Source organism: Nelumbo nucifera, chromosome 5 (assembly GCF_055504915.1).
Source record: "Nelumbo nucifera cultivar China Antique chromosome 5, China Antique-T2T, whole genome shotgun sequence".
NCBI classification, from domain to species: domain Eukaryota; kingdom Viridiplantae; phylum Streptophyta; class Magnoliopsida; order Proteales; family Nelumbonaceae; genus Nelumbo; species Nelumbo nucifera.
In genome coordinates, this window is record NC_142653.1 from 33,983,818 (window position 1) to 34,044,765 (window position 60,948).

The window sequence follows — 60,948 nt, forward strand, 5'->3', positions numbered from 1 at the left end:
GTTGTAGACTTCTAGTAAATGATCCCTTTTAAAAATACAAGCTAACCCATTCAAAGATCATGGTAGTTTAATTCATCCTCAAATCTATACATTGACAGAGGCCAACAATTTCATTGTGAAGGGCAGAAGGATTATACTTTAAAAAAGAAAAAGATCTCCTTGGTGACAAATGAGATCAAATCCTCTTTCTTTTGTTGGCTACCTCCTCCATGTGATATCATGAAGATAAATTCAATTGTAATGAAGCAAAGAGATCAGACCAAGTCAAGGCCATCTGTCACCATTACATGCATTCATCTTTCTTTTCCAAAGCATCAAGCTTGTTGAAACCGGAAGGTCTCTTTCTACTGCTGGGGACTGGTTGGGTGTGTTGGTTTCAGTTTCTTTCTTTCTTTTATTAAAGCAGTTTTATTCAAAAAGGAAAAACAAAAGACTCATAATTTAAGAGATGGGTGCCCATAAGGCAGTGCCATCACTTTGTCGGGTGATCAAAATGTTATATAATTGGTTCAACTGATGATCAGACGATTCTCTGGGTTTATTAATGGAGTCCTACTACTGTGCAAGCCATAATGAGTCTCTGCACGAACCCCCACATTCATTGCACCTTTCTTCTCTGGTAAACCGGTCATTGGCAGAAGAAGTAGCAGTGGGGAACAACGGAGTTTCATTTCTTCGGTCCAATTAAGGGGAGTGATTTGGACGCATCCATGTTTTGACTTTCATCGTTGCAAACAACGGAGGGATGTGCTCCGCTTATCATAAATGGGGTGTGTCCAGAATCCAAATCGCTTCCCTTTAAAAATGTATACAAACAAATAAATAAATCGTCTAGTACTTCGTGAATCCTTGTCAGTTCCAACTCCTGAGCGTATTAACTATGAACAATGAACTTACTTCCAAATTTCAAATGGATTAATAATCAAAGTTTTCTTTTTCCGAATTTCTCTCAGCAGTACAGATTTTCATGGAATTGGACGAGATTAAGAGAATCCATGAAATGGAGGAAATAAAATTAAAATGCCGTGAAGAAACTGTAAAAGACGGCACTCGGCGGAATCTGTAGACTGAAGTTTTGGCGTTACAAAAATTACACACATAAAACACCGGCGACACAGTCATCCTCACCACCTCCGACGTCGAGGAATCCAATTCCGGGACGGTGTAGAACATTCATAAAGAAAGTAGGGTTTGGATCAGAAACAGAGAAGGACAACAGAGGAAGAGACCATGAAGCCGTATATCAGGATCAGGAATCCGAAATGCATGGCCCAGTTCCTCTTGAACTTACCAAAATAGCTCTCGGGAGGCTCCTGGTAGTGAATCTCGAAGTCATTCGTCTCGTCCGCCAGCTCGCTGTTCCTCCTCATCTTGATCTGTTTCAACCTCTCCGTCGCCAGCCCCAGCGTGAGCTTGTGGCACCGCCGCTGGTACTTGAAGCCATTGATGCAGCGGAGAGTCTGAGCCACGGAGACGTAGAAGATGAGATGGGCCATGGTGAGGAGGCCGATGGGGACCCAGCAGTGGCGGCACTGTAGCCGGTGGGACTGGACCAGGGCAACGAAGACGAGGCCCAGGAAGAGGAAGAAGAAGTGGAAGAACTTCCAAAGCTCCTTCTTTTGTAGATCGACGGCCCGTTTCTTCTCCAAGGTTTTCTCGAAGTGGAGCTGGATTATGGTGTTTAGGGCTTGTAGCGCTGTTTCTTTTGGGACTGCTGGGTGTTCATAGTCCGCCATTGCTGACTGCTGGGTGCTGGCCCCTCACCAGTCAGTAGTCAGTCACCTCCTCTTTCCCACCCAATAAGTGCGGTGGGTGGGTGGATGTAGGGAAGAGACAGAGGTGGAGCAGAGCCAGAGATGGATGGAAAACCCAAAATGTTTGTTTGAGACTTTGAGTGGTGTGGGGTTTCGTTTCCGAATGATTTTCCTCTGAAGACTGAAGGTTCTTGACTGCTTGCTTTTGGTTTTGGGCCCTGCGGCCCTGGATTACCTATGAATTGGATCCGTTGCTGGATTCTTAATACAAGTAGACCTTCCAGGGTTTTAAGGGCAGGACTGTTGCGTCAGTTCAAATTTTGCATTCCTATCTGGGGATCCAGAAAAGCAAAGGATCCTGCGATTAGGTACCAAGTAAGTAGCAACTATTGAGTGATAGGGAGTGAGGTGCCCTAAACGGAGAGGCCTTCCCTGTTATTAGTCTGGACTCTGGAGTGGACTATCCTCTCTTTTGAGTTTTGAGCTTTTAATGGTTCACGTGACAAGGGCCAGGGCCCAAGGCTAGCTTCCAAAATCCGATAAAATAGGGCCAAAAAGCCCAAAAGCTTGACGGTGAAATGGTCCCACTTAAAATGACGCGCATGCCGCATGGAAGATTTGGACGATTCCTTTTTTAGTAGTGGCGGCAATATTTAACATGGGACTTCCTCATAAATAAAATTAGTGGATTTCAGATTGATTAATCCAATTAATAAAACTGATAATTTCAGATTGATTTATTTAACTCGAAAATGATCTGTTTATGATCCAAAGTTTCAACTTTCTAGATGAAATATTACCATAGTAGGTAAAGATTATATTAAATGACTTTTATGAATTTGTTTAAATAATGATTATTAAATCTTTATTTTCCAAATTCAGGTAAAACATGCCATTTAATTTTGATTTATAAATGGGTTTAACATTTTAATTCATGTAAACATCATGTCGTATTACACGAGGTTATGTCCATGTTTTAAAATTTGACGCCATTAAATGTTCATATTCATGTCGATCTAAATATCCCTACCTTAACACGACACGAGAATACGAATTACCATCCTTACTTTTTACTACAGGGCCCACCTATGGAAATCCTTTGTCAGTATTCTTTGCCAGCAAGAGGTAAAGGGGATATCTTCACTATATATGAGTAAGCAGTTAATATCTCTGCAAATATTTTCAGCATAAATATCCACAACAAAAATATGGCAAAAAAGGGTGGAAATGAGGATAATATCCCGGAACCAAGCTATGAATTGGCAAAAAGAAAGATTGAAACTTTTCAGAAGATGGTAATCTAAGTGCAGAATAAAAGTATAAAAACAACAATCTAATAATCCTAGCTGAATTGCACATGGAAGATGGAACAACTTTGGTTAAACGGATGGCTCAACCAATTTCTGCATATATCATGCCTAAGTCCATAATCCCAAAGAAGGTGGTCTAATAGAGAATCGCAATTAGTGGAAAGCAAGTAGATTGATAATAAGTTCCATAAAATCTGTTTGTGAAATTCAATATTATTCATGGGAAGACGTTTTTTTTTTTTTTTTTTTTTTGAGAGGGGGGAAAGTTGGTCAATGGGATTGCATAAACCAAGAAGTTCATATTCTTTTTTCAGATGTTTGGGGTTGGATTATGATATGGAAAAGATATGATATTGAGTAAGTGATACACATCTCTTAGGTGGATAAATTAACTTTCCCATCTAGGGAAAAGTTGTCAAAACTTGGATGGGACAACACTGCCCCTTTTGATAATAGAATTTTCATGGCTAAAATGGTTATCATCTTATTTACTTGAAAAATAAAAGAACATGGGTAAATACAATAGCTTACTGAAAAATGAATGGAGCCTAGGTGAAATGAATTTTAGCTTTCAACCAAAGAAAAAATCCAATAGTGTGTATTGGGAAAGATTGGATGTATTCATTGGAAGTAGACAAAACCATCAAATTATTAGTATTAGCGTGCTTGGTAATTACGGCGGTGTTCAACATCAATGTCATTGCTCCAGAAAACGGTGACACATCAGCACCACGTTGGAAAAATCGGTGCTCCAGAAAACAGTAACATGTTTTGAACCGTTTTTCTATAAAAAAACAGTGCTCCAAACCATGCTTTTGAAATCGATAAGGCATGGTCTGGGGAAACACCAAATTTGACGTTTTTCTCAATTTGGAGCTCGTTGCTACCAACGAGAACATAATGTGGCAGTGACATGTACTTCCTATAATGGGTACCGGTGCTGAAAATAGATGGTACAAAACAGAAGTTGTTATTGTTGCCCCAGGAAATGTCCTATCTGGCAGCAACTTTTCCAAACAAAAAAAAAGACACCATTTTCTCAAAACACTCTACTATAAAACCACACAGAAAACGGTGATGTATATACAACATTGATGCCAAAAATATACTACATTTATATTGCTATGGGACACAAAGAAATGGGAAATCCTACACGGGAAAATACACACAAAATCCATTTAAAATAATAAACCAAACCAACCAGACTTATATAATAAAAGTGATGAACAATAACCCAATTCCTTGATACAGGGAGGAGAGTGCATCAAATGATACATATACATCTAGCTTGAGTTATCTTTGTTTTATATGCATGAATGGGTCACATGATGCTATTTGTGATAGGCATACAATGATACAAAAGTCTCCTTCATAGTCTCTAAGCAAAAATAGAATTAAATCCAAATACAATTCTTGTTTCATATTATGCAGAAGGTACAGTGAGAAGAAGAGTCTGAGAGAAAGTTGTTGACAGTAGACCATATAAAACCTGCTTCCAAAATAAACAATTCTCCATATTTTGGACCCATCGAAATGGTTGAATCAAGGTGTTGGACTAGCATGCATAGTTGCATACCATCTGTTTGTACTTTTTCCGCTGTAAACTATAAAAGTATCTTTGTTGCACCCAAGCAACTGGACCTGGACCAAATCAGAGACACCACGCCACCAAAACTTCCACTAATTAAGCATCAAACCAAAAGTGATCGAGAAGAGGCAACCATGATCAATCACTGACCCCATGACCCATCGAGGTCGGCTTCAGTCGCTGCGAGGCCTTCAAACACTGTTGGAACAGCCTTGCATCGAAAACAGCTATGATGGTTGTTCAAACGGGCCTTGCAGTGACTGAATCCCATCACTGACCCATCTCCCTGTTGCAGAGAGTTCTAGTAACAAAGAAAAGAAAAAAATGGGGCGATTGGATGACTGTAATCATTTGCAATGAATTGACTATATGCATCACACGTCTCCATGAAGTTATTGTGTCCACCAATACACGGATGGAATCATAACCAATTGGACCCAAATTCATAACTAATTCCTTTTAGTCCACTCAAAATGTTGTTTCATGGCGCATACACAGGCCCCACAGCCCAGCCCAGATTTCATCTTCATTTTCCTCTATGGCTGCAACACAAATTGAATCGGAGTCTTTTGTTCAAACGGCAGCAGAAACAACACACACCGCATCATCATTTTATTTATACCATCGGTTGTTTCTACTTGTTTAAATAGATATATTTATCTCGGTATAGATAAAAAAAAATTGTTTAGATAAATAAGGTTTCAGCATTTTTGTATGATAAGTTAGTAGTAGGAGAATGACGATTCAGTAGGGTCAGAATTTTTAGACTCAAACTCAAAGAATAATTGGGGGTAAATTCATAGGTTTCAGCATTTTGATAGCAATTCATAGATGAACATTGGTGCATAATAAAATGGAATATTTAACAATTTAAATATTTATAGGTTTTCCCTAAAGAGAGATGTGGAAGGGAAAAGAGCATTATCGGCAGCACACGGGAAAATTGCTTATCTACATTGCACGAGGGTATCATTAGCCCAAATAATTGATACTATCTATCTTCAATTACTATAAAACCCAATACAACAGCACATGAACGTGGCAATCATACTCAATTTACCATTAAATACTAGCAAACAAACATAACCTTCCAGTGGGCCGTGCATGAACCTATTGGCTCAGAAGTAAGCATTCCTGAGCCATAACTTGCCACGTGTACATGTTGAGGACCAAAGACCGCGTAAAAGAACATGCAACCCCAGATCCGGTGGATGGCCCAAAAGGGGCACAACTCTCAAGATTCCTGCGGTAGAAACTGACAGGCGCAGTTTAGCGTGGTTTAAGGCATCGGATGCCGCGCACGATAAAGGAGGACATGTGAGCTAGGTCAGCTTTTGTCTCGCTGCGTGCGTCGGCCGCAGCCCATCAGCTCATTAACGGACATCTAGGACATTCCCCCCATCTATATCGGTACAATCTTTCATCTGATAGCGTTCTTGCCGTCTCGGAAGTTGGAGTCGTGTACCGTTTACGGACTCGTTTCTGCGACATGTCTGGGCCTCCGGGGCTGACGATTGGGCTGGGACCCATTATTTAGTGGCCCAAAATTGAAGAAACTCCCCATACAAAGAATGATTTGTTCATCGTATTCTGTGCCGTGATGGAATGGTCCGTTTCAACGGTAACCCCTCGTAGTCCTAGGGCCTACTGTTGTTCGAATGCACCCCAATCTCAAACCCTCGGATAAAGCTCCGGTCGAGTACCCTTATTAATTTGGGGACCGTTAGCATCAGAGGGAAAGTCGAAAGTGAAAGGAGAATGAAAAGAAACGGTGGTCATGAGTCATGACTCATGGTGTTTTGATGATCATTACAGCACAGTTTTAGTTCAGTTCAGTACTTCAGTTGGGGAAGTACGGAGCAACTGAACGGGACTCAGAGTTTTGGGGCCCACCTGCTGTTTTGATGATCATTTGGTGGCCCTTTCCAGGAGATGATCGATCGTCGGATCTGGCATTCTTTATTAAAGTCTTTGCTTGTCCAATCTTGACCGACCATTTTGTTGGGTTTCAGGTTGAAAGATGATCTATTCCGAAAAAATGGGGCAATAAATCAATAATAACGTTCAGTGGTGTGTTGTCGTGTTGTAGACTGCCGGATTCCTTTTCTCCTTGCTATGTGCTAAATGAATGCCACCCATCATCATGATGTGGAGCTTGTTGTGGGTCCCAGTTGGAACGGTATGGGATAAGTCAAACTTAGCCCCGAATAAATATGAACTGGCCGGATTGGAACTGACTATTTTCCTTGAAACATTTGACCTTTTGATCTCTTTTACTTTGTTCTTGTATCCCTTTTATCCGTTTTATGATGCATCTTATGTTGATGAAGATTGGAACTGTTTTACCATTTTGAAGCTTGTGTTTTTGTTCTTCTGTTCTTTTTTTTATTATTATTTCTTGAAAATGTCAATATCAGAAAAAAAAAAACCAAAAACCAAAAACAAAGCTGACATGGGCTATTTTCTATTTAAGTGTTACTGTGCACACACTGAAATTTCTCATGGACCAGGCTCCTTGAATCTCAGTCACCAACACACACTTAAATGGGCCTGGGCCTAAAGCGCAAGTAAATAATAAAAACAATAAAAGAAGAATGAAAATTGATTCAATTAGAGGACTGAATATTGTACGCTTTAGCAAACAAAATACTGAACCACAAAAGTAAAAAATGTTTTTTTTGAAAGAAACATTAAGACACTGCATAACCAAAGTGTATCTTGTGTTCATTTTTGCTTTGAAAGCATGTGTCCGAAGACCAACTGTGGGGCTCCGTTTTCGTGAAACCAAAACAAAAGATCAGAATGGAACCCATTTTTCTTAGCTATAGCTCAAAGTCCGAAGACATTGCAACTCACATATACAGAGAGCTTCAGCTTGTTTTTCTTCTTCCTATAAAAGGATAAAAATAATATACTTTATAAAATATAAAAATGTATTAGTTTCTCAAAAGCCAAATTCAAACATAACGGTATTTTAATTGAACCAACATGCTAAAGTTTGATTCGGCTCTATTTGGCGCCTGTTTGACAAGTCTTTTTAGAAAGATCTTCTGGTAGTTTTGACGAGATTAGATCTGTTCCTCACTTAGGGTGCCTCACACCGACCTCACATGCACATCCTACCTGCATTGGGAACATCTCTTGTACTTATAAAATACTATTCACAGGAGATGTTCCCAACGCACGGTAGATGTGCCTATGAGGCGCCCATGTGCGAGGAGCAGATCTTGTTCTAGCTTTGATAGTCAAAAGATACATTGAGCTTTTGCATGAAGATCTGAGCAGCCCGAAATTAATTTGGTAGATACATATCTTTCCGTGCGTCTTTCCGTGTCTTTCTGTGCGAGAATAAAACACGAAAGACGTGAAAAATCTTCATTTGGAGCTTCCCAAAATCAGCCCAAAATGGGCTTCTTGCGTCTTTTTAGCACTCTAGCTTTTGACGGCTAAATCTTCCACGAACCAAACAGGAATAGACCAAAAATCGATCTACCCGACTTATAAACAGTCGAAAGACCACATGGAAAAACACGCCAAATAAACTCTTAATTATTACACTTTAGGCTCAATTTAGAAAGAATACAAACACAAATATATACAATATAAATACATATAAAATAATATAAAATACAAGATTTTGTATAATCTACATATTTGTATTTGTACTCTTCCAACCTGAGACTTATGGGTGGGGAAAGATGGATGGAGAGAGAGAGAGAGATGGGACATAGGGGCTAGCCAATTTATTTGAAAGCCCTTAGCCCTGTCACAACTTGCTGAGGTGGAGCTAGTGAAGAGAATGGCTCAACCACCAATCCTTGGGACAGGATAGCCAGCCAGTTGTATTGGCAATTAACATCACAACTTGAGGGTGGGGAATTCAATCTTGCTGTCCACTGTCATTCGAAGTGTCAATTATCAGAAAACTATAGGCGTCTACCTTTGTCAATTAACATCAGCCACAGTTTTTCTTGAAAGCACAAAGTCACAAAGTCACATTTTTTCAGAAAATTAAACTATGACTTTTTGTTTTTTTTGTGTTAATAAAGGCTGTTTCATTTGTTTCTATGTAAAATGGATCAATTTTTTCTTCAGGCGTAAGTATTAACAAGCAGTGAAAGATAACATTATAATGAAAACTTTTTATTTTCCTTGGCAGTCACATCAAGCCTCCCTTTGATTGCACATAAAAAAAGTAGGGAATGAAAAACAAAACCCTTTTCAAAAACTCTGATTTTCCAAAGTCATGTTTCAAACATTATCAAAGTATGTCGTCTTTTTTAAATCTTGTTGGCATCCATGCATTAATTCCTACCATTTAAGTTTGGCTTTTAAGTTAATATTCATATCCGTATCTTGCAACTAAAGACAGACCAAAATAGATTATAAGCCACAACACAAAGCAAAGTTATTTGATGATAAAAATAACTAATATATTTCAGTCTGAAAAAGCTTATGTCCATTTCACAGAGAAGCAAACGGACAAAAGAAAGAAAAACGAAAATAAAATAAATAGCCTAGATTCTATTAAGTACATCCTAGTGCAATCAAGTCATCAAACATCAGAATGGAACCTACTCAACAAAGATACATGATACTCAGATAATGCTTTATTACTCCCTAAATTCTAGTCTCATAGATTAGTAACCAAACCACCCACTAAACCACAAAGTGATTAGGCCACTAGAGATTTTCAGGTTAAGAAAACCAACATCACTACATGTTCTAACAAAAAACAACTTTCTTTAGCCTGCTTGTAGTTTTGTACCACAAAGGATTGCAAACCTTTCATGTGTTGTAAGGCTGGGAGGGTAGCATTTCCAAACATGGCAATTTGGTTATGACAAAATCAAAATATTCTGTGCAAAGAAATTGTATACATACTTGGTTCAACAACAAGAAAGATACATTAAAAAATCCAGTCAAGGAAAACTCTTAAGATGAAAGAATGTACCAAAATTTTCTTCTCTTATATGGGCTAAGGGTACTTGTTTCTAATTATGGTCCAAATTGAAAATGAAGTCTGAAATTGGAAATGTCATAAAAGTATAAGAAACAATGTAGAAAGAAGTTTGAGAGAAGAAAAGAATATGAAGGATTCCTTCCCCCCAATGCAGTTGTTTTTCATCATAAGAATGTTAGCTGCAGAAAGGCAGAAGTGCTCACTCCTCAACTTATAATAAAATGAAAGCTTAACAGTGTAAATCATAAAGCCCACACACCTGCACAGAAATAAATGTATGTAAAATATTATTAGAGTACTCTTTTTTCTTTTGGCTTATTAGAGTACTCAGTGATAGGAGAAATGTTAATGTCAAAAATTTTCACTTTTGTACTGTAATTTGAACAAGTTTTTCGGTTGTGTGCAGTTTTTGGAGGTTTCTACAAACTAAACAAAGTTGGCCTGTTGTATATATGAATCTACTACTCACTCACAAGGAACATTTCTCAAGAAAAGATTATTCAAATATTTGTTGGAAAAGATGTTTTAATGTTTTATTCAAAACAAGAGAATAAATACATGGAAGCTATTATAACAAAGACAATTTTCTGATAGAAACAAAAGATATTGAGGCCCCATTTGTTTCACTGTTCTGTGAATTGGCAGAAAACTGTATCAACAACAGAAATTTCTCTTTTTCTTTCTTTCTTTTGTTTTGTTTTTTTTTTTTTTTGCCTCTTTTTAAGTCTTTTGTTTTCTACATCTAGCACTAGCAGTCTAAAAGGAATTAATATTTTAGTAAGCAATACAACAAATTTCTTCCTAAATAGCTTTTGGTGGAGAATTTATTGCTGTTTGAAGAATTAGCCGTTTGGGCTGCACTGGCCCATTTGGAGCTTGATCAAGGACCCACCCAATTGTAATTTTTTGTTGCTGAAGTACCCCAAAATGGACCCACACTAAAAAATGATTGAAACATCTAACCATCTAGGTAGAGGCTGTGGTTGGCCTAAACCAACCAAGCGTGACCTCATATATCACACAGCTCCTACTAGCTAGATTAATGGTTCCAATAACAAGAAAATTCACAGGTTTTGATCGTGTAGAAAGAGTAGGACCCAATAAAAAACATTTGAGTATTACTGGAACGACAGGAAAGAAACACAGAAAGCCATCGTTTGGGTCATAAATTTGCTTTACTTGGAAGAAAAACAGTCTTAAGCAATTTTTTGCTTCCTCATCTGCAGAGCATCTTCTATGCAAGCAAGCAGTTGGGAACAAAGAGTCTTCTCATCTCATGTTGTGCAATTATAGAACTGCGACGTGTGTGTGGCAAAGGATTCTTCTTTTCTGGAAATTTTGTTTAGTTTTTCTGTGTTCAAACTTGACAGCCCCATTTCAAGCTGATAAGTGAAGCTTTACTCCCTGCAGTTAATAGAGCCAACTTATCTGGCACCGATCCTGCATATATGGAAGCTCTTAATTGCTACGACAAACTCATTTGGCAAAAATACAGATGAGGAAGATGTAATCTGTAGAATGCTTGCAGCAAGCAGCATCCTTCCACCAAAACATAAAGTTGGAAGTTGGAACCACCAAAACCATCTAATGAATCCCAGAAAAGTATGAGTCAACACCCAACCGCTTCTCAGCAATCAGCAACTGCAGAATTAATGTCTCTGCAATAATGACTTCACTGTACCAAGGAGACGTTCATGCATTTTGTTTGACGAATGCCAAGAACAGCAGGAAGAACACCAACCACCACCATTTTCGTCTTCCTTTTTATTCATCAACCCAAATAATAATTAACACATGGAATATCTGAAGGCTTCTTCTTCCTGCTCCTTCCGTTACCTAGCTAGTTTGTTGGTCTGTCAAGCTTATAAACTTCCCACAGTGAAACTGGAACCAGTATTGGCCCAGTCTAGTAATGATAATGGGGCGGGTTTGAGGTGAGGAACCCCATCCCCACCCCATAGCCAAAATCCCCTCCCTGTGGGGAATCCTCAACTTTTCCCTGCTGGCCTGCCCCCAAGGCAACCACCAAAAAAATACATAAAAAATGGGCATTTTAGAAGTGGGTGTAAATGTGTAATGGGTGTAAGACCGTCTGCTTATAAAAGACCTGGGACCTAGTTCACTTATTCACCTAACTTGAACCTAAATCAAGCCGAACCGGTCCAACTCAGGACAGTCCATATTTGGTTGGAGCCATTTGCACAGACCTAAAAGATTCTAGAATGATGGAAAATAGCATAAATAGGGCCACATGCCCTAGAGGAAATCCACTCTCTCTCTCTCTCGCCCCCCCACCCGCCCCTTAGACCTTAGAGGTTTGGCCACGAGCCCACCTACTTATAATGGGAATATGAGAATTTGGGGATAATGGATTGTGGATCCTAGGGTTTTGAGAATTTTGTGAAATTAGGATTATGGGAACCCTAAGTCATCTTAATATTGTAAGTACTCTAGAAATTTATATTAAATTTAGAGATATTTTAATAATTTATCAATGAATTTAAAGCAAATTTGATTTGGGGATTATATACATACCCATCCTTGTCCCATTCCTATATAAGAACAAATAAAACCAGCCTCATTTACAAATCAGGGCCTTGCCTTATGGGAAAATTTGCCATCCCTAATACATATGGGTGCAACTTGGGTGGACCCAATTCAAGATTAAACCAATCCAATTTGAAATCTTACATGGGTTGGGTTTTGATTTTCAGTACTCGGGCTAGGCTTGACCCAAAGCTTCAAGTTTTCTTTTTTTTTTTTTTATTGTTTGGATTAGGCCTGGGCCAATCCCTTAGGTAGTTCAAACCTAATCCAAGCCCGACCCAACCTTGTAACAACCTGAGCCTGGTCCAACTATACACATTCATACATACATATATAGATATGTATTTAGATATATATACAAGGGAAATTGTCTAGAACTCACAATGAGTTTTCAGCATTTCTCTTAAACTCACAACTTTTCAAAATGTCTAAACTCACCATGTCAGAAAGTTTTTTATTTTCCAAAACTCACCTTCCGTTAGTGCACCGTTAATGCTTCTTAACAGCTTCTTAACAGAGGTGTTCATGTTAGCATAAATAACAATTTTCATGACCAAATTACCCTTAAATGGTGAGTTAGAGGGAAAATGGTCTTTTTCAGTTTTCAATTTTCTTGTTTTTTTTTTCATTTCTAGTGTTTTGTTAGAATTTTGAATGCCTTTTATAATTTCTGTTTTTTTTTACATTTTTCTATTTTCTACAATCTATAAATTTTCCTGTATTTTTGTTATTTATTTACAATCTATAATTTTTGGTATTTTTTCTACAATTTTTATTTTCTGATTTTTTTCCAAATTCTATAGTTTCAATAATTTGAAAATATTTTTTTTATTTTGTTTGCAATTTCTATAATCTTTTATATATTTTTTTAATTTTTACGTTTTTATGTATTTTATATTTGAAAATATTTTTTTGAACTTTTTCCTTTCTTCATGTCTAAATATTAAAATGGTAATATATAAACACCTGTTAGTTTATTTTGTATATATTTTATATTTTTCTATGAAGGTTAAAATGGTAATATATTAACACTTAACGTCAAGTTAGTGACATGGTGAGTTTTAGACATTTTGAAAAGTTGTAGTGAGTTTAAGAGAAAACTCGATGAGTTTTAGACAATTTCCCTATACATAAATATACGTATATAGGGCTGATCATGGGCTGGATCGGGCTTAGCACCAATGATAAGGACTTTAAGCTAGGTTCAGGCCCAGCCTGGCCCACACCTCGGGCCTAGATTGCAAGCCCTCAAGCCCAGTCCTACACGGGGTTGGTTCGGGTTTACAGGCTTTCCAAGCCTAACAAGGAAAGACTTTAAGCCCATGACATCAAATAATAGAATTTAATTTATTTAAAATTTAAATTAAATAATATGTAAATGTAATACATAAAAAAATTACACAAGCCAAAGTTAAACTAGGCTTAGTTAGGCTTTACGCCTATGGCACAAAAAACAAGGCATGAGCATCATTTAATTATTAGACTTGATTTGGCTTTGGTTACTAGAAGGCAAGGCCTTCATTCTCATTTTTGGGCAATGTGGGATTTGGAATAAGACTAAAATTTTCAGGCTTGATGCCGGCCTGGGCCCGAGCCAAGCTGTACAAAAAAATTTGGGCCCAAGCTCGAAAATTTACAAGCTGGGCCGGGCCAAGAATGATTACCCCTGTACATATACCTATATGCATAAATACATGTATAATTTTTGTATAAATTCATTGACCAACTCGATTGCATCAAATTAAAATACGAATTAGACTGTGTTAAAAAGATCAGACTTGACCTCGAGGGCTCGGGCCTTAGGCTCAAAAGTTAGGATTGAACTTGGATTAACCATAAACCTAGCCCAGCCCGCCCGACTTGGACCGCTACGAATCCACTTCCAACCCCGCTAACGGGTAAGTCCGGGTCGATTGTCCCAAAAAATATATATACAAAGCACAGAAAGAAAACATTCAGGGTCCTTGTACCACAAAGTCGTATGGGAGGAAGAGTCTCGACTTCATTTGCGACAAGCTGAACCAGGGTACACATGTAGCAGCTGACATCATATGACAAACGGCTGGGACAACAAAATAATGCAGTTTGATTGAATGTCCCTTCATCATCACATAAATTGATCGGTCTCTGAACTCTGAACCGTCTCGCCCCCGGTACCCAGTACCCTCCCTCGTTTTCGTTTTCTGACCGTCAAAAATCTGTTTTTTCTTTTTCATTAGTGGTTAAACTGATACGACTATTTTGCTTTTGATGTAATTGGAATCTTCGTGTGGGGCCCACAAATTGGATCGTTTCTGATTAACAGCACCAAATCTTCTAAGGTGTCAACCGTACCTCTTCTTTAAATCGTCAAGCTCCAACCCTCCCCAGGGCCCAAGGTGTTTGACATTGGATTGGACTACCGACCACCGAGTACCAGCAGCTGCAAGAAGCAAGCTCCAATGGAATTTAGGAAAACCCCTTTTTTTTTTGTTGTTGTTTGGCTGTGTTTGGAATTGGATTGTAGCGGAAGCGGAAACGAGACACGGATTCCGCGATTCCATTTTTCATGGAATTGGTGAAAAAATACGGCTCAAAAGTCCACTCTTCTTGGCATTGCTTTTGATTTATGTCAAAGCTGAACGGCAAAATGGATCTATTGAATCCTGTCTGGTGCTCACAACAGATATGAGCTCACTCTCTCCGATATAACTCAAAAAATTACAATTTTAAATTTAGGTTGTGTTTGGTTGTAATACAATTTTATTTGTATTAGTACAAAACTATAAATGCATAGGAGTGCCAATGAAAAAAGTATATAAATTCTGGTTTAATTTTGTTTGGGGTTTTATTTTATTCTATTTCAGGTCTTATTTTAATAAAACAAAATAAGATAAAATTGAAACAAAAAAAAACCAGAATTTGCACTCAAATCATTTATACTAGCACAGTTTTGATTTGCACTACAACTAAACACAGCCTTAGGGGTCATTCGTCAAAAATCAAAGTCATACATATTTACAAACCCCACCTCCGAATTGAGGTTTTATTTTGTTGCACGTAAAATGAACACAACTCATTTGCTTAAAAATGACATTTAATCAGTAAGAAAATGGAAAATGAAACATTAAGGGCTAGGGGTGTTTGCTAACATGGCAGTTGTTTTTGTTTTGGAAGACAAAACCACTTACATTGTCCAACAATCCCCAATTTTTCCAATTTTGTTGGTTTTTAGTTAATTGTGTGCTAGTGCCACAGAACACAGTATAATAGCTTCGCCAACTGATGGTGGCTCAGTTCGTAGGTTCTCTGACTCGTTGAGTGGCTGCCACCCAAGTTAAGGGTGTGTAGTCCTATGAAACAAAATAATAATAATAATAATAAGAAGAAGAAGAAGAAGAAGAGGATAGCTTCAATATAAAATGGCTGGAATACAAAGATTCCTCAGTATATAAAAGGAGGAAAAGTATATTTCAATTGATTTTCAATGCAAGATTATTTTCTACCCCTTAGGGTGTATTTCACATGAATGTTTTTTGTTTTCATTTGTTTTTGAAATTGCCACATCAGCAAAAAAACACATTCTTGGACTCCGTTCTTCTTTCAAAAGGCAAAAATAAATTGATTTTGTATCATAAAACAATACATGTTTTTAGAGCCATCAAAATAATAGTTTTTTAAACAAAAACGATTTTTGTAATATAGAAATAATATGATTTATGGAATATTATATTAAATAACCGAATAAAAACATGCTCTTTAAACCATAAATTCAAGCACACGTTGTTTGTTTGAATTTTGGAAAAAAAAAACATAACCAAAAAAATGCTTTTTTTAAGAACCAAATTATTTTCAAACCAGCTGGTTTTGTTTTATTTTTGAAACCAAAAGAAGAAAAACAAATCACATTGGAGAACGCCCTCTTAAATGTTAAAAGTGGAGAGAGCTTATCCATATTTATTCAACAAATAAATAAAAGGATTTGACGAAGCATGTAATAAAAGTTTTTGGTGGCATTATCAAAAACAATATTTCTGGATAATAAATTGTTGACTTCTTTTTTGTCATTATCATCATGTAAGCCTTGTCCAAACTAAGAAAATGGCACCATGTAGGTGCCACATAAGAAAAGGCGGTGTTTTAGAAAATGACATCTTATTTGGTATTATTTTTTCACAAAAAATATTTGGTATCATTTCAGAAAATCGAGAAAGTGTGATATGAAGCAATGTTAAATTTGACGTTTTTTTCAGAAAACAGTTTACTATTGTCAGCCATGCAATGATGTAACATCATCTTAGACATTGGATAATATGACTAATGCTGAAAACGGTTCTACAGCACTAGTACCAAACAAAACAACTGTTGTTTTCCCATAAAACAGCCTATGTGGCATAACTCACACATACCCAACACTATTTTTATGAGAAAATGGTATGGTGTTCCCAGCACCGATGCCAAAAACCTACTAAATTAATCATTTTTTATTATTTTCACCTAAGTCCTTTTCAATATATATGCGCCCCTAAGTCTTATATCCACTTTATAATAGATCATTCTTCTTTCTCTACATCACCAATTCACCACAATCAATTACCACTTCCTTTTCCAGATACAAAAATGCAGTATAGTAAATGAAATCCTGCATGTTCTTGCAGATTCTAAGTTGATGGTGTAGGATGAGTAAGCGTGGCCATGCACATAGGGCCCAAATGGCCAGGTAGCAATTAGGATGCCAAGGACCCGTAACATGGCATAAAGTTGAAAAAATATTTCTGAAAATAGAGATACAAAAGATCCACTTTGGGCTACAATACAAGACTGAGTGGCCAAAATCACTTCATCATATGAGCCTGAGCCATGCAACTGTGCTAGAAGCCTGCCCATGGTGATGTATGGAAGCTGGGGCTTTGGCAGTTTGGCCCATACTTGGACCCTGGCCTTCAAATGCCTCCATGGACAAATTAAGCAGTACTGGTTCTACTGCTATGTAAAATCGAGCCATGACAGAAACACCAGAGGTCATGGTTATGAGTCCATGACTAAAGTAATTAAAGGAAAACAAAATGTTAATTAAAAGAGTTACAGTATGAAATTGATCTCCTTAATTAGTTGAGATCCAAGTACCCAACTCAAGCTATTATAGGAAAGTGAAAAGAAAGGAAAAATTATCCCAGTTGTGTAAAGCAAGATTAAAGGACCCATGAATTTGGACTTCTCGAGATGAACTTGAGTGATTAAGAGCACAAAATTCTCCAATATGGCCCATTGCCCCCTGAAAGGTGACAAGTTCAAACACTAACTGCAACTTCGGGTTGAGATATTTTGCACTACCAGAGAGAGAGAGAGAGAGAAAGAGAGAGATTGTCTGAGATAGCCACATGAAGTCTATTGTTTTGACAGTTCAATATGATCCACCCGTAAAAGGATTCCCACCACTTATTGGGCAAGCTTTTGGATGGTCCTACCTGTAGAGTGTGGTGGATTCTTCAACTTTTGACAGACCAGCTCCTAGTGGTGGGCTAGTCCCAGCCGAATAAACCCACCAAGCCAGTTCAAGAAAAGACCTAGTTAACCACACTGATCCTCTCCTAAGCATTGTCGGTTCTCTACTTGTTTTAAGTACTCCAAGCTGGAGTCTGTTTAGTCCTATTTCAACCCAGCTGCCTGCATTTGGTGACCCTTTTCTACCCTAGTTCAACCATTTTTGGACTTTACTTTTTTGATGATTTTCTATAAAATTAGCTACCTACGTAGAAAATCACTTGATGACTTATGAAATCTCAACATCCATGACCATTGTCTGAAGTTTCCACTTTTACCTTGGGCCCTATATACCCTATTCTCATCAGCAAGAGCCCCACACAGATTAATAGAAAATGCTAAGTTTGCCCCTAGAATCATGGTGAAACCAAATTGAGCTAAACCTGGATCTGCATCTAATACACACACTCCTTTGCACACCTTGCTTTGAATGAAAGCCACACATCTGTGCACAGCAGCACTGGTACTTCATCAACTTGATGCATTAAAGCCGAGACTTCAGGGGATTCGCTGATATAAGAATGACCCTCTTCTTGTTAGCCCTAGCCATCTGTCTCAAGCTTAGGCACTCTGCATGTATTTGATATATACAGACGAGAGACGACCCCATTGATGAATATATAGAGAACTCCTGTGAAAGTGACATATGGAAATGCATTTCCTAAATGACAAGGGACAATTCTCAGGCCTAAAGCTGGTGGGTTGAAAAAACTTAGTTCAGGAACGTAATTGCCACCACTTTTTTTTTTGTTTGCCAACTCTCCATCTACCATTTCTTTCACAATCACAAAAGCTTTGTCGAGATGGTGGGTCTGTTTTTCTCCAATAGCTTTTCTCTAGCCCTTGCCGCGCCTGCTTCTCCTAACCCACAACTCCAGCTTCTTGATCTACAATTAATAGGCAATAAGACAATCCTTCTATGAGAATGGGTCCTCCTTGGTTATAACCCTAAAGACTAAATCAGTGCAATTAATTAAGGGCCCATTTGGTTTGCGGTATTGATAGGGTCTAAAGTCAGAATCAGAGTTATTCCAATTTCAATCATTTGATTGAACGAATGGAATCTCATTCTCATTCTTGATGGAATGGCACTCTCCAGTCATTCCCTTAATTTCCATTCTTATTTTTGTCTGAACCAAACAGCCTATAGGAGTAGACCTTTCCAATTTATACCCTAAATTGTTGGGGTTCCATCAGTCTTAATTTGTAGCAGGGTTTTTGACATACCAAAGTCGCTTGGAAAGAGAAGAGAGCCACTGAATTATTGGCTGCCACTGCCAAGCATGATAATTTGTATTACGGTCTTAAAGGTTAAACAGCTTGATTTGCCATCCATCAGTCCTAAGGCTTTTGACACACCCCAAGAAAAAGGACTTCTGGTGTATTGACCTCTTGGTAAATGACACACGTCCCCCTTCCCCAGAAAAAAGAAAAGAATAGATTTCTTCTCGAGTTGCAGAATTTCTGAGAAGTAGTGCAGGCAAACAGCCAGAAAAATGTTGGCTAGCTATAAGCCTGATAATTTATTTCAGTCTTAAAGGCTAAACAGCCAGATTTTCCACCTCTCATTCCAGCAGTCCTATGGCTTCAAACATATTAGCCCCCAGGAAAGGGCTTCTGGTGTGTTGGTCAGGTACGTAGCAAATGATCCCTTAGTCACAAACTTTCTGCACATGAGCAACCCTCTAAGAGAGTCAAGACAGTGAGATCCATAGTTAAACTGGCTATGTCCTTAAGAGGGTCACTCTCTCACCCAGACAAACAAAATAAACCGGCAGCCTTTGCTTTCTCAGTATTGCATATATATGATTGCATGCAAAACTAGCTAGCTTCTGTGTATCACATTTAGATCAACAAGGGAAGCTTAGGCTGTGTTTGGTTGCAGTGCAAATTTATTTGCACTAGCACAAATGCATAGGAGTGCAAATGAAAAAAATGCAAATTCTTGTTTAATATTGTTTTGGATTTTATTTTATTCTACTTCATGACTTAATTTACTTCTCATTTTAGTGCAATCAAACAAAATAAGATAAAATTTAAAACAAAAATAGGTCAGAATTTACACTCAAATCATTTGCACTGCCATGGTTTTGCATCAGTGCAAATTTATTTGCATTGCAACCAAACACTGCCTTAAGTACTACTTATGATATGTAAACTCATATAATATTATATATTTCTTCATTCAATGTTAGAATTTTTTTTGATTCAATGTGTAACAATGGGCCAATCAATTTAATTAACCACCATGCATGTCCCAAAAAAAAAAAAAACGAAAGAAAAACTAAATATGGACCCATACCTTAACAGTAGTTCAGTTATATGTTGTTATACTTGGAACATTTTGATCATATATTAATTTGAACTCATACAAATACAAATGAAATATTTTCATTTTAGTTTTCAGTAGTATTCAAATTCAATGGTTTTATCATTCGAAATAGATTAATTTCCCCTTAAATAAAAATTAGGAAATAATAACAATATTAATTACTTGAAACCCCGAAATGATCTCTTCCTATATATATTTTTTAAAATTTTTTGAAAAAAAAAAAAACGCCCGAAGACTTATCCATTCATCAAATCCTCAGATAATCTGTTAACAATTGGAATGATTCCACTACATAAATTGAACTAGCAAGCTAAAATCCAAAGGAAAACCATAATGAGATCATTTCACTTCGATGACATCTAAACAGCCCTTACATCATGATATGCTTCCACTGTGAACATTAAGCAAACCAGTATAATATATTCTGCATATATATATATATATATTATATAGTTTTGATCCTCTTAAGTGATAAAGTTTCATTAATTACAACCCACATGACTCCAACAGAAGCTAAACCCTAACTGGGTAATCCAACAGTAAATCTGCAGCAGTAGAAGAAGTTGCCTTCACACTCACCACATGTAAGGAACTAAAATAATCATACAAATCTGTAACATTACAACCCAATTAGATTCAAGCATTTGTGGGAGACAGATGGTTGAATAAAATAAACACAGAAATCCCTAGGAAAAGTTTCCTGCATGCAACAGTCCGGCCACCCAATAAAATATGTACAACCATGATCTGATGATCCCAAAAACTTGTTGCTTTGGTGATGAAATTGGCCTCTGAATTAGGTCAAGGGTACCCTGAAACCTTGTGTAGAGCAGCAGGAATTAGCCAAACATCTAAAGTTATTAATTAATCAGACATCTCTCCAAGCAATTACTAAGGACAACCAAGAAACCCACCCCGGAAGTAATCGTCACATGGGTCCCATCTTTAATTGATCGTCATTTCGATGCAAAGGCCAATACCACCGTATCAAATTGATCAAATCAGACTTGCGTGCAAGTCTCAATAACCGATTGGTTTGGTTTGGTTAAGAGCTGTGAGAAGTGCAGTCGAACACCTGTGCTACGTTTGTCTTCCTTGTTGCTTGATTCGTATTGGGGTATTTTCATTGTCTAGGCATCCTCATTGGAAAATGGCAGACTAGTTTGAAGTGCACAATTCTTGTCAATTTGGCCCTATCTAGGGTATCTCCTTTGGTGGGGGCAGGCAAACTTGAGGATAGATCAGAAACTTAATCAGATGATCACAACCATCAAATTATGGTCATGTCCTGGCCCCACCCCCAACCCATTTTCAAAAAATATCAGTTAAATTAACCCTAGTCATGAAATCCATTTTTTTTACCTGGGAAATGAATGTAACTGTTTCCTAGCAGCTGGTCTAGCTAGCTAGATCTCGATTCAGATTCTCAGACTTTCTAATAACCTATCCGATTGTCATGAGCAGCCATGCAGACAGACTTGAGCACAGAATAGAGATCACTCACTAGTCACTTCCATAAGCATAAAATAATTGAACAAGCATTAATTAGGATCCCCCAAACAAGAAAACTGCACATATGAAAGGAATGTAGATTAGAAAACTTGGGTTTTGGTTAATTGTATTTTGTTGATCACTAATGTCAAGACAATGGTCTTTACTCACCAAAATAAACACTCAGTACAGTGGCCTACACAAATTGTTGCCAAAGAGAACAGAAATTTAACACTTGAATCCCTTCTTTATTCTGTACCCCTCTCAATGTCTCTCCCCCTCTATAGTCTATCGATGTAGCATTAGTCCTTTATTTATTCTCTCTCTCTCTCTCTAACATTTTTTTAAGCAAAATAATAAATAAATTTAAAATATAAGATACCCATCGTAAGCTACACCCAATTCCTATATGTTTATGTATCAAATTGATGAAGTTTGTCCACCGCATTTCAAGCCAACCGGAATCTGACCCACTTACCTATGCGACAACCTCTGCAAATCTGACCCACTTTCCAAAGATCAGACACACCCAGTGACACACCCACATGAGCTCTGATAAAAGTTATTCCACATTGTCTCACTCAACCATGGCCATTGAGGACGGGTTGTTGTTGTTGTTGGTAACAATCTCGTACCCACTTGCTTCATCTTCATCGTCTTCATCGCCATCTTCTTCTTGGTTTTGATCTAAATTCTCGCTGCCAATATCTTCCATTACAGAATCCGGCCGTGGTGGTTCCTGTCGGAGGGGTCTTGCTTGTTCAGGCAGACTCATCATCTCCCTCACTAGGTCTTCCGGCTTCAACCCATATCCGGGATTGAATGAATCATCCATCTTCTTCGTCCTCTCTTTGTAGAGCGCGTCGAGTTGGTGGAAGTACGGGCATGTCTTAGAGTCCTCCGGTCTCTTCTTGTTGCTCTCCTTTACCTTCTTGAAGTACTTGTTGATGTTCTCCCATTTCTCTTTGCACCTCTTCGCACTCCGGTTGTAACCAAGCTTTTTCATGGAGGATGAGATCTCCTCCCATAGAGGTCCTTTGGGCCCATTTTCCTGATACTTGAGATCCAAGTTGGTTCGAAGATTGATCAGAGCTTGAACTTCAGACTTGGGCCATCGAGAAGAACTCAATGGACTGAATGTCTCCACGACGTTATTAACATTATCTGTTCGTGGAGGCTCCACGGTTTTCTCCGATGGCATTTGATTCTCCGGCAATTGCACTTCCCTCAATTGCACCGGACTCGACTGTTCTGAGATCTTCTGCAAGAATGCAATCACAGCTGTATCCTTTGCCGCGGCGATTGATCGCTCTTGGACTAATATTTCATGTTCCCGATTCATTCGTGCCATCTCTTGGATCTTCCATGCTTCCTCTCTTTCCACCCTCTCGCGCTCCCGCTTCTCTAGTGCTTCTAGGAATCTCATCTGTAACCTCTCCTGTTTATCAATGACCTCCTTCATGAGTTTCTCGAAGAAATTCATTAATTTCTTCTTCTTCCTCCGCGTCCCTTCCGATTCTTCATCGGAGTCTGTCGATGATGATGAGGTGGCAGAGGTAGAGACGAAATCGGTAGTACTAACGTTCTGGATAGAAGATGGGACAATGTGTTGAGTGATGTTTGGTGGGTTTTCCTTCGGCATTGTTGTCGTTGTCGTTGTCGTCGTCGTCGTCGTCGTCGCTGTCGTCGTCGACGTGGGCATCGTCGTAGTAGGAGTTTGAAGCACTTTTTGCGGCGAAAGCGGAGGAAGTGAGTGGTTATCGAGTGCTTCTAACTGATCGAAAAATCGGTAGGCCTTGCCGTCTTGCTTAGCAGCTCTTCCATCCTTGGTTCTCTTGTGGTACTTGTACACGTTCTCGAACTTCTCTTTGCACTTCTTGGCACTTCGGTGATACCCAAGCTCTGCTAGTTTCCTGATAACAACAGTTTCGAAAAACTCCATTTCCGTTTCTCTTTTTTAATTTTATATCTCGAAACCACCAATAAAATCTAATCTAAAAACAAAGATTTACAAATAAAATAACTTCGTCAAACCCAAAAGAAAGAGAAGTGTGGTTGGATTAAAAAATCAGAACACCATAAACTACGCCATGAACTTATGATTGTAAGACTGAGACAAGTCTGCTTTTTAAGAAGCGAAGAAAGCTGAAGCCAAGATGGTTTCTTGAGTACAATTTTGCTTCTGTCCTAGACTTGCTATAAATCAGCTCAAGATTCATAAACAAATAAAAAGCGAAGACTTGGAAAAGGAAGAAATGAAATCCATGCAACAAGGACTGAATTTTCTGTTATCTTGCTTCGAATTTCACTGCCGAAAAATGAAAATTGGGATGGAGAAGAAAAAAAATTTGAAACCCATCTTTCGATACCCAAAATTTTATAGATCTTATCGAAGAGAGAAAAGGAAAATGTACAGAAAACAACAAACAAAAGCCTCAATTTTGAATTCTCCTTCTCCTACTTGGGTTTTGTCGCTGAATTCGTCCTAATGAACGAAAAACATCCACTACGTTGGATTTCAAAACAAGCATTTGACGAAAAACCCAAAAGAAAATTGCTCTATAAACAAATCAAAAGCTGCCTAGCTAGATAAGCGAATATATAATTACCTAGAAACCTCTTCCCACAGTGGACCTTTGAGAGTGGAGTCACGAAAAGCAACGTCCATTTCAGACCGTATCTTCAGTAACGCCAACGTTTCTTGACGAGGCCACCGATTTCCGGCCAAATTCCGCTCACCCTCTCTCCCCCTCTCCTCCTCTCCAAATCCACCTGCAATTGACCCAACAGCACCCACCTCACCTTCATGATTCCCGTCGGTGGCTCCACCACTCGAATTCCCGGTCAAACCTGAAACCCCCAACATGAACTCGCCGGAAGTTACAGCTGAAAAATCTAACAAAAGAAGGTGAATTAACAGGTTTATGTGAAGATGGGTGGGGTGAATTTGTTGGTTTGTTTAAGTGGGCTCAGCCTCTCAATCTCCCTTAACCTCTTTTTTTCTTTTCCTGCCTCCAGTAATCGAATCTTCAATTCTAACTTTTTTTTTCTTAGAACACTAGAGCATGATTTGGGTTCTTCTCTCTTGGGAGTTTACTAGTAATGAAAATGGCAGAAGGGAAGTAAAAAAAACCAAAAATAAAAAAAAAGAGAGAAATTCGTCATCAGCGGCTACAGCTGCAGATAGCGACGATGGTGATAATAAGTTGGTTTTTGTCTGTCCAGCTAAATATAGTTAAAGCCGGCCCATGTAGGTCAGCTTTGCTTTTTGAGAGCGTCTTGGGTTTCAGTGGCTTTGGCCACATTCGTGCACAATTACTATAATACCCTTCTTTTATGACAAATTCTTCCAAATGATTGCGGGATAATTTCATCGATTCATTGGATTTTAGAGGGCTTGAGTGATTTCATCTCCTGGGTCCTTTTTCGTATTACCCAAAATGCCCTCGCTCCTCGAGCTGAACAGTCTTGAATCACTTTGGGTGAAAATTTGTGGCCCTTGTGCATACACAGAGGCCAATAGGACCTACGGAGATGTCGACCACCATTTGGGTTTTGGACTCTTTTTAGCTTACTGGAAAATATATCTACATGAATATACATAGAAGAAATTGGGTCCGGCTTTTAGTTAACTTACGAGCTACCATATTGAATGACATTGCAAGATCTTACTTCTAATTTTCAAGCCTGTAATCAATGTTGTTTGAATGCAACCTACTCTGCTGTCTAAAATACATTCTGGAATCCGAACTCATTGTCTTCACAAATTATGCAATCACCTTTTGGGTGATTTGCCAATTATTCGATATTTCCCTTCTTGTCTTTCAGATGAATTCAGATCGAAAAATTACAGCCATATATCGAGAATATTTTTGTATGAATGACAACATACAAGCGGAAAGATATTCTCAATGAGCAACTGTAGTGCCTTGTGGATAGGGTATGAAAAACATTTTATGGGTAGTAGATCCGATCTCCTTTCAAACTATTTCTTAGTGGTGCAGTTATTTCATGAATTATTTCTGCATATATGAAAATGGCATTTCTTTCTCTTTTCTTCGATTCCTCTACCTTATCTTTTTAATTTAACAAAATTTAGCATTTTGGATTCATTGATTTCATTACCCAAATGATGAAGACACCTCATTCAGTGCCCAAGAGTATGATAAGGAGTGAATTAATTGTGCATTTAGTGCTCAACCATACCCTTGAAAGTGGGTTTTTCTCATTTGTTACAAGGGCATATTTGTCAACCAAAAAGATCCAAGCTTTATCTATCCAGCAGTAACATGCATGCATTTGCCCCAAGGGCATTCCAGTAATTTGAGCTGAAAAGCGAAGGAGTGGTAGGTCGGTAAAGGGTGAACGTCAATCCTAAGTGGCACGTTTATTTCTATTTTTAGGGCAGAGTGGCACGTTACAATTAATTAATTAATAATTTTCTTTTGTTTCTCCTCCAACTATTTATTAATTTATTTATTTATTGTTTTTATTTTTAGATCAGTTAGTTTTATGTCGACTCCTTAAAAAGCTTCGGTGGCAGCTTTTTCAAGTTGATGAAGAGGAGATGCCACCGAAAATCCTTTTTTTTTTCTCCTTTTTATGTTTTTTCCCTTTTAACGGGTAAAAGCATCTAACCATCTATCTTTCCTTGGAAGCCTATCTGTCTCTGGGAATTAAAAATAAAGCTATTTTCAATTAAAAAATAAAACGTACGAAATCTATGGTCTTCTCTCCGGTGACTTGGAACTTTCGTAGCCGTATGATGCTCCCCCAAATTCCCATTTGATGAGCCACATGTGGACAAGGTGTACTGTAACATGGTCAGCACGTGAACCCCCCCCCCCCCCCCCCCCCCTTCATGTATATATACACTCCCCCCCCCCCCCTTAATTTTAGATGTCTATGGGGGGAACCTAATTCCCATTTCCCACTTAATCATGTGTCATCCATGTCGACTAATCCTAGGTCTGGCTGGCAATAACAAGAATCTCTTTCTCTCTCTGCCTATCTCAATCGAGGTGTCTTTCTCTTATGGCCGTTGGATGTTTGCTTCAATGGCCGCGATTGCCCGATCGGTTGATTGTTCGTTGGGAACGACTAAATGCCAATTTAATGATCGAGATTCAAAAAAAGGGGGTTTAGGTGGGACCGGAGGGACCGCTGTCACGCCCAGTGAATCAGCAACACGTGAGCATGCCAAGTTGGGTTGAGGGGGGTTGGGTCCAAGGGGTGGGGGTGTGGGTGGTCTATGAGTTGTCAATGTAGGATGGGGCCGACATGGGCCATGGTGAAGCCAATCAAAGCCCAATTTTGGCTTAGGCAGCGTCAAGGACTGAAGAGGCTTCCATGTGCTGCTACAAATGGACAACCTACAACGGTTGGTAGGAGAGAATTACTTATAGGAAACGCGTCTCTCTCACGTCCACTTCTGATGTGGCAGTAAAAGGATAAGCTTTAACACGCGTTTGATGAACACAGTTAATGCTACGCTGTGATTTTTTGGTTTTTCTCCTTTTCTTTTCTCTTCTTTTTAGTCCCCGACAAGCAACGCCCAAGGATGCGTTTGGCTTTCCTACTCTCATAGCTGAAGGCTGAAGTCCTCACCAACAAGCGTTTTCCTGTGGGGTGTGGCCACTTTGACAGGATGTCACACGCTTCCGTGTTCTGCAAACTAACAAACAAATGAATAAAAATGAGAAGTAAATAAAATGCCAAACAGCTCTTCTGTTGGAAGAAGAATAGGTTAATTAATTAAGGCAAAATGGGTTTATAGTGTTTATAGGGAGACAATAGGCAATAGGGTAGAGATTTTGAGTGTGGGTCCTCTGAAATTGATGTCAGCATAGCCGTTGGATTGGATCTTTTTAACTTTTGTTTTTTTTTTGATTGAGAGAAGATTTGAGAACAGTTTGGGTTGGGTTGGGTTGGGTTGAACTAAGAAGCTTATAATATTCAGCTTTTGACTTTTAGAGCTTTTGAGTCTCTTTCCATGCATGAGACAAACCATGTCAATTTGTCTCTTCTGATCTCTCAACCTTTTATTTGAATCGTTTGTGCTTCCCTCTAAGGTTTTCTTGTTGGCACTTTCTTGCATTCTTCTGAGACCTGGACCTGGGCCGGACCCGGATGGGTTAGACTGTTCAACAGCCACGGGAGCCGTAAACCAGGTTGGGTCAACGTCCAGTCCGATATGATTTTGATTCACCCAAATCCATATCATAAGAGTTTTGATTTCTTGTGCTTCTAGTAATTAGTGATTTTGATTTTCAGATGTGAAAACGGTAGAACCGTAAACCGTTTTTGGACCACGATTGATGGAAACACAAACCCTAGCAGTCTGATACTCTGATGCCCCCTCTCTGGCTTCCAGAACATTGCTTCCTTACATAAATTGGCATCTCCTGAGTTTGCACATGGAAAAAGGACAAGAACCTTTGTACACTGTGAATGGTAGTTATTCTCTATTATTAGGGTTACAAAACAAGCCCCAATTAGAGGAACAAAAGTAAATTTTTGTGCTGCACTTGTGCCTTTTTTGCCCTACCAAATTGATATTCTCTGATCAATTGGAAAGCTAATTGGGTCGCCCGTTTAATGGTTTAATCGGTTAGTTAATCAAGATTCACTGGTTTGACCGTCCCATCTGATCTCTGCTTTTCTGACAGCATTTCTGGTAACAACTGACAGAGTTGAACAATCTAAACACTATGATGGTTGATGGGGCTCAGGGGTCAGCCTGACCCGTGGGTGGTGCATGAATGGTTTTGTAATGTAGGCCTGGGCCAAGCAGGTTTCTCATCATGCTATTGCTATCTACTTAATTACTGATCAAGATTATGTGAAAACCTCATTGACACAAAGAGATAACCGAGGATTTCAGCAATATTAAGTAACCATAAAAAGGGTATTCCCCTCCAGGGTGTAAAAGAATAACAGAAGGGAGGTATTTCCTCTTTCCCCACTCTCATCTCTTCCTCTTCAACTTCAACCGGAATTCTTTTATTTTGAAGAAAAGTTGTTTTAACAAATCTAAGTATAATCTCAAAAAAAAAAAAGAAAGAAAAGAAAGGAAAGAAGGAATTTTAATATAGAAAGAAAAAAAGAGGTTTAGAGGTTCAATTTTGTCAACTTTCCCTACTAACATGAGATTAATGTGAAATTAAGAAGCCAAAAGAAAAGGTGAGAGTGGTAGGTCCAGGCAAGAAATGAATTATAATTGACTGAATCAGAAGGCCAAAATGAGGTGTTTGGCAAGTCTTCCCATGGCGTCTTTCGGGCTTTTTAAAAACTTGGAAGACCATTTTTTTCATTTGGTAATAAAAGTCTTCCCCATAAATCTCGTGGAAGCCCAAAACAGCCGAAAATCGGAAAGCTTCAAACGAAAGCTTTTGTTTTTCCATCACCTAAAATATCCTTCTACTCCATTTCTAACAATTCAGTAGAGCAAGATACTTACCAAATAGTCTTGATCTTTAAAGATAGTCTCCAAAAAGCTCAGTACATTTTTTGGTCTGCTGGATTGCAACATGAACTATTGAAAAAGACTTGCCAAACAGTCCCTTCATCTTCTCCAGTTATGAGATTGAAGTATGGAGAGAACATTGATCAAGATGTCGGAACTGGGAAGCATGGAGTTTTGGAGGGGCATATCCCTATAAATTTCTATGTTAAATAAGGAATAATACTTTTATTCTATGGTTTTATATAATGACCCAGTTACAAAATATCACTTTCTCCTAAGGCCCTATTCGCTTTTGGGTATGTTATGTACCCGGGTAAATGTACTCATCTAGGTTATTGTTTCCTAGGAATGACTTATCAGGGTAAGTGTATTTACCCATGTTCTTTTATTTCCTATTTAGTAACTTTCCTCCCATGTGGAAAAGTTATTTACCCATCTAGGCGATGAGTATCACTTACCCATGTAAGTAATGCCTAGAAAATTAAACTTTCCATGGTCCCTATATAAATCTGATAAAAGAACATGGATTTCATGGTCAATGAGAATCAAAATATCATTTACCAATTTTTCCCCTCTCAAAATCAAAAAAAAAAAAAGAACGCACCTTAAGAGATATTTTCTCTTAGCTCATAGTCCATGGTCAAAATTCTGGTACAAATGCTTTTCATTTTATGCCTTTGCACTTGGCAGCAAAAAAAGAAATTCTATTCGTAACTGTTCAGTTCACTCTAATCCATAACAAAATAAGAAAGAAAGAAAGATGAGAAAGCAACAATGGAAAAGTACAATTTAGGGCAACTTTAGAGATCTAATTCCAGTCTCGGCAGTTTACTTTGAAAATAGAAGAAGATACCACCTTTGAAAATCTAATCCCAATTATCGGCAAAATGGTATGTATTCCTCAAATTCTAAACAAAATAATTGCATATGAATCACAAAAAAACAATGCGCACATGACATACATACAATAAGGAAAATTTGGTGAACTGTTTGGTTGGTGAGTATTAGATTCGGTTAAATATGTACATGTCAACTTGGGTTGTATTTGGTTTGATAGTAAATCAGAGAGAAACAGAATTGAGGGAAAGTTGTTAACAAATTTCACAAAATTCTGTAAAAAATCTCCCTCAACTTTCTGTTTCTCTCTTATTTTCTGTCAAACCAAACATAGCAGCCTAATGGTGAATATATATTTGTGAGAAGAAAATAGTTTATATTGAATGCAATTATGCAGAACCTATTAGAAATACATATACATGTATAAACATAAAAGCAATTCATATGTTATTCAAAAAAACTAAAACTAGGGCTCAATTTGGAAGGAGTACAAATACATACAAAATTTACATAATTTTAGTATTTGTACTCCTTTCAAACTAAGCATCATTTATCAGTGAAATTGCATTATTTTCTTAATTGGAATTACATTTCAAAAGATTAGGTATTTGCCTGCCTAAAGTGCAGAGAAGAAAAAGTGATTGGACATGCAATGTTGAGAACTCTAATAGCGAGAACCAAGAGATTTTCATATATGTAGATCACCGTATCATCCATGTGCAAGCTCTAGCAAGTTCTACCATTCACAAATGTTGGACAGTAAATTTTTCTTAAGGATAATAAGCATATAAGCCCTAGCCAAAACCCACTTGTTTTAGAAAATTAAAGTGCCCTTCTATGTATTCTTTTACTTGTATATTTGCTTTGGTTTCAATTATCATCATCCGTATCCATATCATATCATGAGAGTTTGGCAAAAGTTTTAATATTGACTATTAACTTGATACACCCTCCTCCTTTATTTGGCCTTGAGACCCATAGCATAAGACAAGCTCACATTAATGGAATTATATGCCTTGGTTTCAATGCATGTCATAAAAGTTAAAAGGTTAATACTTGTTATATTTACTCGACTATAAGGGAATTGACTGGCAAGGACTCCACTATATAATAGGGCACAAAGCCTTCAAGATTTAAGTCCAGGGTGCCTAGTAGACAACAATTGCTAGCAGTACTGTTCAATGGAAGGAGTGACAAGTCTAAGTACTCTATTATAGATTTCTTGCTAATAATATGCTTGGTAGTGACTAGTGACTCACACATACATACACAGTCAGCAGATTGTAATTTCCATGCTAGAAACAAAATGACAACTAATACATATATATTAATATTACTACTGTATGTTGTTGCTGTCTGCTAACCAAACTATCGTTAGGAAGATGTATTATATTAATAATTTTAATTACTATGATCAGAGTGCTCATTGTGGGTGGATTGAGATTATTTCCATGGCTGTATCACTACAATTATATATTGTACTAGCTACCTAGCAAAGGCACACACATATAACAAGTTAAGTTAATTTAATCTAATCTAATCTAATACACAAGTAAACGGCAAAGTCTATTTCTTTGACTCGTACACTCAGTGAAGCTTCTAAGTGTTTTCGCATCACAATAGTACTAGCAAAAGAAGCTCAGTACAATTTAAACTAAATATTTGATCTATGCTAGCATTTAATCTCAAGAAATAAATATGCTAGCTACAGCTACATGTTTATATATGCACTATGATAGCGGAGAGACATGAACATCATAAAGGTACTAACTAGTAATTAATCAGTGGTATTCATCAAGTTCGCATAAGGTTTCTATTGGGCATAGCTCTTCGGTATCATACATTTCTAACATCATAAACCACCAAATCATTTTTTTTTTTTTGTATTTGTATATTATTGTTTTTAGGCATGTTTTGAAAATCGAACTGGACCAAACAGTCAGATCGGAAAAATCAGAAACCATTCAGTTAATCGAATCCATTTTACTCTAAATCCGTTTTTTAGCTAAAAACTATTGATTTTGGTCAGCAATTCGCTGACTCGGGTGGTTGAACCATCAAAATGTTGATTCAGACAATGAGTTTTAGCTATTTTTATTTTTTTTTAAGTCAGAATAGGCCATCCATTCAACCAAGGAACCGGTCTCCTATCCACTCCAGTTTTAAAAACCTTTGTCTTAGGTTCATCAGTTTGGGACTAATGCAAATTTTACTTGTATATGTTATTTCTACACCTTGTATTTGTCTTTGTACATTATTATTATTGGGTAAATAAGAGCTTTGACCAATCAAACCCTCCCTCGATTGAATTTTAATAAATACCACCTGATTAGTTACCACTTTTATTGATTAGTAAATGTTATACTGTCATATCAAATAAAAACAATACATTTTCACCAATTCAGAAGTTTTTTTTTTCATGTTCTAGAAAATTGAACATTTTCACAGATAAGGTTTGTATGGGTTTGGTTTGAAAGAAAAGGTAGGGAAACACATATAAGGTTTGTATGGGTTTCCTTATATTTTCCTTCAAACCAAACACAGCCTTAAGTTACAACTATTAACTTACAAATATTAATTTCAAACCTTTAATATTTATTATATGATCCTCTAGTTATTATTTTATATGCTTTAGATGAAAGGGCCATTATCTATTAACCATTATCAAAAGGGAGGTGAATCAAAACAGGGAGGATATAGCAGCACACCTTGCCCCAAAACGCAACAGTAGAACATAAAAACCTTACCCTCTCACTCCCAATCCAATACAAGAATCGAAAAAGCAGAAAAGTAAAAACCAATTATAAACAATCAAGACCATTAACCTACATGGAGAGACGGAATTGCTTTAGATGGAATTAAGGCTGTGTTTGGTTTGAAGGAAAAAGTAGGAAAAAAAAAGGAAAGAAAACCTTTACAAAATTTGTATAGGTTTTTTTACATTTTCCTTCAAACCAAACATAACTTAAATGTAATGTTTCCTGGTGAGTTTAAGCTGTTTGGCAATTGGCATGGATGAGAAGAGCACCGAGAAGAACGATCGATGGAGACAGATGAAGCATGATGGGAGGGAGTGTTTTTACCAGGGTGACAAAAGGATAAACCGAAACATGCATCCCTTCCTGATTTAAAAGGGACAGAATTTAGGCTGCATTTGTCATTCCTTTATTTTAAGGATTTATCCCCTTTTTGCAGTTGAAATACCTTTATGAAAATGCCAAATGCAGCCTTAATGGGTCAAGTCAAGCCAAAATATACAATTTCCCTTCGCAAGAGCTTGACATAACGTTTTGTAAAAATACAATTAATTCCAATGCTTTGAATATTTTATCTTTATAAAAGTAAGGTATTTTTACATTTTTCCAGCTAGCTGTTTTGAAACAATTTGAAGCATTTTGCACCACAAGAGTTTGCGTAGAGAATTCAATTATAGATGTCCCCTCATTTGTAGTGATGGATGGAGAAAGAGAGAACATATTAACTCCCTCACTCCAAAATCCAAATCAGCCTCACATCATAGCCAAGCCTTGGATTGAAATTTTTCCCGGCTTAGATTAATCATGTAGATTTCTATATTCTAATTACCTAATATAAAAAGAAGATGAAATTAGTTATATCTTGATGTCACAGTGGCAATTTTGTCCTTCCAATTTAGTAGTATATTTATTTATCCTCCTTTCTATCCAAAAATAAATTATTGATTTTCCTTAATACTTTTTATCTTTTGAACAAAATAAGCCATTTGCCTAACAATGTATTTATTAGTATAATAATTGATCCGCTTTGTTATTATTACAATCTACATCTACTTCTCAAAATATAAATATTACATTTAATGATAATTACTATCTATAATTTTTTCCTATCTTTCTTCTTTTTAGATTCTAGATGGTTAATCTTTTATGGTGAACAAGTGGGAAGGCATGTGCATTGCACGTGATACTAAATGATAGTCAGAAAAAGATAGATATCTATATATAATTTTCTGGGTATGTCGTGAAAGTGGGGTCTCCACTTTAGACCACTATTGCTCAGTGTATTAACTTTCAAAAACAAAGGATTATGGAGGGGCTTGTAGGGTCTTGATTTGATTTGAAAATGCCCATGAAAGGGGGCTTATTTAGGCTTTATTTAACGATGTCAAGGACTCGGGGCATGATTCAAACTTCAAAGCATTGATACTTGCAATATACAAAAATTGCATTAGGCCCGGGTTTTTGATCTGGCTCATTCAAATTTTGACAAAATTCCAACTTAAGCCTGTCCAAATTGCACCCCTACAGAGGGGTTCTAATGTTTAAACTCATAGAAACAAGCCCAGATTAGCGGGAGACAAAATCATGTACACTGGGTTGGGTTACTTATCACACAGTGTTCAGTACAGATGGGGCCGACATTAAACACTGGCATATTCACTCGTGATAAGTAGCCCAGCCCGATGTATACAATTTTTCCCCCCAGCTCCTTCGGACTGCATAGAAACCTCCTAAATCCTACTATTTAGCATATCCGTCGCCCTTTAAAACTGATGTATGAATACTTCAAGAGTTCTAGGGCTTAAATTCTTTCCCATAGAACAAATTTCGTCCAAAAAAAAAGACTAACCACATTATATTTTAAATGTAAAAATAAAATTTTGAAAGGCTATTATTGATCCAACAAGGCGAAACTCTAACATCAAGTTGGATTCCTTGGTGTGCAACTCCCTGAATTCAGCTCACTACAAATAAGCTTAAATTCCTTAGTGTGAATCAAAGGGCCGATGCTGAAAATGGGCTTTCCTCCTATCTCTTGTTATTTGGTGTATCAGTTGGGTTAAAAACTGATAGATATGAAACAATTGAAGCATTTACATTTTCTTGATGATTTATTAAAGCAATGCCATCTATCCACACAGCGATTGGTCAAACCCATGGTTTTCAAAATCAGATCGGACCGGACCGTTGGATTGGAAAAATCAGGAACCAGTCAGGTGACCGGTTTCAGTTTTCTCCAAAATCGGATTTTTGCCAAAAAATGTTGATTTGATCAGCAAACCACTGACTCATGCGGTTGAATCGTTCAAACCGTTCAATAGTTTTGACCGTTTTTTATTTTTTTATTTTTTTGTCAGAACCGGACCCTTGACCATTCAACAGTTTTTATTTTTTGACCCGGGAATCGGACTCCTGACCAATTCGTTGTTCAGATCGGTTTTAAAAACCTTGGTCAAACCTATGTGAATACAATGGCTTGAAAACCATGGATCCGTTACATCAAGTGGGGCCTGTTGTTTAAAACCAAAGCCAACAAATAATACATTTGGTCATGGTTTTGAAAACTAGAACAGACTGGACGGTCAGACTAATTGACTTGGGAACTGGTCAGGCAATCGGTTTCATTTAGGGGTGGCCACGAGCCGAGCTCTTCACGAGCTACTCGAGTTCAGCTCAGCTCAGTTTCGGCTGAGCTTTGAGTCGAGTTTGAGCGAAAATAATATATATAATAAAAATATTATAATTCTTAATATTTTAAATATCAAATAAAAATATTTTAATATATATATATATATATATATATTATTTTTATAAAATATTTTTTCTCAAATCGAGCTCGAATTTACGAGTTTTTGACTCGAGCTCAAGGTTCTAGCTCGAACCGAACTCGATTGGCTCAGCTCGGCTTGAATCCACCCCTAGTTCCATTTCACCCTAAAACAATTTCTGGGCCAAAAAACCGTTGATTTAGTCAGTGACCCACTGACTCAGATGGTTAAATCATCAACCCAAACAATGGTTTTTTACTTTTTTTTTGTTTTTTTATACTTTTTAAATCAAAATGAACTGTCTATTCAAACCAGATGGTTGAACTGTTTAACCCGAAAACCAGTCCCCGAAACGATGCTGTGTCCGGTCCAGTTTTTAAAACCTTGCATTTGGCCACGTAAATGCACCAGACCGGGTGTTTAAATTAGTTGGTAAAATGGTCATAATGCTGCATTTTATAAGAGTCCAAACGCAGAACAAAGGCAAATCTGTACTCCAATATTTTTGCAGTTGTTTGGCAAGAATACATCAGAAAAATGAAAGTAAATTTCTTTTTTCTGATGTCTTTGCATTCAAAACGAAGATCGATTTCAAATTATGAAAGCAAACTTTGAACTCAAAGTTAAGGCAAACGCCATGATGCAAAACTACTGTGAACCAAAGACATCAACCAATCAAAATGCGAGACGTCACATGTAACATGTTTAATGTTTTTGGCATTTTTAACATGGATCAATGAAAAGGCAAATTGACATGCAATGTCATTAACGTCATTGGTCCACCTTTTCACTTCACGGTGAAGTCTTGCACCATAGTCACACTCTAAAACTTATCAATGTAAAATAGGTAGATTCCAATCTCACTTATATCCAAATTTGCATTTACATCAGTACATGCATTTTGTACTCATTGATAAGATACTCCTGATACAGGTCTGCATTTTGTACTCATCGATATAATACTCCCTATACAAATCGTATCCCACAAGTTGTGTATATTAGCACAAATATGTCTCCATATCGGGCCATATTTGCATCATATTAGTGGATACGGTCCAATATGCACTGATACGAAAGCATTGATGAAACTGTATATTGGCCACTTTTAGGTTGTTTTTGAACTTTAATAAAAATTAAAAATTATAATAATAAAATTTGAAATAGATAATTTAGGGTTCATTTGATTCACAATTAGAATCGGAATCGAAATCCTGCAGAATTAGAATTGGAATTGGAATGGTCCATTCCCATAATCTATTTGGTTCAGACAAGAGTGAGAATGAGAATTTAAATCAGCAGGAATGAGATTTCATTCCCAAGGGAGAGTCAGGGAATGGCCATTTCCTCAAATGGGGGAATGTCATTCCAGCAGGAATGGGAATGGAATTCTGATTCCGCCCAACCAAGCAGTTGGAATTGGAATAGCCCATTCCGATTTCGATTCCAGACCCCTATTCCTGCGAACCAAACGGGGCCTTAACATATAATTTTCCCAAAAATTAATAAGAACTTAAAATTATAATAATCTATTTTCTCTACCTTAAATGATTTATATGTTTTATTTTACATATAAATTATATGTTAAAAATAAAAACATATTTATTATTCTAAAAAGTGGCTATTATTTATATAAAAAATACTAAATAAATAACTTTTCCAACAAAATTAATAAAAATTGAAAATTATAATTATAAAAACTGAAATAAATGATTTATGATTTAATCTTCTTCAAAAGTGGCTATTTCGGTTTGTAGCAACTTTCCATGCGACTGATCTGCTGCTCAGCATGCTGATACGGGCTCCACTTGTCTGTACTCTACTTTGTAGCGCGAAGTATCCAAGAGTTGCATGAACCTGCTCACTAGAATCCTCCACAAAGAATTAACAAAATCCAAGTGCTCTTGATCGATAAAAGTGGATGTAATCCTATAGTTAACACTTCAAGGAGAGCCATACTTAACAGTCAATTAAATGAACCCTCAGGAATTCTCACAAGGTAAAGGTTTATTGATGGTGTCACATAAGCACTTCATCAGCAAATGCCTTATTAATTGCATTTATGTGTATCAAACTTCACCCGTTTTGGAGCTTCCTGAAACGGGTAAATGTTTATAGACATTTTTCTGATGTGGTGACTAATGATGTCTATACATCATAAATGCCCTCATTAAATATATTTCTTTGCAATCACACAAGTACAAAGCATTTATTAAATAAACATAAACGAAACCAAACACCCTAAAGGTAATCTCAATACTGTCAACTTGATATGACATGTCATAATAAAGAGATTATAATTTGTCAGGTACATAAAGAAACTAATATAGACTTTGATAGACTCCATCCCTCCATGCAAGGATCCTATATACACATTGTGATTTGTGAGTGGATTATGAAACCACTGGTCTCAATTTAACCAAGCAATGCCATCCACCATGCTCTCCATCAATTCCTTCATTCGAGTTCTTGAAAAAAAAAACAGTTTCCTTGATTTTTTTTCTCTTATTTCCCCATACAAAACACTATAAGCACCATCTAACCAACAAAAGGCATTAAAAGTGTCAAATGTTTACTAATCTCCTATTCTCTCTGTTGCTTTCATCTATCCTCTTGCAGGATTTCCAAATACCAACACCATAAAGGTGTTGAAAACAATGTAAACAACAATCTTCTGAAAGCCAAGCACCAGTCGTTCTAGCACTAGAAAGAAAGAAGCAACCTTTCCCAACGGAGCCATTTCAAGTCTCTTAGTTACCTCATGAATTATACTTCTTGCCAAAACATCTAAATCCAACATGTATTCTCCTTCAAATATAGGTCCCAAACATTTGATAAGATCTTTCCTTTATTGCTAAAAGCTAATCATCTTGGTGTCTCACATGCAGACCCCACAAATCGGAGAATCAAATCAGCATTAGTAAGTATATGTGCCCGTCAACCTTTTATTTTTCTTTTAATTAATTGCTAACAAAAATTTCTTTTACATAGAGAAAATAAATAAAAGCCCAAAGGTCTTGGGAAAAAACAAAAAAGAAAAAGTATAAGAGCAATACTAAAAAAACAATGAGAATGGAATGACTCAGTCGGTGATGATTGGTCTCTTGAATCATTTAAATAGAAAAGTTACAAGAGGATAACTATGTACAAAAGATAACAATTGCAGAGTTAGAGTTTATCTAGGAAATTACATGATAATGTGATAAGGTGATCAATTGTCTAGGATAGCTATCAGAGATACCCATCCCAGTTACAAGTCTATCATAACTATTGAGATACTTTAACATCCCCCCACAAGCTTAACGGTCTCTTGGAGACGGTAAGCTTGGTTATAAGGTCATGAAACTGTGTTGAAGGCAGCGGTTTAGTAAGAATGTCTACAATCTGATCATGGCTAGGAATGTGATTGATCAGCAGAAGGCCGGCCGCAACTTTTTCCCGTATAAAGTGAACATCCAATACTATGTGCTTGGTGCAAGAATGGTGGACAGGATTGGGGGAGAGAAACTTGGCACTCAAATTGTCGCACCAGATGACAAGTGGGCAAGGAAGCTTCAATCCAAGCTCCATGAGTAACATCTGGAGCCAAAGAATTTCAACGGCAGTAGAGGCAAGACTACGGTATTTTGATTCTATGCTGGAGCGAGAAACCGTGGACTATTTACGAGAACTCCATGAAATTAGATTATGACCCAAGTAAACACAGAAACCACCTTGAGAGCGACGATCAACAAGGCAACTAGCCCAGTCATCATCAGAAAATGCTTCGAGAGCCAATTCTGGAGAAGCACGAAAAGTAATGACATGATCAATTGTGGACTTGAGATAACCAAGGATCCGCTTGACTGCACTCCAATGAACATCAGTGGGTTCTTCATAAAATGACAAACTTTGTTAATTAAAAAGCTTATGCCTGGCCGAGTAAGGGTAACATATTGCAGTGCCCCCACCACACTACGATATTCAATGGCATCTAGAAGAGGAGTACCATTGCTCACATCAAGTCCGGTAGATGCCGCCATCGGTGTATGAACGGGTTTAGCCTCATGCATCTTGATCCTGGTGAGAAGATCATGAATATATCTACGTTAAGATAGGTGCACCCCATCTGAATTGTGATGCAGTTCGAAACCCAAAGAGTAATGAGCTTCCTCAAGATCTCGAAGAGCAAAGGTGGTAGAGAGCTAAGAGATGAGCTAAGTAAGTGCAGAAGTAGAAGAACCAGTGATCAATAAGTCATCCACATATACAAGAAGAAAAATGACATCAGTGCTAGTCCGTCTCATGAATAAAGAACTATCTGCTCGGGATTCCAGAAAACTAAGGTGAACCAAATGATCCCTTAATCGAGTAAACTAGGCCCGCGGGGCTTGTTTCAAACCATAAAGGGAACGTTTAAGATGACATACAAAATGCGGCTGTGCTGGATCAATGAAACCCATAGGTTGTTTCATAAATACTTCTTCACTGAGATAGCCATGAAGGAAGGCATTGCTTACATCAAGTTATCTAAGATTCCAGCCATAGTGAATTGCGAGAGATATTATTAACCGAATAGTGATTGGTTTAACCATCGGACTAAAAGTCTTAGTAAAGTTAATACCGGCTTGTTGAGTAAACCCTTGCGCCACCAATCGCGCCTTGTATCTTTCAATGGGTCCATCCGGATGTCTCTTAATCTTATAAACCCATCTATTTCCCACAATGTTCTTATGAGAAGGTGGAGGTACAAGATCCCAGGTATCATTGCACAACAGTGCTTTGTACTCATCTTCCATGGCGAGTACCCAACAAGGATCTTTCTTGGCAATAGTGTAGCAAGAGGGTTCAACATCGAGGTCAACAGAGGCTTCCAAAGCATACCAAGGTTTGGCTTGCGAATGCCACTCTTGCTCTGTGTCATCATGGGGTGAGCATTAAGTGGGGTCGCAGTGGAGCAAGAGGGCGTATCTGATGGGGTTGATGATAATGGTAGAAATTTGGCAGAACTAACACCAGTAGATATAATAGGTAGGCTAGGGGAGGTGAAGTCGAGGAGTATGGGAATGGTCTGAGGAGAGGTGCACGGGTATGTAACAATAGGAGGGCCAACCACAGTGTCAGTAGCCGATTTGGGAGGTGGAGGTGAAGGTGGGCTGCCAGAAGTGCATGGGAAGGTATGTTCATCAAAAACCACATTACGGGAAATATATAGACGTCCAGATGTTAAGTCCAAGCATTTGTACCCTTTGTGATGTAAACCTAGAAATAAACAATGCTTGGATCGATAGTCCAGCTTAGAATGGTTATTGGGTCTGAGATGCGAATAGCAAGCACATCCGAAAGTGCGCAATATAGTGTAATTAAGTTTAGTGCCAAAGAGATACTCTAAGGGAGAATTCATGTCCAATATTGGAGAAGAGTTTTCCCAGTCGCTTTGTCCTTAACAGAGAATCCAATAGCATCAAAAATAAAAGTTGCATTATTATCCTTACAAAACTGGCTGACAGAGAGCAAGTTCTTAGATATATTAGGAACTCTAAGAATATTTTTCAAGACAATGGACCCAGAATCAGTATTCAAAATAGAAGAGCCAATATGAGAAATGTCTAGATCCGTACCATTGCCGACCAGGATATGATCTGTTCCATGATACTCATCGTGAAGAGAGAGATTCCAAGATCTGAAGTCATATGATTGTTTGCTCCAAAATCAGGATACCAATTTTCATCACAAACAGATCGTGAAGATGAGGCTATATGAGCTTGCTTGGTAGGCTTATTGGCAATGAGTTCCAAATAACGACGGCAAGTAGCTGTTGTATGGCCAGGATACCCACAGAGTTGACAAACCACAGTGGCGTTCTTGGAATTGGATCTGCTGCAATTGTTGTTATTATAGGAAGTTTTCTTGGAGTTGTCAGAACCACCATCGTTATTAAATTGTCGAGGCTTATAAGAAGATGACTGGTTGTGATTGAAGGTTTTCTTTTTATTGGCCAAATTAGCAGAAGGAGAATCCAATACAGATTGTGAAGAGTGACGCTCTAAGCGCTTTTCAAAGGTAAGTAACAGGCTTTGAATTTCAAGAAAAGAAAGACTATCTAGTCTAGTAGTCACAAAGAGCACAAAGGTATCATATTCAGTAGGTAAACCACGAAGAAGATAATGAATTTGATCAACATCAGTGAGAAAGTGTCTAGAAGCAACTAAAGCATCAGATAAACTTTTAATTTTTTGAACATAATCAGTGACAGTGAGAGTACCCTTCTTCACATAGGCTAATTCTAATTTCAAATCATGGATTCGAGTTTTACTGGTAGATGAAAAGAGAATATGAAGTCGATCTCATACCTCTTTGGATGTCTTATAACCAACTACTTGAGCTAGAACTAGCTCTGTTAATGAAGATAATAACCAGCTTATGATCAACTAGTCTTGTTCGATCCATGCTGTATGAGCTGGGTTGTTGCGGCTGGATCCTTGGCTACTACCATCTTCCAAGAAGAGTGGAGGACAAGGAAAAGATCCATCCACATAGCCGTATAAACGATGCCCTCTGAGATCTGGTGTAGTTTGAGAGCTCCAAAGCAAGAAGTTAGTACGATCCAGTCTTACTAAGACTACATTCATAAAACTAGAAAGGGAAACCACCATAATGGTTCGACCATCTGTCGATCCATGATGCATTTATCTCTGGACGACATGAGCAGTTGTGCTTGTTTCTGAAGCCATGATGTTTGTCAAAATGGCTCTGATACCATATAAGAGCAATACTAAAAAAGCAATGAGAATGGAATGATTCCGTCGGTGATGACTGGTCTCTTGAATCATTTAAATAGAGAAGTTACAAGAGGATAACTATGTACAGAAGATAACAATTACAGAGTTAAAGTTTATTTAGGAAATTACATGATAATGAGATAAGGTAATCTATCCTAGATAACCGATCAGTTATCTAGGATAGCTATCAAAGATACCCATCCCAGTTACAAGTCTATCATAACTATTGAGATACTCTAACAAAAAGAAACTCAAAATAGGGACCAAAAGCTTTGAGAGCATAGATAAAGCCAAAATAATAATTTAATAAGCATGTCCCGTAAACCAGCGAAGAAGATACCCAATATAAAGAATGTTACTTGACACCCTTTCTAGCATGCATATTGGTTGTACAGTTGGTAGCTCTTGGAGTCTAAAGGAACAAGGAATTCAGTCTTAGGACTAGAGGTCCTGCCTCTCTAATATTAAGACACTATCTCCATGGACCCCCAATCTCCAACTAATGACAATTTGAGATTTACCCTTGACAATAATCTCCTCAAAAGCCATATCTAAAGACAAGGCTAGGCCCTAATGAAGGGAAATGGACTCCACTCCCACTGCATCCTCTTGCCCGCTAACTCATGGTCTAGATTCACATCTCCTATCCTGACCCTAGATATTCATATCTTGCACCATATTGCAAATACAAAACAGAATTATTCATTGAAATCAAGACAGGCTCATCATGGTAGATGAATAGATCCATTCAGGAGCAATAGAGATCCTGGTGGACAAAACCACGAGACAGGGGCACCACTCAAGAACCATCTTGGTATCTATTGACTAGTACATTAGCTTGATGGAGGCATTAGATAACATGAAAGTGGTTCAAGAAAGAGAGCTGAGTATCTCATCAAAAGCATGTATACAAAAAATTAGCAGATTAATCCTGCTTTAAGGAAAATAAAAGATCTACCAGTTCCTAATCTAATAAACTACAAGGCAAAAAGAAGAGGAAGACGAAGAAGGATGGGAGGAAAGAACAAACAACAATGTCAGGTCAACCAAACAAATTAGTAACAATTAACCTTTTATTCTGATGGACAACCAAGTTCAAAACAAAACTCTAGCATATCACAAGAATTTCTAGAGCTAGAAAATTGTGCTCCTCTATCTATTATTTGTATGCCTTTCATACAAATGTCAGGTACGGGCACCATAACTATGCTACAAAAATATTAGTAATGCAGTAGAGTTTCTTATGGTCTTTTGTAGCTAGACCTAGAAAATTATGCCCCTTTACCTAGCACAATATTTGTATGCCTTTCATACAAATGTCAGGTTTGTGCACCATAACTATCCTACGAAAATATTAGTAATGCAGTAGAGTTTCCTATGGTCTTTTGTAGCTAGGATAGATAAACAAAAATGTTTCTATAAAGCATTTGTGAGGAAAGTTTCTAGAGAGTTTTAAAGTATGAGCATGAAGGGAAGAATAAAGAACTCCAAAAGGTTTATAACCATTGGATATTTGGATGTTTTTCAATCTTGACCATCCATTAATGTACTTATTTAATCATATGAAGGGAAACTCTTATCATCTGTAAGGGGCTTCATCAAGTTAGAAGAATTAAGACCTAAATGATACAAACCCTTCATGTTTTCTCTCAAGTAGCTTAGTTATCTCTTGGAGTTATGAATCTTGGACAGGTCTAAGAATTTGAGCCCTAATAATACAACCGTTTTATGTTTTCTTCTCAAATAGCTTAACCAAATCTTCAGAATTAGGCTTAGGCATGCTAAGTCTCCAAAGAAGTTGCACCAAATGATAGGGATCAAGCACAAGATTTCAATGTATATAAAAGGCACAATAAGAAGTAAAATAGCAATTCAGAATCCCTAACTTGGCAGTGTGATGATGAAGATCAGTATCAATGATATAAAACTAATTAGTGATAAAAAAGACTCACTAAAAAGATAGTGATAAAAAAATATAAAAACCTTGAGTACAACAATGGCACATTAAAAAAGAAAACAAGAGAAATAATACTAAAGGATAACCTAACCTCCTTGTTAAACACCTGGTCTGAAGCCCCCTAAACTTGTTTAGACGTCCCTACCCCTACTTTTCCAAGTGATACACAGCTAGAGCATCAGCCAGTCTAGACACATAGTTGAACAAGCTGTTCAAACTATACATCAATGCTCTTATCTCTCTAATTAGGGACCCAAAGGGAAGGATCACCTAAATGAAAAGACACCCACTGAAGAACAACTTGGGAACCTCCTATAATCAGCACATTCACATCCAATAAGCGGGCCAGCTTTTAATCCCTGTAACAGTGCCAGAAGTTTAGCACTTAAAGAATTGCCTTCTTGTCTTTATCTATGTGGTTGTACGTTCTGGTAGTTTCAATATAAAATATTTGTAGTTGGCCTTCTTTTCCTAATCTCCCCAACCTAGAGATTCTGCCCTACCTCTTGCCCCTGTACTATTTTCTAACCTAGAACAAATTAAACCTCTAAGAAATCCTAGAAAATAAATTGTTTAAACCTCTAAACTAACTCTTAAAACCCTAGAAAATAAATTGTTAATGCAGCATCAAGGTTTAAAAAATTGATACAGGTCAATATGCCGGTAGGGCATATTGGCCTATATCTTTGGTCGTTTTTTACTTTTTTTATTTTTTTTCTTTGAAACTGGTTCAGAGGGATCGGTTTAAGGCCAGTTTACCCCCTGAACTAGACCAAACCCCAAAGCACCCTCTGTAGGGGCATATTGGAAAGCCTCCGATACATTACGATTTTTTTATCCTTGTGCAGCACCAATCTTAACCATATGCTCTTAGGCCAATGCCCACATGCCTTTATTAATGTCATTGTGCCCATAACTACAGAGGGCTCTCTTTGTTTATAAGCCCTCTATTCCTTTTTTTTTTCTGTAAAGGAAGATTACTCATTGAAGGCAGTCAAAAATATTTTGGGGGAATTAGTAGCCAGGCGAAGTGCCAGGTTTTTTTTTTTTTTTTTTGATAAGTGCAATGTTCCAGTGAATTACTCAACCTCCTAATTTAATGAAAAGAAACAAAGGTAAAGTCCGCCACTATTCTTGGACCATAACCCACAACCCAGTTCAGTTTGTCCACAAAGCCTATCTGGAGAACATTTTAGATGCTTGATAATTTTGAAAATTTATTTCCTTAGCAAGAGAACATTTTCTAGATTTATTTTCCTTCTTAGTGCGTGAATAATTTGAATTTTAACTCTACAAGTTCATTTTGGCTTGAGAAGTGAGACTCTACGATCCTCTTTCTTTGGTTAGTAGACTCCAACCAAAGGATTAGAGCCTGACAATAAGACTCAGCTACCTCTCATTTCTTCTCTCTTTTTTCTTTTTTTAATTTTTCTTTCATTTTGTGCAACCAACCATTAAAGCAATCTTTAGTTCTTGCACCTCAAAGTTCATGCAAATGTCACAATCTTGCCTCTATCTACACCACCACCGTCAGAACCTTTGTATACTCTTTAAGTTATACATCAGTTGCATGGACCATAGCTTGGGAAAAGCACTACAACAGTCAAAGCATTTTGGTTGTTGTTGACAAAATTTTCATTCTAAGACATGTGAGAATCCAGACAAATAGTAAAGTAATAACAAAAATAACAACAATGATGAAGATGGTGGTGGTAATGTTATTGATAAAAAATTTTAAAAGTATCCCTGTATTTTTTTAATTATTCAGGGGACTTTAACCATTCTAGCACCTAATTATTCCTCCTGGTCATGCGGATGTGAGCAAGTATCCAAATAAATGGTACTCATGCAATACAATGACCCAATTGTTTCTTCTTCTTAATTATTTTAATAAAGAGAGGTAATTATATCTGATGGACTTATGCCCCATACAGAGAGTTGGAGCCACTTCTGATTGTATTTGAAAGAAGATGTGTTCATCTTCAGGTTGGTGTTCATATGGTTGGTCTTCCTTCATAAGATGATCATGACCTATGGTCTATATAACAGGAGGTTCAGCTTGATAATATTTGCCTTATGAAGAAATCCATGAACTAGTCAGTGAATAACCTAATCCTCTTTTTATCTAGTCACCTCTTTCCTTTTGTTTTTCTTTTTTTTTTTTTGGCTCATTCTTTCAGATACCTGGGTGTTGCTCCTCAATGTAAGGAGTGATCTTTTCTTGGCCCTCAACTTACATGGGTAATACGGTTGCTATTATAGGGTACATGGATTCCCCTTACAATCTATTGGGTTGTTTAGAAGGAATGCAAGTGGAGAATATTTGAAAAGTAGGAAACGAATTACTAGAGATATTGGTTTTCTGAACTGAGTGGATCCTAATTCTCAATGAATTCAGAGTTAGAGGCTTGAGAAGCATAGATTTTTTTTTTTTCATGATCAGTCCAACATTTAGTTAAAGTAACTAAATAACTAAATAACAAAATTTTAAATAGTTAAAATAACGAAATAATGTAATAAACATTAAAAAATTATTAAAAGAAAAAAAAGTACAATAGATTTCATAATATTTGAATTAATAATAATTTTATATTTTACAAAATTAATAACAAAAATATGTAATAATAGTATAACTTATAATTTTATGGATTATGAAATTCAATAAATAAGTAATATTAAAATAACTAAATAGTAATATTATTTAAATAGATGAATAAAGAAATTATGTAATAAACTTACAAATTTTATCAAAAACACAAAAATAATTATAATAGATTTAATAATATTTGATAATAAGAATGTAAAATATAAATAATTTAAATTTTTTTAAATATTATTGAAATAATGGAAATATATTAAAAAATTTAGAGTCCTTGGAGCTTTCAAATAACAAAAATAGTTAATAACTTTCAAAAAAAAATTTAATAGATATTAAAAAATAGAATAATATTTGCAATTATTAATGTACTAATAATAAAAACATTAGTTAACTTATATCAATTAATAATTCTAGAAAATAACTTTCAGAAATTTGATATTTATTAATAATAATTTAAAATCTTAATCTATATTTATATATACTAAAATTTATATTTATTGTATTTTTGTGATAAATATATTTTCAATATATATATATATATATATAAAGAGAGAGAGAGAGAGAGAGAGATAGGGATGCAACAGATCAATTGGATTCGAATCATATTTGATGCACTATAGATTCAATATGATTTAAAGATCTGAACATTGAATCTCATAAATACTTATTTGAATCCGAGTCCGACCAAAATGCTTGATATTCGAATTTGATCAGACCCTATTTCATTTAAAAAAAAATCAATAAATTATTAAAAGGAAACAAAAATATACAATTTAAATAAAGAAAAACAAAAAACACTAGTATTTTTTCAACTATTTTTGTCATATATTTACATGTTTTTTTATAGAAATAATTTAAATATTTACAAAAGCAATATAAATAATACATTTATAAATAAATAAATGACATATATTATATATATAAATAATACACACGCACATGATCCAATGGGGTTATCCGAATTTTATCCAATTTTCTATTCGGATCCAATTATCCGATCCAATTATCCGAAATAGGGAATTTTGAATATGACAAAATAGGATCAAACTTTGAATTGGATCATGGTCTAATCCATGTGCACCCCTATACAGGTCGGATTAGGCCGAGTTAAGATCAAACTTGTCTCTTTATAAACAAAAAATGACCAAGTCCAGTCTAAGCCCAAGCCTGAGCAATGCCCGACCATTAGGCCTAGATTTTGAGTCCAAACTTGACTCTATATAATGCCCGAAGCCCGATCTAGATAGATATTTTATAATATATTACTTATATACTATTAATAGTATATTATATATTATATAATATATAAAATATTGTATAATACACTTTTCTCTAGAAATATTATTATTACATAATATTATATGATGTATATTATATTTTCATTATGAACATTTATTATCAAATTGGGTTCGGTCCCAGGCCAGACTTATTTGAAAAAGCCTAGGTTCGGCCTGAAATTAGTCGAGCACATTTAGTGCTTGCTCAAGCCTAGAGGTGTAAAGTGGTCAGCAGCGGGCCATGCCGCCCTCCCCGGTGAAAAGTTTGGGGATCGGCACGACATGGCCCACGGCCCAAGCCCGTGTGGGCCTGTGTCGTGCTGTAGGCTTGGGCCGAACCGAGCTAGACTGGTTTTCTGACTTTTTTTTGTTTTTTTTATTTTGATTTATTTTCTAAGTAAAAGTGTAAAACTAAAATATTTAACTTTCCTTTGAGCTTTGGGAGCTATTTGAAAATTTAAGAAATGAGAAATTTAACACATAAATGAAAAAAAAATACTTAACAAAATAAGAATGATGGAATAACAAATTGGAAGAAAAATAGAAATTTTATTTCATTTAAAATTGAATGATACAAATTACAAAGCATACAATGGTTGGATACTTGGATGAATGAAATATGAAAATGAAATAAGTTAATAAAATATAAAAAATACAATATAGTTACAAATTGAAAATACAAAATTACATTGTTAAAAAATAGTAAATAAATTAAATAAAATTAAAACAAAATTTACAATTTTGAAAAAAAAATAAAAAATTCTATACAACTAGTCAACTATTGTTCATGACTTTCATCATCTGATTCAGGTGAAATATCGGGTGTAGTGTCATGTCCTCCTTTGTCTCGTAGTCTATCTCCAGCATCCAACCAATCCTTCAAGCAATGCACATATCTATACTTTCATTGTTCATGCAGATTTTCTTGTCGTCCAATGCCCTGGTACCTACACTAAAAGAAGACGCTGATGGAACTATAGACATCGGAGGGGTTAGTAGATCACGTGCCATGGCGGCAAGAATTGGATAAGTTTTTGAATATTCACTCCACCATGCTAAAATATCAAAATTATTTGTTCATCCACCTAAACTAGAAACATTTGCTTGTAAATAAAAATTAAGTTCAGTAAATGAACTTGTTTTAGAAGTAGCAGATTTCTGCCTTCTACTTATTAAATAAAAATTTTTATCTCTTTCTACTACTAGGCTCAAGTTTAGAAGTAGAAAATGTTTACAATTTGTAGAATTATTTCCTATTATTTCAGATTCATATAAATTGTACATTTCAATTAATAAATTATTGATTTCTTCTTTTTTATTCCAATTTCAATATTCATATTTTCACAATATGTTTCAAGTAAAATATCTAAACCATCTTTCATAATCCTAGATCTAATATTGTAGCTAAACAATAAAGATGAGAAATGTTCTCCCAATATTTTTTAAATTTATTTTCCATTATTTTCACAATACTTTTAAATTGTGGATTATTTCTTTATTTTGCAAAACAATCACTAATCACCATTAATTGATAAAGTAAATTACAACTAGTTGGATAATAAATACCTGATAATTCATTAGTTGCATCATAAAAATGTTTTAAAAAATCTCTTATACAAACTACCATTTACTAATCTTCCTCAAACATAATATCATTAGGCATTTTTGCATTATAAAAATAAGTAAGAATTTGTTTATGAGAAATACAACTTTCTAAATAGCATAAGTAGAATACCATCTATGTTTAACATATAGTATAAAATGTTTATATTTTAAACCATAATTTTGACATAAATATTTAATTTCTTGTTTTCTTGCTCTAGAACTTTTAATAAATATAATACAATTTCTAATTTTAAAAATATGAATAGAAATAATATTTAAAGCATCCTGAATACATAAATTTAAGATGTGACATGCACATCTGATATGGAATAAATTACCATTTAAACAATGTCTTAATTCAGATTTTAAAATATTTATTGTAGAATCATTATTACTATCATTATCAAAACTAATAGAAAATAATTTATTCTCAATTCTATAAGCATGTAAAGTATTTAAAATGCTTGCAACAATAGTTGGGCCATTATGTGGTCATTCAAGTCTAGTAAAACTTAAATTCTTTTATTTAAAAGCTATTTTTCATCAATAAAATGATTGGTAATACAAATATAACTTATTTTAAATTTAGAAGTCCAAACATAAGAAGTAATTGCAACTTTAGAATTAAGATTTGATAACAAATAAATTAATTTTTGTTTATATGAATAAAAAAAATTTAAAGCATCTAATCTAATAGTATTTCTAGAAACTTTTTTATATTGTGGATTTATAGAATTATGTAACCATTTTTCAAGTTTAGTATCTTCAACTAACAAAAATAGTTGTTCAGCATGTACAATGTGTTTTGCTAATTCTTATCTCATTTATTCTTGTGAATATTTAAATGTACCAAAACCCCCTCCCGATTTGTGTTTGTGTTGTTTCTCTCCTTTCTTCTTCTTTTACATGTGCGAGTAAATGTCTGTTCAAATGACCAGTACCACCCTTGCTACAATATCTAAAGTCTTTTTTTACATTTTTGGCAAACTGCTCTTTTTTTCTCCCCTTCAACATCATCTACTTTAAATATTTTCCAAATCGGGCTACTCAACTTAGAGGCCCTATTTTTCTTTCCTTAGTATCTAGGGGTGAAAGTTTCATCGATTCAATAGTATCCATGTTAGTATTAACACTACCATGATGCAACTAAATATCGTCAACAATGAAGATGTTGGGTAATTGGTTCTGGGAAGAGTTTGTAATTTTTTTTTAATTCTAAAAGAATAAAATTTAATTTAATTAGACTTACTTGGATTGCTGGTTCAGAATCCCAACTTGATTTCAACAGTTAAAGCCTTTTAACGTCCAAGCCTCCCAAATTGCTAACTTGATATACTTGAGCTGGTTGAGCAAATATTTTTCTTGTTGAAACTTCAATAAATTTGATAATTGGAGAATCAGACAATCAGTCAATCAGCCAATCAGACTATCAGAGTTCACTCAAATTGCAGAGAATGTATGAGAGAGAGAGATTAAGAGAATTATTGAATTGGTGTGATGAGAATGGTGGAGGATAGGGCTATTTATAGGAATTGAAAATAATTCAATTGCTCAAAAAACCCTAAAAACTAATTGTTTTGTAGTTGTTGGGAGGGGTATTTTGGCCATTGTACCCCCTAAACTAGTTGTTATATAGTTATTGGGGGGCTTTTGTGTTATTTTTCTCTCCTCGTAACCAAAATACATAATTACCCCCTATATAGCTATTTATAGCTGTTAGGGGATATTTATGTGAAAAAAGCCCCAAAAGCTGAAACTAGTCCCCAATGGCTAGTTCTCGGACGGGCCAAGCATGGCCCACTATGGGCCCTATGGGCCATGCTGCAGGCCGGATTGTGCATGTCGTGCTGGCCCATGGACTTCAAACCCCAGGCCCAACATGACAGACTATCGTGCCAGGCCTGGCATGGCCAGCGGGCTGTCGTGCCATGCCACGGGTGGCACGGCCTGATTTACACCTCTAGTGGCCGAGCCCAAGCCTAGAACGGCCGGGCCGGTCCATCCCGTCGGGCTATCCGGCCCATTAACAGGTCTACCCCGAACCTCCACGTTCCAAGCTATTAGCCTATTTGAGAGTAAGAGAACAAAGAAAAGGAGGGAAGGAATGGCGACCGAAGAAGAAAGCGCGGTCAAAGAGCCTCTCGATCTTATTAGACTCAGCCTCGACGAGAGAATCTACGTTAAGCTTCGCTCCGACAGAGAGCTCAGAGGAAAACTGCACGTACGGTTCGATCTTTTCTACTCTTTTTTTTTCTTGTTTTTGTTTCATGTTTATCTTTTTTGCTGATTTCTTCACGACGATGAATTTCTTCTTCTTCTTCTTTTCCTTTTATCGATTTGCTTTGTTTTTTGTATTTTCCACTCTACCCCTCTCAAGACCCCCAATAGCTGGGACCAACATTGGGCAATGCCTTTTTTCAGTGGAAATTGCCGTTTCTCGGTACTCATTTAGTTGTGGAGTTTCTTTTTCTCTTGTGTTCCGCTGTATTTTTGGCTTTCCTTCCTTTTGGGAGGGGTTTGGTTCTTCAGTTGGTCCAGTTATTTCATCCTGCTATGAAAGTGATTCCTTTGTTCTCGTTATTTGTCAAGTTTTAGTTTGTTATTTTCTAGGGTTTATTCTGATGAGTGGTATGGTTGACTGGTGTTTGTGTGCCCGATGAGATTTTCTACGTGGGTTATCGGTTATTCGGTTTGTTTGCATTTTCTTTTTGGGCTTTTAAGTTGATATTTGAGCTCCAGTAGGTTTATATGTACCTTTCTGTGTTTGACTTAGGAGGCAAAGCCCTCAATATTTTTGGGATGAATGAAGTAGTAGCACTGTGTCTAATTTGTCTTATGTGTATTTTAGGATGGTCTTATGATTGTAGTTGTAAATCAAGTAGTCAACTCTACTTACCCTTTTTGTTTCCAGTGGGAACTTTACTGATAAACAAACAAGACTATGTAGAGAGAATGCCCATCCCAAACAACAATAACTAGTAAAATAATTAGAAGAATAACAACCTTACCCTCCAAACCCCTAGTCCATGTTCCCATATGGATTTGACATTAACTTCAATTGGACGACGTCACACTTGGCAAGATCCTCTAGAAGGAGGTTTTAGACCTAGGAGTTAATTTTCTAAGGATTGAGCCCTCTTTAAGAACTAACAATGTTGCCATGGTTTTCCACTTCCATCTATGACCTATCCTATCATGAGAGGGAGGGGGTCAGCGCCAACAAATGAACTCCATAATCCATATGAATGGAAAAGGAAATTTTACCTAGGCCATGAGTATGGGGAGAGGTAGGGGTGTCAATAGAGTGGCTTTCTGTTGGACCTCGTCCAAGTAAAAATCAATTTGGACAGATTGGACGAACTAATAAGATATATTGAATTGGACCTTAATGGTTCAAATTAGTTACTGGATTGGATTGGACCTGGTCCATCCATAATGGATTTATATTGGATTGGGTCGGATTGAACCAATACCTGGTCCATTTATAGAAGATATACAGGTGTCAATGGACCAGGTTTGGGTTGGTACCAATCTAAATTAAAACCAATTTGAACAGATTGGATGGTAGAGACATTGAATTGGACTGGTCCAGAATGGCCCAAAGTATTCATCAGATTGGATTGGACCTGGTCCATGATGTCCATTTGTAATGGACTCATATAGGACTGGATTGGATTGGACAAAATCCGGTCCAATTGACACCCCTAGAGAGGTTCCCTTCACTAAATTTTCCAGCTTGTAGGGCCCAAGGTAGGGGTGCAAATGGATTGGATCATGATCTGACCCAATCCTATTTTGTCAGATTCGGATATACTCCTGTCAGATTTTCGAATCAGATTGAATTTGAATCAGCCCCCTATCTGATATATATATATATATATATATACATACACACACACACACATACATACATACATATACATATATATATATATATATGTTTTTATTGCAATTTTATAATTTTTATAAAAACACATGTATATATATGATGAAAATAGTTATATATATGTATTTAAAATTTTCAGAAATTAAATTGAATCGGATTGTATTCAGATATCCAGCATTATCAACGGATTCAAATTCGAATATGTGTTTATGAGATCCGATCGGATCTACTGTTTGTACTGTCGAATCATATTCGGATATACCCTGATTCGAATCCAATCCGATCCGTTTGCATCCCTAGCCCAAGGAGCATGGTTTGTAATTTGATTGGAGCTCATCTTGAAAATGCCACCAATACCTGAAAGCTCTTGGTTCCCAAGCACATTGAGGTTTAGTTTTATGGTGTTCTCCCAAGGGGTGGGGACCATTGCAGAATGATCTTGGTGCAATGAAGGGATGAAGTAGATGTTGTTAGAAACTAGTTTCTAGTGATGTTCAATTGTTCATAGAAATTGTGCAGGAATTGTCCACCACCTTTGCACAGTTGGCTGTCCTAAAGCATTCTATTTGATGATGATGATTGTCTGAGAGGAATGAGAGTTATACAATGATCTATCCTAGATTTTTCTTTTTCCCTAGGTACCCTAGAAGTTGGATGGGCATATGCACCGAAAGGTCCAAAACATGATCATGCCCTTCTTCTCTAGAGGGACAGCATAGAAAATTATGTTCCCTGAACAAATTTATGTACATGAAAGAGGGAAAGTGCTGCCAAATCTCCATTACAACACAACAATAAATTAGTATTTTTTTGATAAATACGAATTAGTGTGTGGTTTATGGACAACTGCCCTAAAAACAAGTGGTTTTAAAATAAGTAGGAGTAAAGCAGAATATATGCATTGTAAATTTAATAATAATAAGAGTTCTTGGTGTTTGAGCGAACCCTTGAAAGGTTATACCTGCAGATTTTCCATAGTGCAACTGACAAAGATGCCCTGGTTGCTAATTCGTATGAGTGGCAGAATGATGTGGCGGTGTGGTCTGCTAGCCTAAGGAGAAGTTCTCAAGATTGGGAGGCGGATACTGTTTTGGTTTCTTCAATTGCTCAACAATCAAAGTATTAGAAGGGGTGGGATGATGAGTGGATATGGAAGTGGGAAAAGACTGGGAAATTTTCTGTAAATTCAATGGCTAAGAACCTTCTCCCATCTGCCTGGGTCCTTTTCCTAGTATAAGTGCAATCCCCTCAACCTCAAGTTTGCTTCCTGCTCTGGGTTGTTTTTCTTGGGTAGGACCTAACTAAATATTGTCTGATTAAAAGAGGGGTGCAGATTCAAGACCATGCCTACCCAATGTGAAATCAGTCTGATAAGAACCTGGATCATCTCTTTATCCACTGCCCAAAGGTGTATGAGATCTAGCTTCATTCCGTAAAAGCTTCGAACCTGTCCTGGGTCTGTCCGAAAAATCTGAGAAAGTTGCTTGCTGGTTGTCACTTTTTCTCAAAGAAAAAAAGATGCTTGCTGGTTGGTGCCCACAAGGTTTAAGTGAAGATGGTCAACTAAATTGGAGCCTGATCCCTGCAGCTGTGGTGTGGACAGTTTGGTTGGAAAGAAATAAAAAGGCTTTTCAGGGGCTTCATTTGCAGACTGATGAGTTAATTAGTGTTGCTGTGGGGAGGTTGAGTTCTTGGGCTGCTGCTGCTAGGGAGCCTTCCCAGCAGCCTAGTTGTGTCTTGCAATCTGTGTCTTTGTGGTATATGTGACTGCTAGTGGTTCTGGGGGTTGTGGATCTAGATGATTGAACTCCCACTTTTTGTATTTGGCTGGTCTTTCTAATAAAATTACTTTACCTTTTTCCAGTACCTTGGTTTGTAATTCATAACAAGGGAGAAATTGAGGAAGATGTTGCCTATAGAATTAGAGCAGGCTGGGCAAAATGGAGGGGTGCATCTAGTGTCTTATGTTATAGGCAAATACCACTTATAGATTAAAAGGGAAATTCTATACAACAGTTGTAAGGCCAAAAATGCTGTATGGAGTTGAGTGTTGGGTAGTCAAGAGACAACATGCCCAAAAAATGAGAGTGGCAGAAATGTGTATGCTGAGATGTATGAGTGGAAAAAACTAGAAAGGATAGGGTCAGGACTCAGGAGTGAAGTCATTCAAAGGAACCTAGGAGTAGCTTCAATAGGTGTCAGGTGATAAAATGAGAGAAAGTAGACTATGGTTCAGTCACATGCATAGGAAGAAAAAAATGATCAATTGCAAGTTGAAGGGGATAGAAGGGCTAGGGGCACCAAAAATGACATAGGTTGAAGTAAATTTAACATTATACATGGAATTAAACAGAATGAAATAGAAAAACAGGATTCATGTAGCCAGCTTCATTATAGTTGGGATCAAATTCTTATAGCTACATACAATTTCTTATAATGATTGTAGTCATGTGAAAAATGAGTTGAGGGCCCATAACTTAATGGTGGATATGGCACTGAGCAGTGTGGAAAGATAGAATAAGGATTCATGTAGCTGACTCCATATTGTTGGGACAAGGTTGAGTTGAGTTAAGTTTTTGTAATTGTAGACTAAAGAGTTCTTATTGACTGACCACCATCTTGGGTTAGTTTAGTTTCTGTTTTAATAAACTACAAAAGTTTTTGACAAGCTCCATTACTAATCAGTCTTTTTTTTTTCTTTTCACTAGGTACATGACTTTCCTTCTTGTTAATTTATCTGGTCTTTATTTGTATTACCATCTGAAACACTATTCAAGACTTCAAGTTTGCTAAAAGCCTAAAATGATGTTTACTATCTTATTTATTTGACTAGATGTTTAGATCCACATTTAATAAACAAACTCAACATTTGTTTCTCTCTTCCTCTCCTGAAACTTCTAAGCAGTGACTCTTTATTTTTATGATGGAAAACAATGAAAACTTATAGAATATTAGAGGATTTTGGGTAATTTAGAAGTAATTTTACAGGTCTCTGTGATATCAAAACCACATAAGAGCAATTTGGCAGAGAAGCAAACCTCCTTGTGGACATGTGTTAATTTGCAGATTATGCTAGTTGGAAACAGATACATGTTTTTGCATAAAATGTAGATGGGGAGTGATTTTAGAGGGCTTGGTTATGTAGGAGTAGTTTTCCAGGTCTTCGTGATATTAATACCACATGAGGAATTTGGCAGAGAAATAGCCTCCTACTGGCTGTAGGTTAATTTGCAAATTGCAAATTATGCTAGCTGGAAACAGATACATGTGTACATCAGATGTAGACATTGGAAAAAAATGCTTATGCTTTTAAAGTCTTGTTGATTGGTCAAGCAATCATACAAAACTGCAGAAGGGGAGATGGAAGGTGACTCCATAATTGTTTGTAGTGAGTTGGATGAAAAACAACAGCCAGGCAGCAAGGGCTTATAGGCAAACATTAATGGAAATACTTTGCTGAGCAAGGGACATGGAAACAATTTTCAAGTGGGTGAGCAAATCTGCAATGTAATGCATACAATTAAAAACTATATGTAATTCCAGCTTATACCATGGGATGCAAGGCATACTGTAGACAGAAATTATCACATTTACCAATAAAAGTCATATTAAAGTGCAGAAAGAGTGCAGTCAACATAGCTGATATATCATTTATATGTTCATATCTTACACAAACCATATGCATAAAAGTTGAAAGCAAGAGATGTGATGAACTATGTATTAGGTTTGTGTAGCAATAGCTTTCTACCTGCATGTCCTTTTGCCTTTTTGGAGTTTTTTCCCTGTGTTTTGAGCACTTTTTTTCTTCCTTTTTTGAGAATGACAAGGTAAGTGTTTCAACTTTCAATACAGGAAGGCAGCAAAGCCCAAAAATCATGTATAAACTCCAATGTCTTCTATGTAGTTAGAAGCCCTGTGTGTATAACCATTTTGTAAGCAGTTAACTTCTTAAAAAATGTATTGAGTTTCATTGGCATAGAAATAATGACATGGACATATTTCAGAAAAATGATTTGTCATTGTTTAGTATCTTGTAACCAACTAGTTACACTTAGTGGAGGCGGCTGACTAGTTATATCACAAACTGGGACAGAACTAAAATAGGAAGACTTTAGAATTGTGCCTCTTGCTCTCTTCTACAATAAACCAAGTTATTGTACTTCTTGATGCAAATCTCTTGTAATTTTGATAGATTTTAGCCTTTTTTACTTCAATTCTCCTTGCATGCTGAACATGAGTAGTTATGTCTTGACTTGGAATATCTGTGCCTTTTGCTTGTTGGTCTTGTCTTGCAGGCATACGACCAGCACCTGAATATGATACTAGGAGATGTTGAAGAAATCATCACTACAGTAGAAATTGATGATGAAACTTATGAAGAGATTGTTCGGGTATAACATTTTGCACTTTTTTTGTTTTTTTGTTAATTGTAAAACAAATAACTAAGAATAAGTACATGCCAAACTAAAATTAGGGAGGAAAATGCAAGGAGATGATTCACTTCCACATAGGCTCATGTACTTGGTGTAATGGTAAAATATCGGGTTGGCAAGCATGAGAATGTGTGTTTGAGTCTGAGGTGGCCACTTTGTGGGAAAAAATGCCAAAGAATAGGACCATACCCAGTCTACCCCTCCCAAGACCCTAGATGGCTGGGACCAACATTGGGTAATAACCCTTTTTTTTATGGGCTCTGGATACTCTTCAACCATAGAAGCTTCCATGTTCCATTAATCTTCCATGCCTTTTTTTTCCTGTTCAAATATTCTATTACTTTTTTTACTTAAATTTTCGTGCACTAAGTTAGTTTGGTCTTATTATAACTTTTAGTTTGTTCCCTTAGGGTCTTGCTTGGGCCTCTGTTTGGTAGACTACACCATTTTTTTTTTTGGGGGGGGGGATATTGAAAATGCTATAGTCTACTAAAAGGACTCCTATACAATTCTAAAAACTAAGAGAGAGGAAACTGACTCTTCCATTATTAAAAAACATTGGAAAGGATGTTTTGATAGGAAAAAGTAGAAAAAAGGATGTTTGGGTAATTTCTTTGTAATGTAACACAAATTATAGCTAAAGCCTAAGCCATTTTATTAATTATTGTAAAGACAATCTGAATTGAATACACCATTTGAGGGACCTGAACTACCAATGCATTCTACTTATTGCCATGGCATAACATAATTCTATAGCTTCTTCATAGCCTTATTTTCTTTAAACCTTAGAAGATTAAGGAATATCTACATTTGGGAAAAATCGTCTGTCTTATACTTGCAGATACAGCTGTCTATGGGTGACATCTTCAGAGGGTGGCAATGGTTGGCTGGCGTCTTAACAACAAGGAATTTGAGACAGGTCCAATGGGGTCCTCATAGAGATAATATTAATAGAGCTTAACTTTGAGGGATGCTGTTTTGGTAATCTGGGTCCTTCAGGGATTGGGGGGAAATGTTTAGAATTAAACATGGTGTCATACTAGTGATATTCTTGGGATCAGCTGGTTATGGAGACTCTCAATAAGGGTGGAAATGTTAACAGTATTGCAAAGATTGAAAGTGGGCAAGAACCAAGGATGATGATGGTACAGATTTTCATGAAATGTTAACAGTATTGCAAAGATTGAACTTATGGAATCTGGTGGTGGGGGGAGATTGAAAAGGTGGTGGTGGTCAGTGGGATAGTTGAAGGGTAAGAGACAAGGATTGTGATGGTACAGTTTTTTGCTAAGGAAATCAGCTATTTAGCATGGGAGCTAGATTTTTGTTGGGTAAGGAGATCAGCAAGTGGTTTGGCTAATGTACTGACCAAACAAGGGGTAAATAGGGAATGTTTATTATCAAGGTTGAAATGTAATCTAAATCTTTGGTGGGATAGGTGATTGTCTACCTGCATATAACTGTGGTATAAACACTATTTTAATTAAATCAATAAGAATTATAATCGCAGTTTGCTTAGTAGAAAGTGAGTGTGCATATAGAATCATAAATGACCAGAAGCTAAATCTAAAAACACATACTAGGGTGATGAATGCAGTATGGATCCTTTTGCCTATGCACATATTTGGGATGCATTGTTGGTCTCAATCAATAAAATGGTTTTGCATTCTTTTCTCCAGATACGTAGTGTTTGTATGGTTAGAGCCTATAATTGAATCTAATTCTTACCATTCTTCTAGAGAAAGTTGGGGAAGCAATAGATCTATGCCAGGACTTGTAAAATCATATGGATTTATATCGGTTTCTACTTTAGCATAATGGTACCCTCTCCCCCCAAAAAATTATTAACACTTTGAAGTTTGAATCAGAAAAAAAGAAAGAAAGCATGCATCTTACCTTCACTACTGATCATCTTCAAAATGGCTAAAGAAGGAATCCCAAATTCATATACTTAAATCAGGAGATAATTTTCCCTAAATGAAGAAAGATTATGAACCGAGATGGAATTAAAGTCATAATTGTGTTATTCAAGTATCAGAAACACACCAAGTTCATATGCAGGAACAAAATGAAGTTTCTCAGTTTAAGAACCTGTATCAGATTCATTTTTTCTTGAAAACTATATTTTCTTCATTGCTGACCTCATTGACGTGACTTGTTTTTGTTTCAGACAACAAGGCGCACAGTACCATTTCTTTTTGTGAGAGGGGATGGTGTAATATTAGTTTCTCCCCCGTTAAGGACTGCTTGATATTGATACAGAGGAGCACATATTAGGATATTTTTAGTTGGAGATCCTCCCAAAAACTATTTTCATGTTAAGGTGATGATATTATTATGATCCAGCTAGTTTGCTCTATTGTGCATTATCAATTTTATCATTATCTTGTCCAATCAATATGCTTAAATCGTTTACTCTTGGTGAAAATATATTATGAGCTCCCTTAATCGTTCTTGCCTAGGGTGACTTATTTATCATCAATATAAATCATTGAATGGATTGATCCTCTTATTTAATGAACCATGGCTCATCATATTACTGCTTACCATGGCCATTATGTAATGATCTTCTATGCAGGGCTGAAGGACGATGTGGCATTTTATCTGGTAATATTTTGGTAGGAAATGGGGGTTCTTGTATTTGTAGAAAGAATCTATACTAGGGACAGCAAAAATGAGGGAAAAAAATGAAGCTCCAGCACCTAGACGAACTGTTAGTAGTAGTAGTGGGTCCTGATCCTTTTGGAATCAGACTGAGCTACTAGGGACTTAGAATTTGAGAATATATTAATCTATTAAATTTTCTTTTTTCATTAGTTCTTTTTCTTGAGGGTGTTTATATTGATTTTGAAATTCTCTGTAAAATTTCGAAAATTGGCTTAAATACGCTTCTTCCTCCCTTCTAAAGAATTCGTTTACTGCTGAGTGCTGACAATCTTTTACCTGGATGTTGGTGGGATATTGGGATCCTTCGGCTTTAGGGGTGATCATGGGCCGGATCGGTCTTAACAAGGTTGGGAAAAAGACGGCTATGTAAAAATTTAAATATATAAATTCTTTCAAACCTGACCAGCCCGTCTAAGCCTGAGCCCAAGTCCA

At 36.6% G+C, this 60,948-nt stretch overlaps 3 protein-coding genes across 4 annotated transcripts; 1 reads left to right on the forward strand and 2 right to left on the reverse strand.

Moving 5' to 3' along the window:
* Positions 1 to 893: 893 nt before the first annotated feature.
* Positions 894 to 2,202, reverse strand: LOC104599893 (uncharacterized). The gene has a single exon (XM_010262636.3). The coding sequence runs from the start codon at positions 1,734 to 1,736 to the stop codon at positions 1,197 to 1,199; it is 540 nt and encodes a 179-aa protein (XP_010260938.1). The 5' UTR covers positions 1,737 to 2,202; the 3' UTR covers positions 894 to 1,196.
* Positions 2,203 to 21,605: 19,403 nt separating this feature from the next.
* LOC104599891 (trihelix transcription factor DF1-like) lies at positions 21,606 to 24,745 on the reverse strand. Its single transcript, XM_010262635.3, has 2 exons — positions 24,118 to 24,745; positions 21,606 to 23,421 (listed from the first exon to the last, which is right to left on the reverse strand). The coding sequence occupies exons 1-2, from the start codon at positions 24,372 to 24,374 to the stop codon at positions 22,086 to 22,088; spliced, it is 1,593 nt and encodes a 530-aa protein (XP_010260937.1). The 5' UTR covers positions 24,375 to 24,745; the 3' UTR covers positions 21,606 to 22,085.
* A 26,846-nt stretch (positions 24,746 to 51,591) lies between these two features.
* On the forward strand, positions 51,592 to 60,660 carry LOC104599890 (sm-like protein LSM3A). 2 transcript variants are annotated; one of them, XR_735571.3, is made up of 4 exons: positions 51,592 to 51,751; positions 57,712 to 57,807; positions 60,020 to 60,172; positions 60,428 to 60,660. XR_735571.3 is itself a non-coding variant. In XM_010262634.3 (3 exons), the coding sequence occupies exons 1-3, from the start codon at positions 51,635 to 51,637 to the stop codon at positions 60,098 to 60,100; spliced, it is 294 nt and encodes a 97-aa protein (XP_010260936.1). In that variant the 5' UTR covers positions 51,592 to 51,634; the 3' UTR covers positions 60,101 to 60,361. The 2 variants fall into 2 exon arrangements, 1 of the variants encoding a protein (XP_010260936.1); XM_010262634.3 differs by lacking the exon at positions 60,428 to 60,660 and having other exon boundaries at positions 60,020 to 60,361.
* The last annotated feature ends 288 nt before the right edge of the window (positions 60,661 to 60,948 follow it).

Excerpts from the sequence above, each read along its gene's own strand:
- LOC104599893 (XM_010262636.3), bottom strand. The coding sequence starts at position 1,736 with ATGGCGGACTATGAACACCCAGCAGTCCCAAAAGAAACAGCGCTACAA.
- LOC104599891 (XM_010262635.3), bottom strand. The coding sequence starts at position 24,374 with ATGTTGGGGGTTTCAGGTTTGACCGGGAATTCGAGTGGTGGAGCCACC. Across the intron at positions 23,422-24,117 it reads CTGTGGGAAGAGGTTTCTAG|GAAACTAGCAGAGCTTGGGT; the intron begins GTAATTATATAT and ends TGTTGTTATCAG.
- LOC104599890 (XM_010262634.3), top strand. The coding sequence starts at position 51,635 with ATGGCGACCGAAGAAGAAAGCGCGGTCAAAGAGCCTCTCGATCTTATT. Across the intron at positions 51,752-57,711 it reads AGCTCAGAGGAAAACTGCAC|GCATACGACCAGCACCTGAA; the intron begins GTACGGTTCGAT and ends CTTGTCTTGCAG. Across the intron at positions 57,808-60,019 it reads CTTATGAAGAGATTGTTCGG|ACAACAAGGCGCACAGTACC; the intron begins GTATAACATTTT and ends TTTTTGTTTCAG.